Source organism: Sus scrofa, chromosome 9, assembly GCF_054392235.1.
Source record: "Sus scrofa isolate SSC_HxYL_T2T_F1_AM1 chromosome 9, Sscrofa_HxYL_maternal_Yorkshire_Landrace_v2.0, whole genome shotgun sequence".
In the NCBI taxonomy this organism is placed as follows: Eukaryota; Metazoa; Chordata; class Mammalia; order Artiodactyla; family Suidae; genus Sus; species Sus scrofa.
The window spans coordinates 4,774,065-4,841,018 of NC_139391.1; the positions used below are offsets into that span (position 1 = coordinate 4,774,065).

The 66,954-nt window shown below is 42.2% G+C and overlaps 7 protein-coding genes across 7 annotated transcripts; 5 read left to right on the top strand and 2 right to left on the bottom strand.

Moving 5' to 3' along the window:
• Positions 1–2,908: 2,908 nt before the first annotated feature.
• LOC146399682 (olfactory receptor 52A1-like) lies at positions 2,909–3,847 on the top strand. Its single transcript, XM_084978207.1, has one exon. The coding sequence runs from the start codon at positions 2,909–2,911 to the stop codon at positions 3,845–3,847; it is 939 nt and encodes a 312-aa protein (XP_084834333.1).
• A 16,645-nt stretch (positions 3,848–20,492) lies between these two features.
• On the bottom strand, positions 20,493–21,431 carry LOC146399683 (olfactory receptor 52A1-like). The gene has a single exon (XM_084978208.1). It carries the CDS (start codon positions 21,429–21,431, stop codon positions 20,493–20,495), a length of 939 nt encoding a protein of 312 aa, XP_084834334.1.
• A 9,643-nt stretch (positions 21,432–31,074) lies between these two features.
• On the top strand, positions 31,075–32,031 carry LOC100519378 (olfactory receptor 52A5-like). The gene has a single exon (XM_021081405.2). The coding sequence runs from the start codon at positions 31,075–31,077 to the stop codon at positions 32,029–32,031; it is 957 nt and encodes a 318-aa protein (XP_020937064.2).
• A 6,712-nt stretch (positions 32,032–38,743) lies between these two features.
• LOC110258222 (olfactory receptor 52A5-like) lies at positions 38,744–39,709 on the top strand. The gene has a single exon (XM_084978253.1). It carries the CDS (start codon positions 38,744–38,746, stop codon positions 39,707–39,709), a length of 966 nt encoding a protein of 321 aa, XP_084834379.1.
• An 8,227-nt stretch (positions 39,710–47,936) lies between these two features.
• LOC100519039 (olfactory receptor 51V1-like) lies at positions 47,937–48,893 on the bottom strand. The gene has a single exon (XM_003129524.4). The coding sequence runs from the start codon at positions 48,891–48,893 to the stop codon at positions 47,937–47,939; it is 957 nt and encodes a 318-aa protein (XP_003129572.3).
• Positions 48,894–53,658: 4,765 nt separating this feature from the next.
• LOC100518850 (olfactory receptor 51V1-like) lies at positions 53,659–54,615 on the top strand. Its single transcript, XM_003129523.3, has one exon. It carries the CDS (start codon positions 53,659–53,661, stop codon positions 54,613–54,615), a length of 957 nt encoding a protein of 318 aa, XP_003129571.3.
• A 10,536-nt stretch (positions 54,616–65,151) lies between these two features.
• Positions 65,152–66,105, top strand: LOC100517957 (olfactory receptor 52P1-like). The gene has a single exon (XM_021062231.2). The coding sequence runs from the start codon at positions 65,152–65,154 to the stop codon at positions 66,103–66,105; it is 954 nt and encodes a 317-aa protein (XP_020917890.2).
• Positions 66,106–66,954: the final 849 nt, after the last annotated feature.

Sequence of the window (66,954 nt, forward strand, 5' to 3'; positions counted from 1 at the left end):
CTTTTGTTATAAATTTGTTTTCCCATTTGTTTTCATTCCCACTGTACAGCATGGGGACCCAGTTACACATACAGGTATAGATCATTTTTTGTCCCATTGTCATGCTGCATTGTAAGTATCTAACGGAGTTCTCAGTGCTACACAGCAGGATCTCATTGTAAATCCACTCCAAGAGCAATAGTTTGTACCCATTAACCCCAAGCTCCCAATCCCTCTCACTCTCTCCCTCTCCCCCCCAGGGCAACCACAAGTCTATTCTCCAAGTCCATGACTTTCTATTCTGTGGAAAGGTTTATTTGTGCTGTGTATAAGATACCAGACATATCATATGGTGTTTGTCTTTCTCTTGCTGACTTCTTTCACTCAGTATGTGTCTCTAGTTCCATTCGTGTTGCTGCAAATGGCATTAGGTCATTCTTTTTTATGGCTGAGTAGTATTCCATTGTGTGTATATACCACTTCTGCCTAATCCAGTCATCTGTTAATGGACATCTGGGTCGTTTCCGTGTCTTGATTATTGTGAATTGAACTGCATTGAACATGTGGGTGCATGTGTCATTTATAAGGAAAGTTTTGTGCAGATATATGCCCAAGAATGGGGCTGCTGGATCACATGGTAGTTCTACATATAGATTTCTAAGGTACCTCCATACTGATGTCCATCGTGGCTGTACCAGCTTATATTCCCACCAAAAGTGCAAAAGAGCTCCCTTTTTCACACACCCCCTCCAGCACTTGTTATTTGGGGACTTATTAAGGATGGCCATTCTGACTGGTGTGAGGTGGTATCTCACGGTAGCTCTGATTGGCATTTCTCTAATAATCAGGGACGCTGAACATTTTTCCATGTGCTTGTTGGCCATCTGTTTATCTTCCTTGGAGGAGTGTCTACTCAGGTCTTTTGCCCATTTATCCTTTGGGTTGTTCGCTTTTTTGCTGTTGAGGTGTATAAGTTGTTTGCATAGTCTAGAGATGAAGCCCTTGTCAGTTGCATCATTTGAAACTCTTTTCTCCCATTCTGTATGCTGGGAACTATGAGACATTAATCAAGGAAATTAAAGAAGATGGAAAGAAATGGAAAGACGGCCCATGTTCCTGGATTGGAAAAATTACTATTGTAAAAATGGCCATTCTACCCAAAGCAATCTACAGATTCAATGCAATCCCTATCAAATGACCCATAACATTTTCCACAGAACTAGAACAGACAATCCAAAACCTCACACGAAATCCCAAAAAACCCAGAATTGCCAGAGCAATCCTGAGAAACAAAAACCAAGTGGGAGGCATAGCTCTTCCAGACTTCAAGCAATATCACAAAGCCACAGTCATCAAGACAGTGTGGCACTGGTACCAAAACAGACAGACCGACCAATGGGACAGAATAGAGAACCCAGAAAAAAACCCTTAATCTTTGACAAAGGAGGCAAGAATATAAAATGGGAAAAATACACTCTTTTCAGCAAGTATTGCTGGGAAAACTGGACAGGTGCATGCACATCACTGAAACTAGAACACACCCTCACACCATACACGAAAATAACTCAAAATGGCTGAAAGACTTAAATAGAAGACAAGACACCATCAAACTCCTGGAAGAGAGGAGTTCCTGTCATGGCTCAGTGGTGAAGGAATGTGACTAGGAACCCTGAGGTTGCAGGTTCGATCCCTGGCCTTGCTCAGTGGGTTAAGGATCTGGCATTGCCGTGAGCTGTGGTGTAGGTTGCAGACACGGCTCGGATCCCTCATTGCTGTGGCTCTGTCGTCGGCGAGCGGCTACAGCTCCGATTCGACCCCAAGCCTGGGAACCTCCATATGCCATGGGAGCAGCCCCAGAAAAGGCAAAACACAAACAAACCAACAAAACAACCTCCTGGAAGAGAACATAGGCAAACCATTCTCGGACATCAACCTTCTGAATATTTTCTCAGGTCAGTCTCCCAAAGCAACAGAAATAAAAGTGAAAATATCCAATGGGACCTAATCAAACTGACACGCTTTTGCACAGCAAACGAAAGCAAAAAGAAGCAAATAGTGACATATTTTCTGAGGTTCAGCATAGGGCTACCATGACCATACACACTGCTGCTGCTGATTCCTTTGCCTTCTGCAGATTCCCCTCCTCTAGCTATCTTGTGATGCATGTTACAGAAGTTTCAAATGCAATTTCAGCACACACTTTTTTTTTTTAGTATTTCAACTTTTAGAAATATAGGGAGCAATAATATGGGTTTATTAGAAATACAGAATGTAGCAGGGAACTGTCCCCAAACTCGCTAAATAGACATGAATTTGAATAATCTTTTCTTAAGCTCTTCCTCACATTCTCATGCAGGACATCTGGTCTTACACAGAGACAGAGAGGATAGATTGATGCTTTGGGGTGACACATATTTCCGTATCTGTTATCGGTTGGTGGGATATTTTCACTCTCATGTACAGGTCAGAGTGTGAGTATTTGCTGATCTAAACCAACTCATCCTGATTTAGAGACAATTGAGAAAAATACAGAAGTAAAGGAGTTACCAAGACTAGAGAATATGTATAGATTCATCACGTTCTAATTAAAAGGCATGTTTCAAGCAAAATAACAAGATTTTTTTTTTCCCCCACAGGATTGGAATGACACGACAACCGAGTTTATTTGCTAACTTCGTTATTTTGCTGGTTTTAATGCAGGTGTGCTGCCCCACACATCACATGTTATTGTGCCACAGGGCTTGTCGACATGTTTCCTAAACACAAGGATGCGTCTCTGTGATCGTTATTTTACATCTCAGACACATGCGATGGATGATGGGACCTAAGATTTCTACCAAAATCATGACTCTGGATAAAAACAAGTAGAAAAGGAAGAAACACCGACGGAGAAAGTTCTTTCCTTTGCATCAGGAAACACAAGGACACTATGTCCATTTCCAACGTCACAGTCCTCACACCCTCTGTGTTGACACTGATAGGGATCCCAGGCCTGGAGTCTGTGCAGAGCTGGATCGGGATTCCATTCTGTGCCATGTACATCACTGCTGTGCTGGGAAATTCCTGGCTTCTGAGCATCATCAGGTCGGAACGCAGCCTCCGTGAGCCCATGTACATGTTCCTAGGCATGCTGGCAGCCACGGATATCGCACTTAGTACCAGCATTGTGCCCAAGATGCTTGGAATCTTCTGGTTTCATGTCTCAGAGATTTATTTTGATGCCTGCTTGCTTCAGATGTGGCTCATCCACACATTTCAGGGCATCGAGTCAGGCATCCTGCTGGCCATGGCCCTGGACCGCTATGTGGCCATCTGTTCTCCCCTGAGGCATGCTGCCATCTTTACCCAGCAGCTAGTCACTCAGATTGGGGCTGCGGTAACACTCAGGGCTGCCATTCTTGTAGCCCCATCCCTCATCCTGATAAAGTGTCGATTGCACCTTTATCATACAACTGTCATCTCCCACTCCTACTGTGAGCACATGGCCATTGTGAAGCTGGCTGCAGGAAACATCCGAGTCAACAAAATCTACGGTCTGTTTGTGGCCTTCACTGTTGCAGGGTTTGACCTCACAGTCATCACTCTGTCCTATGTCCAAATATTCGTCGCAGTGTTTCGTCTGCCCCAGAAGGAGGCCAGGCTGAAAGCGGTCCACACTTGCATCCCTCACATCTGCATCTTCCTGCAGTTCTACCTCCTTGCTTTCTTCTCCTTCTTCACACACAGGTTTGGTGGGCACATCCCCCCTTACATCCACATCCTCTTCTCCAGCATCTACCTGGTGGTCCCTCCGTGCCTCAATCCGCTTGTCTATGGGGCAAAGACCAAGCAGATCCGCATCCAAGTGACAAAAATGTTCCGTTCCTGAAAGTACCCAGGATTCATCATTTCATGTTTTTCTTGGTGGGAAATGTCATAATCCTTCACAATGTATAAAATGAACAATCTATATTACTTGAGATGTTTGAGTTTTCCATTTAATTTTTTTTTTTAATTTACCGGAATGTTAGCATCTTACAGATCCTCTTAGCCCATGACAACGGTCTCCCAACAGGATGGTGGATTCTATCTGGGTAATGAGAGCAAGACATAAAAGAGAAAAACAGCAAATGTATGTCCTTTTCCTGCTCTTTCATGTTTAGTTCCTGGATGAATGTCTCCTTGTAGGCATCTGACTCTAGAAGATTCACACGTGACAGATCCCTCACTGATCTGAGATACAGCTAAGGCGTGTTCTGCAGTGTCCAGGTCCTCAGGGAACTCCAGTTCTTAATGCTATTTCTTGGTCACCCGCGTTGTCTTCAAAATAATAAATAGAGGGAGGTCCTGTTGTGGCTCAGTGCTTAGGTACCCGACTAGCATCCATGAGGATGCGGGTTCAGTCTCTAGCCTCACTCCGTGGGTTAAGTGTCCAGCCTTGCTGTGAGCTGTGGTATAGGACACAGGCACAGATCCTCATGGCTCTGGCTGGGGCTGGGGCTGGGGCTGGCAGCCACAGCTCTGATTCGACCCCTAACCTGGAACGTCCATAAGCCCCAGGTACAGCCTAAAACAAAAAGGAAGAAAAGGAGCATTGTATTTTATCTATGTTGTTATCAAAACTAAACAAAACATTTTATGTTTCTAATGAGATAATACAGTCCAGAAACTTCAGTGAATGTGCAAGTTCCTTCGGGGAATGACAGGCACAGAAAGCATGAGAATGCACGTGTTCCATTTTACACATCAGTACTTTCTCTGCTACCTCCACCACTTTTCTAATTACCTCCTCAAGCGTTATCAACCTCCTAGAATCTTATCCATAGCATGCTGGAGAAGAGCAGCATACTGGTGAGTCTGACATAGGGGTTCATTTCCCTGAGTTCAGAACTTTGGTTGCCTTAAGTTTTGGGAAGAAAGAGATACAGGCGAATGGGGAGAAGTGAAAGTGGGTTGCATGAATTCATCCCTAGATTTGGCAGCAAATTCACGCTTTAGGAGAACAGAGCGTCAGTCTCCCATCTTTTGAGAAACTTTCAGTCTTCATGAGAATTTTGCAGAGTCTCACTCCCTTGGGCCCAGGGATGGAAAAGCATCATCACTGTCTCCTCTGCAAGAGCAGAGACTAAGGGAAGCCCAGGACGAATCCTGAATGGTCTCCCTCTCCCAGGTGCCAAGACGTGAGCAAGAAACTGGCAGGAGGTGGGGGAGGAGAGAGGGCAGCGGGTTGTGGCAGGAGAGACAGGCACATCTTAGAAAGCCATGGCAGCTCTCACGAACTTAGGAACACCTAGGGCCTTGGGGACTCAGTTTTAGGTTTTAACTGCAACTCTCAGACAGAAAAAAAAAAAACAAGAAATCTATCTCCATGTTCCCTTGTTTGTGCAATAAATACTAAAATCCACCTTAAACTTGTGGCTTCATTTTTTATGCGCCTACAGTGAAGAAGGCTGTAGCACTTTGGAGGATGGGAAAATACAATTTGAAGTGTGATAACTTATGGCTCCAAATGCAGAAACCACATGGTTTGCCACCAACCCTAGAGGTGAACACGTTTAACTGATCTGCAGAGTGAAACAGTACAACCGGTTTATCACAGTGACAGACGAGATGGCCTTCTCCGACCAGCCTACGTGAGGTGAAGTCAGTTGATCCTGAAGAATGAGAGCCGTGCATCCACTCAGGCAAAGGGCCCAGTTCGGGCCCAGTTCCACCTGAATATCTGAGGATTGCCCTTGGACAGGAAATACCTTACACACATAAATTAAGTCTGTAGAGATCGAAAGTATGGGATTCAGGGTGAGAAGTCTGAGCTCAATTCCAAATCAATGCTGGGAACCTTACCAGGTTGCAGAGCTTTCTACGCCTCTGTGGGATCACCCCTAATACAGTGTCTCCAGAGTGGCTATGAGGGGAATGTATTATCATGCACAACCAGGGCTGGCGCTATTCTTCAACAACTGTCATTTATTTTCACATACTCTCCTAATAGTATTGGGAGAGAAGGCTTAGACAAGGAAAGTCAGAAAGCAAAGAGGTGAAATTACAGCTGACACCACAGTCATACAAAGGATCCCAACACAACACGAGGAATAGCTAGATGCCAAGAAATTGGCAACCTGGAAACTGACACACTGTATTATACCTGCATCCCAGGCTGAATCATGAAGAAGTAGAAAATCTGAATAGACAGATCTCTAGTAGAACTTTGAAACCATAACTGGAAACCTCTCCAAATCTAAAAGTCCCGGACCTGCGAGCTTCACAGGGGAGTTCTACCACAATGTTCAAGGACCATTTAATACCTGTCCTTCTAAACCTCTTCCAAAGTATAGGAGTTCCCGTCATGGCTCAGTCGAACCAAATCAGACTAGTATCCATGAGGACGCAGGTGCCATCCCTGGCCTCGCTCAGCGGGTTAAGGATCCGGCTTTGCGGTGAGCTGTGATGTAGCTCACAGACATGGCTTGGATACGACGTTGCTGCGGCTGTGGTGTAGGCTGGCAGATACAACTCAAATTCGAACCCTAGTCTGGGAACCTCCATGTGCCAAGAGTGTGGACGTATAAAGACAAAAAAAAAAATAACATAAAATAAAAACCACAATTCTTCCAAACCACTGAAGAGGAGAGAATGGTTCCTCAGTCGTTTTATTACGTAAATCTTTCTCCGACACCAAAACATGGAAAGGGCAATAAAAAACTTAAGGTCCAATAACTCCAATGACCTCAGATGAAAAATCCTTGAAACCAAATATTAGCAAACTGAATCCCATAAGTCATTAGAAATGTCATATATTACGATCAAGCGGGAATGGATCCAGGATCCAGAGAGGCAAGGATGGTTCAACATCAGCAAATCCAACAATGTGATATATATCACATTAATAGTTTCAAACGTCAAAACCGGAGTTCCCGTCGTGGAGCAGCGGTTAACGAATCCGACTAGGAGCCATGAGGTTGCGGGTTCGGTCCCTGCCCTTGCTCAGTGGGTTAACGATCCGGCGTTGCCGTGAGCTGTGGTGTAGATTGCAGACACGGCTCGGATCCCGCGTTGCTGTGGCTCTGGCGTAGGCCGGTGGCTACAGCTCCGATTCAACCCCTAGCCTGGGAACCTCCATATGCCGTGGGAGCGGCCCAAGAAATAGCAAAAAGACAACAACAACAACAACAACAAAGTCAAAACCATAGGATCAGCTCCATCGATGAAAAAAAGTGGATGACAATGTTTAATTATGTTTATGATTAAAACAAAAGAAAGAAAGAAAACACTCTCCACCACTACGGAAAACCCTATGGAGGTTCCTTAGAACTATGGTATTCTTCAGCAATCCTACTCCTGGGCAGTTATCCAGACAAAACTGTCATTCGAAAAGATACATGCACTCCTGTGTTCACTGCAGCACTATTCACAGGAGCCAAGATATGGAAACAACCTAAATGTCCATCAGCACATGAAACAATTAAGAACGGGTGGGACATATATGCAATGGAATACTACTCAGCCAGAAGAAGAATGAAATAAAGCCATTTGTAGCAACATGGATGCAATTGGAGATTCCCACATTAAGTGAAGTACGTGAGAAAGAGAAAGACACATCCCTGATGGGGGAATCTCAACTACGGCACAAGTGAAGCTATCTAAAATACAGAAACAGACCCACAGACATCATGAACAGACAATGAGGTGGTCAAGGGAGAGGGAGGAAGGAGTGGGATAGACGGGGAGTTTGGGGTTGATAGATACAAATGATTCCATTTTGAATGGATAAGCTTTGAGGTCCTACTATATAGCACAGGGAAATAGGCAACTATATCCAAACTCTTAGGACAGAACAAGATGGAAGACAGATTAAGAAAAATATACTACATAAAATATACAACCGGGTCACTCTGCTGTACAGCAGAAATTGGCCCAACACTGGAAATCAACTATACTTAGTAAAAAACCAAAACCGTCTCCATAAAGTGCGTGTGGAAGGAACACATCTCCAAATAATAAAGGCCTCGTATGGCAAGTCCACAGCGAACATCCCACTCAAGGAAGTGAAAGGACTAGCTCAAGGTCGGGAAGAAAGCCAGGCTGCCTACTCTTGATCCTTATTCAAGAGAGTCTTGCAAAGCACAGGAAGAGCAATTAGGCAACATGTTGCCCGAAATACGTGAGGAGTAGCCAAAGGGGACAGAGGGACACTAAGGCAGCAAATGCGGTTTGAAAGATGGTGCCAAAAGACGGACTCGATCCAGGGTAGCTGCACACCTTCAATGTGGAAAAAAACCCCACAGTGTCTCAGAAGTGCAATCAAAGGACGTGTGCCTGCACGTCGTCTCCACGTGTCTACCCGGTATCACAACGAAAAGCAATCCAAACAGATGTGCACCTCCTGTGTGTACTACTTTTCTCATTTCTGAGGAATGACTCGCAGGCAGCAAAGTATGTGCATCTTAAGCTTGTCTTTTGACAAATGCCTTCCCCACATTCTCATCAAAATGCGGAGCGCTGCTGGCATTCTAGACAAGATCCTCCTCGAGTCCCCTCCCACCCCTGCTTCTCACCTCCCACCCCTGCTGAGGAACAAATCCCTTATGGTTCACTCCCTGATTTCTTTAGCCTCTTCTGCTCATCACACGTAGGATCATGTAAGCAGAACGGTCCAGTTTCTTTTCTTCACCAAAACGTCTCTGATGTTTACGGATGTTACTGGGGGGCCTTCACCGTTCATTTCATCATAAAGTGTCAGATGAAGACTACTGCCTTTTCACTATTAATTTGTAGGAATAACTTTTATACTTTAGATTCAAGTCTTGTGTCAGAATACATGTCTGTCTGTGTGTATATAGAGTATGATTTCACCACCTATATGGTGCTTACCGAGTTTTTAAAAAGTATACATTTGCTGAAATGAATTGCAAAAATGTTGGTGTCTTAGAGCTTCTCTGTCCTGACATGGAAATATCTGCCTATCTTCAAGACATAGAGATGTCCTATGTTTTTCTTCTTGATAGATTTGTGTTTAGTTTCTACATTTGGGGTTATTACATTTGGGGTGTGTCAGTTAAGCTGTTTGTACAACTCTTTTTACTCTCATTCTGTGTGTTGAAAAGGGTTTCTGTGGTCTGTTGAATGGCTCGGGCATCTTTATAGAATACAACTGATTATACGAATGTGAGTTTTCTCATAGGTCCTCCATTCCGTGTCATTAATAACGTGTCTTTATTTTCATGGTGATAGCAGAATATCTTGATTACTATAGTTTTACAGTAAGTACTTATTTCAGGTACTGTAAGGACTCAAAATGTATTCCTTTTTTAAAGAATGCTTTGCAGTGATCACATTGAGTTTCCTTATACGATGCAGAATCAGTTTTTAATGCTTGCAAAGGGTGTGTGCTAGGATTCTCTCAGGACTGTTTGAAGTCCTAGGATTCACTGCATGGAACTGACTTTGTAACAATATTGAGATTGCAGGATATGACGGCGGTAGCGCTCTGTCGTTCTTTAGACCCGTCTGCTGTCTCCCGACAATCTCTGCAATTCTTAGTACAGAATCCTTGTGTTTTATTTTACTGTACACATAAACACATCTTGAAGTATCATGTTTTATGCTCAATAGCCAATGGTCTTTTTTACTTTCCAGGGACTTTTTCCGGTCAGTTGATTCACAGAACTCGTTTCGTATGAACTTTGTGTCTTATAACTGAGTGACTGTCTCTTTTGAATAAAGGCATCACTTTATTCACCTACTCAGGACGTTTCACCTTAACAAACAGGTTTCCACTATACCGCACAGGGAACTGTGTGTGACTGCACAGCTGAAACCGAAGAAACACTGTAAATCAACTATACTTAAAACTAGTGACATTAATTACTTCATTTGAAAAAACAAATACGATATAAATTTGGCATTGCGTATATCAGCCTAAGGTCTTCCACCCAGGTGATAATATTGCTATTCTCTGATCCAATACACTTCTTCTGGGAGCTGTTGACCTATAAAGTATTCACTCGTAAATGTGGAACATAGCTGTTTATTAGAACCCTTGCATAACGTTTCATTTCAGATTGGCTTCGTGAAAGAAACTCTTTTAAAATCCCTGTGTTAGGAGTCTCCAGAGTAACAACCAAAAGGATGTACAGAGAAATATAAATACTGACATCATATACATATGGGTAGGGGAGAGAGAGAGAGAATGAATTATTAAAGAGAATTGGCTCATATAATTATGGAGTCCAGCAACACACACGTTTTTGCAGGAAAATGAGCAAGCTAGGGACCTGGGAGCCCCAATGACTTATTTTCAGTCTGAGTTTGAAAGCCTACTAACAAGGACAGTTGATGGTATATCTCCAGTCTAAAGTCCTGCAAAGTCAAGACATTAGAAAACTCAGTGTTTAGATTCTAGTCCTAACACACATGCACACGCACACACACACATGTGCGCGCACACACACACACACACGCACATCCAGGATTCCAACTTGAAGGCTGTCATGCAAGAAGATGGTTCACTGTCCAGAAGAAGGGTCAGCCTTTCCATGCTCCTCAGGTCTTCAGGGGATGGGAGGAGGCCCCCGCCAGCAGGGAGGGCTCTCTGCTTTCCTCACTGCACCGCTTCCGTGCTCATCTCATCCAACCAAACCCTCAGAGACACACCCAGAGTCATCAGAATGGCGTCTGGCCAACGCTCTGGGCGCCCTGTGGCCCAGTCACGTTGGCCCATGTAATTAACAACTGCATCATTTTAAAGGGCATCACTTTGTCACGTGACTCTGGATACGCTCCTTCACAGTGTTTGCTCCAGTATCTATTTTCTGGGAACTTCTAAACCTTGAACGTGAAGCTCTGCCGGGGCCAGAAAAAGGCCTGCCTGTTTTCTGCCTTGGCTTCTGTGATGGCCAAAGCCACGAAATCCAGTTATTAGGTCAAACGGCACACGGTATGCGAGATTTCACTGGAAGGCTGTTTTAGATGTTTTGAAATATACATGTATATATATTAACACACCCCAATATATGCACAAGTATATGAGTATGCAAAGTATACTACATTGAGAGAGAGAGAGAGAGGAAATTATATATATATAATCCCTTCTTCCTATTTCTCTGGAGAATCCTGACCAATACAGGGTCTGAGAAATGTAAGAATTAGACATACAAGTGGTAGATGAGAGACAGAAGACCATCTATAGTTTCAATACTGTTGAAATGTAAAGACACAGCTTCGTATGAAAGCAAAAGGCACCTGCATCCCTGCATCCCAAATGTGGCTGATTTACCATCAAGCCAGGGTGATGCGGCCATCAGAACAATATTCCCACGTTGGAGGAGAGGCTACTCTGGGATGGTCAGCACAAAAGGCCTCAGCTGTGGGCAGTTCTCCACCAGGAAGAAGGGTGGAGATGTGCCGAATGTTGCAAGCTGTTCTTCCCAAAGTAAAGATTTAGATACCGGACTACAGAGAGCCAGCACGGTCAGTGCATCACGGATACCTCACCTGAAAGCCATCCCTGAGAAAGAAAAGTCACCCCCTGCCAAGAATGGGTCGAACATCAGCTCCCTGAAGACCTCTACCTTCATCTGAAGCCACCTGTACAATACAATGCCCAAGGCCTAGTGAAATATTTCTTGTGGCGTCCCCGTTGGGGCTCAGCGGTTTACAAACCATTAGGATCCATGAGGATGTGGGTTCGATCCCCGGCCTCGCTCGGTGGGTTCAGGATCCAGCGTTACCGCGAGCTGGGGTGTGGGTCACAGATGTGACTTGGATCAGGTGTTACTGTGGTTGTGGCCTACGCCCGCAGCTGCAGCTCCGATTGGACCCTTAGCCTGGGAACCTCCATATGCCGAAAGTGAGGCCCTAAAAAGCCAAAAGAGAGAGAAATGTTTCTTGTGACGTCCTGAGGAATAAAGCCCTTAAAGTACTAGTTCACTCAATCAATTTCTCAGATCTTCAACTCAGGAAGAAAAGGACAGAAATGAGAAAAATGGTCAATGGAACAATGAAATAATTCACAGAACATACCACTGAGAACAATGATGACCAGAACGGTCGGAAATGACCTCTGATGCTCTTCTGGTCTCACATCCAAGAAAACCGTGGTACCCGAGATCATGGACCCCTACTGGTAACGCACCCCCATCACACCTAATAACCACAGATACTCAAAGCAGTCTCCAAAGGCACCCCGAGGTAGCCTTGAGAGTCACAAATCCATCCCACCCAATGGCACTGAGAAGCCCCGATCATTAAACCAGCCAGACTGCCACCATCTCTATGACGTGTACAGCAGCATTTCCAACACACACAGTGATTTTGTTTTTGTATTGCAGTTATTCATTCTTCTGCCACGCCCATGGCATGTGGAGATTAACAGGCCAGCGATGGAACCTGCACCAGAGCCGCGGCTGTGGCAATACTGCATCTTCAACTTGCAGAGCCACACAGGAACTTTATTCACAGTGATTTAATGTCCTAAATCAAAGCATGCAGGCGCTCCCCTTGTGCTTCAGAGGGCAAAGAATTGACTAGTATCCATGCGGATGCAGGTTCGAGCCCTGCCCTCACTCAGTGGGTTAAAGGACCCAGCACTGCCGTGAGCTGAGATGTAGGTCGCAGATGGTATCGGATCTGGTGTGGCTGGGGCTGTGGTGAAGTCAGCAACTCCGATTAGACCCCTAGCCCTGGAATGTCCACATGGCACAACTGTGGACATTCAAAAAATAAATGTAAAAAGGCATGGACACCTTCACACACGTGAATACTGTTCAGCACCTTTATTGAAAAATGACCAATAAGCTGACGTTTTCAGGAAAAATCCACCGCTGGTAAGTTCTAAAGTCCTTAATCCTTAAACAGAGCAATCACATATTTACAAAAAATTATAACTTAGCTGTTTAAAAGGCATGGTAATCAATATATGCTGGCACATGCCCAAGGAGATACACACAGAAACACACACACGTGCGTCCATATCATAGAGAAAAGCTCTCATAGGAGACATAGTGGTTTTCAGAATAAAGTTCAACCATTTTGCACAATGTCCATGCCCATTCGTAATACTCATGTTGTTTCCTCAAAGTGCACCTTACATTGCAGAACACAACACACCACCACACCCTGTGCCCTGCCCTTCACCACTTTCTCTCGGTGACATCGCCTCGGTCCCGCACCTGGCATGGTGGGTCCTTCCGTCCGGGGTCACGGGTCATCCTGCCTCAAGAATCACACTCCCTACTTCAGAAACAAGAGCGAGGAGATCTATGACTGATGCTTTGGGTCAGATCCTCATGCTCCGTTCTCTTTGCTCGCTACACATTCTGTGGGGACAAGGACTACTTCCCTCCCCATTTCTCTGGCCCTCTCTCCCAGAAATGAGAGCTTACGACAGCTACAAACTCATGAAATAGACATACTACGTCAAATGTACCACTAGGCCACTATTCTCTAAGCCACTATTTATAAGAGTATAGGTGTGTGATAACCATTGATGAATTGATTAAGAAGGACAGGATGCGGGTTTCCCCGGGGAGGAGCCTCTTCGGTTTCCAACGGCCCTGCTACCCACCCAAGCCCCCAGGGGATGCTCTAGTGGACCAGCTGCATAGGACTGCCAGCTCCAGGCAGGACCCCCTGCAGCCTAGAAAAGCTGCAACAAGCTCAGCCAGACTGTGAAAAGATCCGCCTACATTCTCAGACTGTCCTTCTGAGTTGGGCTGCCCTAGGGAAGAGCCTCTCAGGTTCTCAGTGCCCCAGATAGCTGCTCCAGCCCCCAGGGGGTGATGTACCCCTAAAGAGCAGCTGTCCAACACCGCCAACCCCTTGCAAGAACCCCACAGCCTAAAAACACCAGAGCAAGCTCTGCATGGCCAAGTGAAATCTGCTACCATCACGGTGTGGACCTCTCAGTCCTGTCTGCCCTCAGGAAGTCCTCCTTTGCTTCAAAGAAACACTGTTAGCCCCATCAACACTCCAGAAAAGCCACACTGCCTCAAAAAAGATTGACCAACAACGTCAGCCCTGAGGAAATATTCCACCGCAGTGACAAGGCAAACACTGCCCGATCAAGGAGAGTACAACTCCCTCAGGAGAAAGAAAACAACAAGCAAGATGAAGAAGCTGAGAAACCACCCCCAGTCAAACCAACAGGAGAACTCACCTAAAACAGTCAACAATGAAACAGATCTCTGCAGTCAGACAGACCTGGAGTTCAAAAGAGAAATAGTGAAAATACTGAAGGAATTAAGAGAAGATATGAACAGTAATGCAGATACCCTCAGAAAGGAACTAGAAAAGATAAGGAGGAGCCAAGAAAAACTAGAACATTCATTTGCAGAGATGCAAACTGAACTAGGGGCAGTAAAAACCAGAATGAATAATGCAGAAGAACGAATCAGTGATATGGAAGATAGAATAATGGAAATCACTCAATCTGGTCAACAGACAGAAAACCGAATCAAAAAACTGGAAAGCAATATAAGAGACCTATGGGATAATATAAAGCGGGCCAATCTACGCATAGTAGGAATTTCAGAAGGAGTAGAAAAAGATAAGGGAATGGAAAATACATTTGAAGAAATTATTGCTGGAAACTTCCCAAATCTAAAGGATACTGGATTCAAGATACAAGAAGCACAGAGGGCCCCAAACAAACTGAACCCAAACAGACCCACACCAAGACACATCATAATAAAAACGGCAAAAGTTAGTGATAAAGAGAGGATCCTCAAGGCAGCAAGAGAAAAACAGAATGTTACCTACAAGGGAACCCCCATAAGAATATCAGCTGATTTCTCTACAGAAACACTACAGGCCAGGAGGGAATGGCAAGAGATATTTAAAGTGCTCAAAGGAAAAAATATGCAACCTAGAATACTCTATCCAGCAAGAATATCATTTAAAATAGAAGGGGAAATAAAAATTTTTCCCAACAAACAAAAACTTAAAGAATACAGCAACACAAAACCCAGGTTAAAGGAAATATTGAAAGGGCTTCTCTAAACCAAAAAGAAAGGAAGGAAAGGGAAGAAAAAAGAAAAGAAAAGAAAAAAAAAAAGAAGAAGAAGAGGAAGAACTAGGACTGAGGAAACTGCAATCAGAGAGCAGTCACTCAAATAAGCCAGCATACAGATTTAGTCATGAACATGCTTCAAACAAAATAAAATTAAAAAGAAAAAAAGAAAAAAGAGTCATCAAAACCATAAAATGTGGGCAAGGGATGTCAGGAGGTAAATAACCCTTTTTGTTTATATGTATGTCTCTCTTCTTAATTTTAATATAGTAATGAAGTGTTTGAACTTACAGGACCATCAGGCTAAAACACACATTTATGGGAAGGGGTTAGCATACTTAAAAAACAGGGCAACCACAAGCCAAAACCAAATATTGCATTTGCAAAAAATGAAAAAAAAAACACTCAAGCAGATAATAACAGGAGACCATCCAACCAAAAAAAAAAAAAAAAAAAAAAAGAAAGGAAGAATGGAGAACCATAGTATCAACTGGAACACGAGGTTCAAATGGCAATAAATAATCATCTATCAATTATCACCTTAAATGTCAATGGACTGCATGCCCCAATCAAAAGACACAGAGTGGCTGAGTGGATAAAAAGGCAAAAACCGTCAATATGTTGCCTACAAGAAACTAACCTTAGGACAAAAGATACATATAGATTGAAAGTGAAAGCGTGGGGAAAAATATTTCACGCCAATAGACATGACAGAAAAGTAGGAGTCGCAACGCTCATATCAGACAAAATAGACTTTAAAACAAAAGACATAAAGAAAGACAAAGAAGGACACTATTTAATGATTAAGGGATCCATCCAAGGAGAGGATGTTACTATCGTCAACATATATGCCCCAAATACAGGAGCACCCAGATACATACAACAAATATTAACAGACATAAAGGGAGATATTGATGAGAATACAATCATAGTAGGAGACCTAAATACCCCCCTCACATCAATGGACAGATCCTCTAGACAGAAAACCAATAAAGCAACAGAGATCCTAAAGGAAACAATAGAAAAGTTAGACTTCATTGATATCTTCAGGACACTACATCCAAAAAAAGCAGAATACACACTCTTCTCAAATGCTCATGGAACATTCTCAAGAATCGACCACATATTGGGACACAAAGCGAATCTCAATAAATTTAGGAGCGTAGAAATTATCTCAAGTATCTTCTCTGACCACAATGCCATGAAATTAGAAATCAACCATGGGAAAAGCAAAGAGAAAAAACCTACTCCATGGAGACTCAACAACATGCTACTAAAAAACCAATGGGTCAATGAGGAAATCAAGAAGGAAATTAAAAACTACCTTGAAACAGATGATAATGAAGACACAACCTCTCAAAATCTATGGGATGCTGCGAAAGCAGTGCTCACAGGGAAATTTATAGCAATCCAGGCCTTTCTCAAAAAAGAAGAAAGATCCCAAATTGACAACTTAACCCTCCACCTAAACGAATTAGAAAAAGAAGAACAAAAAAGTCCTAAAGTCAGCAGAAGGAAGGAAATTATAAAGATCAAAGAAGAAATCAATAAAATAGAGACTCAAAAAACAATAGAGAAAATTAATAAAACCAAGAGCTGGTTCTTTGAAAAGGTGAACAAAATTGACAAACCCCTGGCCAGACTCACTAAAAAGAGGAGAGAAAGAACCCAAATCACCAAAATTATAAATGAAAAAGGAGAAATCACAACGGATACAACAGAAATACAAAAAACCATAAGAGAATACTATGAACAACTGTATGGCAACAAGTTTGACAATCTGGAAGAAATGGACAATTTTCTAGAATCTTACAGCTTGCCAAAACTGAATCAAGCAGAAACAGACCAACTGAACAGACCGATCACTAGAAATGAAATTGAAGAGGTCATAAAATCACTCCCTACAAATAAAAGTCCAGGACCAGATGGCTTCACAGGTGAATTCTATCAAACATATAAAGAGGAATTGGTGCCCATCCTCCTTAAACTCTTTCAAAAGGTTGAAGAAGAAGGAATACTCCCAAAGACATTCTATGAGGCCACCATCACCCTCATTCCAAAACCAGGCAGAGATACCACCAAAAAAGAAAACTATCGGCCAATATCATTGATGAATATAGATGCAAAAATTCTCAACAAAATCTTAGCCAACCGAATCCAACAACATATCAAAAAAATTATACACCATGACCAGGTTGGGTTCATCCCAGGTTCACAAGGATGGTTCAACATACGCAAATCAATCAGCATCATACACCACATTAACAAAAAAAAGGTCAAAAATCATATGATCATCTCAATAGACACAGAAAAAGCATTTGACAAAGTTCAACATCCATTCATGATCAAGACCCTCGCCAAAGTGGGTATAGAGGGAACATTCCTGAATATAATCAAAGCCATTTATGACAAACCCACAGCAACTATAATCCTGAATGGGGAAAACTGAAATCCTTCTCACTCAAATCTGGAACAAGACAGGGATGCCCACTCTCACCACTGCTCTTCAACATCGTTTTGGAAGTCTTAGCCACAGCAATTAGACAAACAAAAGAAATAAAAGGCATCCATATAGGAAGAGAAGAGATCAAACTGTCACTGTATGCAGATGACATGATACTATACCTAGAAAACCCTAAGGACTCAACCCCAAAACTACTTGAACTGATTCATAAATTCAGCAAAGTGGCAGGATATAAGATTAACATTCAGAAGTCAGTTGCATTTCTGTATACCAGCAATGAAACATTAGAAAAGGAATACCAAAAAATGATACCTTTTAAAATTGTACCTCACAAAATCAAATACCTCGGAATACACCTGACCAAAGAGGTAAAGGACCTATATGCCGAGAACTATAAAACTTTAATCAAAGAAATCAAAGAAGATGGAAAGAAATGGAAAGATATTCCATGTTCCTGGATTGGAAAAATCAATATTGTGAAAATGGCCATCCTACCCAAAGCAATCTACAGATTCAATGCAATCCCTATCAAATTACCCATGACATTGTTCACAGAACTAGAACAAACAATCCAAACATTTATATGGAACCACAAAAGACCCAGAATCACCAAAGCAATCCTGAGAAACAAAAACCAAGCAGGAGGCATCACTCTCCCAGACTTCAAGAAATACTACAAAGCCACAGTCATCAAAACAGTGTGGTACTGGTATCAAAACAGACAGACAGACCAATGGAACAGAATAGAGAATCCGGAAATTAACCCTGACACCTATGGTCAATTAATCTTTGACAAGGGAGGCAAGAACATCAAATGGGAAAAGGAAAGTCTATTCAGCAAGCATTGCTGGGAAACCTGGACAGCTGCATGCAAAGCAATGAAACTAGAACACACCCTCACACCATGCACAAAAATAAACTCCAAATGGCTGAAAGACTTAAATATACGACAGGACACCATCCAACTCCTAGAAGAAAACATAGGCAAAACACTCTCTGACATCAACATCATGAATATTTTCTCAGGTCAGTCTCCCAAAGCAATAGAAATTAGAGCAAAAATAAACCCATGGGACCTCATCAAACTGAAAAGCTTTTGCACAGCAAAGGAAACCAAAAAGAAAACAAAAAGACAACTTACAGAATGGGAGAAAATAATATCAAATGATGCAACTGACAAGGGCTCAATCTCTAGAATATACAAGCAACTTATACAACTCAACAGCAAAAAAACCAATCAATCAATGGAAAAATGGGCAAAAGACCTGAATAGACATTTCTCCAAAGAAGATATACAGATGGCCAGCAAACACATGAAAAAATGCTCAACATCGCTGATTATAAGAGAAATGCAAATCAAAACTACCATGAGATACCACCTCACACCAGTCAGAATGGCCATCATTAATAAATCCACAAATAACAAGTGCTGGAGGGGGTGTGGAGAAAAGGGAACCCTCCTGCACTGCTGGTGGGAATGTCAACTGGTACAGCCACGATGGAGAACAGTTTGGAGATACCTTAGAAATCTATACATAGAACTTCCATATGACCCTGCAATCCCACTCTTGGGCATCTATCCAGACAAAGCTCTACTTAAAAGAGACACACGCACCTGCATGTTCATTGCAGCCCTATTCACAATAGCCAGGACATGGAAACAATCCAAATGTCCATCGACAGAGGATTGGATTCGGAAGAAGTGGTATATATACACAATGGAATACTACTCAGCCATAAAAAAGGATGACATAATGCCATTTGCAGCAACATGGATGGAACTAGAGAATCTCATCCTGAGTGAAATGAGCCAGAAAGACAAAGACAAATACCATATGATATCACTTATAACTGGAATCTAATATCCAGCACAAATGAACATCTCAGAAAAGAAAATCATGGACTTGGAGAAGAGACTTGTGGTTGCCTGATGGGAGGGGGAGGGAGTGGGAGGGATCGGGAGCTTGGGCTTATCAGACACAACCTAGAATAGATTTATAAGGAGATCCTGCTGAATAGCATTGAGAACTATGTCTAGATACTCATGTCGCAACAGAAGAAAGGGTGGGGGGAAAACTGTAACTGCAATGTATACATCTAAGGATAACCTGACCCCCTTGCTGTACAGGGGGAAAATAAAAAAAAAAAAAAAAAAAAAGAAGGACAGGATGGAAGAACCAGAAAGAAGACTGAAGTTAAATGGGAACACAGGGGATTTCAAGGGTGTTGTGCTTGTAACTCCTTGAGGAACCTTGGGAATGTAATGAGACCTTCAGCCTTAACTGTCTCAGTAGATGCACAATTTTGGATAAGAACATGACGAAGAACACAGAGGCTGCTTTGTGTTTTGTTGTTGATTTTTAAGATGAGCGATTGGATCAAGAAAGAAAGGGAGGCAGCTACTTGATTTCATGCAGCACCTGATTACTCTAGAACAATGAGTGTTTAAAATCACTGAGAAATCCATAATCTATGAGCCCTGCGGGAGGAGCATGTTTGTTTTTTGTGTGGTTTTTTTGGTCTTTTCAGGTCTGCCTCCATGGCACATGGAAGTTGCAAAGCCAGGAGTCAAATCAGAGTTACAGCAGCCGGCCTACCCCACAGCCACAGACACGCGGGATCAGAGCCTCGTCTGAACCCTACACCACAACTCACGGCAATGCCAGATCCCTAACCCACTGAGGGAGGCCAGGGATAGAACCTGTGTCCTCATGGATACTAGTTAGGCTCATTACCTCTGAGCCACAATAGGAACCCCTGGAGGAGGACTCTCAGAGAAGATAGCTCAACCTGGGACGAAAAACCACAGAGAAAAGGAAGCAAAACACGTGCACTGTTTTCCTCTTTCTGCGATTCTCACTCTACTTTCGCAGTGAGAATCCAGAAACCCATTGCCGATTGGCCTCAGGGGCTATGAAACTCTGAAAACCAGCTTTTCCGAAAGCAATTACATGGAAACCTCCAAGATCTCAGACAACACGATTTCTGCAGCTTATTTTTCTTTGGAAAGATGGTTATTATTAGACAAAAGGGAAAGCCAAACAGTAGTACTCCTGGTTACTTTCACGAACGGAACATTTTTGTCACATGGATGCGGATCTGCTTGGTCTTTGCCCCATAGACAAGCGGATTGAGGCACGGAGGGACCACCAAGTAGATGCTGGAGAAGAGGATGTGGATGTAAGGGGGGATGTGCCCACCAAACCTGTGTGTGAAGAAGGAGAAGAAAGCAAGGAGGTAGAGCTGCAGGAAGACGCAGATGTGAGGGACGCAAGTGTGGACCGCTTTCAGCCTGGCCTCCTTCTGGGGCAGACGAAACACTGCGACGAATATTTGGACATAGGACAGAGTGATGATGGTGAGGTCAAACCCTGCAACAGTGAAGGCCACAAACAGACCGTAGATTTTGTTGACTTGGACGTTTTCTGCAGCCAGTTTCACAATGGCCATGTGCTCACAGTAGGAGTGGGAGATGACAGTTGTATGATAAAGGTGCAGTCGACACTTTATCAGGACGAGGCATGGGGCTACAAGAATGGCAGCCCTGAGTGTTACCGCAGCCCCAATCTGAGTGACTAGCTGCTGGGTAAAGATGGCAGCATGCCTCAGGGGGGAACAGATGGCCACATAGCGGTCCAGGGCCATGGCCAGCAGGATGCCAGACTCGATACACAGAAATGTGTGGATGAGCCACATCTGAAGCAAGCAGGCATCAAAATAAATCTCTGAGACATGAAACCAGAAGATCCCAAGCATCTTGGGCACAACGCTGGTACTAAGTGCGATATCTGTGACTGCCAGCATGGCTAGGAACATGTACATGGGCTCACGGAGGCTGCGTTCTGACCTGATGATGCTCAGAAGCCAGGAATTTCCCAGCACAGCAGTGAGATACATGGCACAGAATGGAATCCCGATCCAGCTCTGCACAGACTCCAGGCCTGGGATCCCTATCAGTGTCAACACAGAGGGCGTGAGGATCGTGACGTTGGAAATGGACATAGTGTCCTTGGACCTCCCGATGGAACCAAGAGAAGGTCGTCAGGGCTCTCTTCTTCTTCTACTTTCTAGGTTTATCGAAAGCCATCATAGTGTCAGAATTTTGTTGCACTCTACGATTATACCATACACTCCATCCACAGAACGAAAGGAAAAGACAGATCCTCAGAGATCCTTCACCATTCTCAGGAAGCACATCCACACACACGGTACTCAAGGCGGCATGTGCAGGGCGAGCCACCTGCATCAGAACAAGCCAAACGCCTGGGCAAGGGAGTAACTGCTGACTTCCGTTATGCTTTTCTGCACCTGAGGACAAAAGAGACTTGCTTGTTTCTTTTGTAAATCTCCTTTGAATATGAGTGAGTCTCTGTTCAATCTCTCCATTTCCCATAGCCAGGGACCTTAGGGCTCTATTAGTTCCTGTCGTCTTTCATTCACGAACTGTTGGTGTGGACTCCCAATTTCTCAGACTTCAGTAGTGTATTGGGAGAAAAGACTACCTATGCGAGAAAATAGAGATAGAAAAGTGGACACCCAAGAGTTCCCTCTGTCTGTCTGTCTGTCTGTCTATCTACGTATCTATTTGTATGGATGGATGTTCCTTCAAAAGCATGTGAAGGGAGAACTTTAGAGAAGATATTCAAATCTTGGAGAGTATGGGTCACGGTGTTTACTAATTTTTACATGTCTAGTAAAATTACACTTCATTTTTCATGCACATTTCACACCTGAAACCCTTCAAACTAGTTGTGTCTTAAAATAGCTGGAATCCCATAATACACACTACAGAATATCCAGAGACGAGGAATCGCTAAGAAGCAAGAGAATGGGCAGCAGTGACATATGAGGTTAGAGGACTCATGCTGGATGGCTGTAGACTATGGGAGAACAGTGACGTGGGTGACTTGGCCAGATGGAGGCTGGCTTCTTGGATTTAAACTGTTCAGAGCTACAATGAGCATGCGATTCAGCCAATGTCGTCTCATTCACTCTGAATGAAGTACAGATCAAGAGAACCCTGGAATCATTTTATGAGCTGAGACAGAAGACATTAATAGAGAATAAAGGGCCCAGGGACAGGCTCCCCCAAAGGACAGGCTCCCTAAAAGGAGTCACATGTGGAAAGAGACATGAAGGCAGAGCAGATCGTGGTAGACCTGAGATGACTCAGTACAGGGCTCCAGAGCAACTGACGACAACTGAATCCTTTCTCAATTCACGGACTACAGTTTTTTTTCTTAACACATGCACTCTTATGCTTTTCATGAAACTTCTTTTCTGACCAAACTTAGTACCTTTAAAAAATGACACGTTTTGAATCAAGATGCTAAAGCTATACACCGGAGAAATGCGTGTGATTATGTGAAACATAGAGTTAGGTTATTTTCTTGTTTTGTAAACTCTCCAGAGTGTGGCTTTGTGTCTATAAGCTAATGATCTGCCAGCTATTCACTGCATGTCACCAAACAAGCTGATGATGCAGGAAGCAGTTGGGATTTATGGTGCTTTAAGCCTTACATGATTGAATATAGTCAACAGGAGTCATTCTAAGACAGAAGGCTGGGCTGGTTGACACATATTTAGGACAGACAAGTCAGTTAAATAAGGACCTTGATTTCCACCGGTTTTCTCCCCAGAGCTTAATTCGATGATGCTGCAATTCATGGGTCATGGCCTCTTCCTAAGAGCAGTAGAGGTTTTCCTCTTCCAAGAGGGGCAGAGTTAGAAGAGGAACCTTGAATAAAGACCACATTGTCTGACTCTCTTAAGGGGTCAGAAGATGACTTGGGAGCATTCCCTGCCAGGTACAGGTAGTGGGATGGCAGGTTGAGAGCACATCACTGAACGCAGGGCTTTTGAGAAGGAGTTATTAGTTTGTAAAAACTGGTAATGAAAACGCATGGGATTCCACTCGGGGACACCGAGAATTACTTGCCAGTTGCTGCTGGAACCGGGTCTCCTCCTACCTGCCTCCCGAAGAGTAATCTTAGTTCTTCCTTTTCCTGTCACTCATCACGTCTCACTCAATTGCTCTTCTCCTGGGAGGTCAGCCTCACTTCCTTGCATTCCGTGGGCCGCGTGGCCTCTTCTATCTCTGCCCCCTCGGTAGCAGAACCCAGTGAAAGTCAGCAACTCCAATACGTTTGGTGCTGGGACCGTGTGCCCATGGGTGGACACCTCCAGCATCGGCTTTCAGGCGTCTGTTTTGCCTCCGCAAGACAGACACGCTCCACCTTCTGCACGTCTGCCTGAGGTCACGGTGGCATGTCCATCCTCTGACAGAACGCACAGCACTGGCTGTGCTATTCGGAGACACAGCATCAATTTAGGGAGCTCCAATTGGAGAAGAAAGCTGCTAGGCACCAATCTCAGGGTTCCCTGATGAGCAGGTGAAGAAGAGGAACTTAGAGGATTTATTAGCCCCTAAGGAAAAAACCACAAGGGACCCAACCGATTTTAACTAAGCTCTCTGACGCTCATCTGCACCGAATGTCCCTGATGTCATTTGTACTAGTTGCAGAAATCTCCTGGCTGTGCTTTTCTCCTTTCCCAAAGCCTCAGTGCAGATACATTCATGTACACAAGGTTCAGGGTTGAGAAATGCTATGTTTCTCCATAAGACAGTTACACATTTAGTCTACCTTGTGAAAGGTATTTAATAAGTCATATCACATAGCATTTTTACGTATGTTAGGATTCAACGAAAACATCTAAAACTGTAAGGTAAATAATTGCACAGAAACAAAACCAAACAAGCAAACGAAAAACATAAGGAAGCAAAAGAAATACAGAGGAGCTGCGGCAGATGAAAGAACTCTGAAGATCCGTCCCTGTTAAGTCACCGTGCGGTCCTGTGTTGGATGCTGGGCAACAACAAAATGTCACTAGAAGTAATCTTTGGACTCTTATCCAACTGTGACTTTGAACTGCCAATTAGCTTAGAGTATTATCTCAGGATTAACAGTTCTGATGTTACCATATGACCCAGCAATCCCACTCCTGGGCATATATCCAGACAAAACTTTCACTGAAAAACATACATGCACCCCTATGTTCATTACACCATGATTCACGCAGCCAAGACACGGAAACAACCCTGAATGTCCATCCACAGATAAATGGATTAAGAAGATGTGGCATATCTACACAATGCATACTATGCAGCCTTTGAAAAGAACAAAATAATGCCATTTGCAGCAACAGGGATGGAACTAGAGACTCTCATCCTGAGTGAAGTACGTCCGAAAGAGAAAGCCCAATACCATATGATGTCACGTCTATCTGGAATCTAATACATGGAACAAATGAACCTTTCCACAGAAAAGAAACACAGGCACTGGACGAACAGACTTGTGGGTGCCAAAGGGAGGCGGAAGCAACGGGATGGACTCAAGAGTCTGGGGTCAAGAGATGCAGACTCCTGCATTCACAGGGGATCAGCAATGAGACCCTGCTGTACAGTACAAGGAATTACATCCAGTCACTTTTGATGGAACACGATGGAGGACGATGTGAGAACAAAAATGTGTGTATACATGTACGACGGGGCCACGTTGCTGAGCAGGAGTAATTGACAGAACACTCTACATCGAGTATAGTGGACAAAATAAAAATCATAAAAATAGATGAAATGTTCTGAGGGTCTGGGGTATCACAGAACAGTTACACAAAAGAATATCACTTTCCTTGGTAAATACAGGTAGAATTATTTAGGAAGAAAGAAGCACCATGTCTTCATCTTAATCATAAATGATTTGGAACAAAAAAAGCAAAAACCGATCTCTCTCTCTCTGATTATCTACCTCTCAAATGAAAATGGGGCAAAACAGAAGTAATTTGTGACTCTGGCCAAGTGTTACATTGGAATCTCCTGACCTATTCTTTCAATAGACTATGCAATGAATGTTATATCAACATGAACCAATTTTGAGCACTGTTCTTGAAAATAACCTCAATTCAGAAAAGCTCACCATGAGTCACACACTTGACCCATCCAGAAATGTACTCATTTGCTTCTGATGATGGCCTGTACCAGTTCCTACTCAAGCAAATCCTAGGCATTGTCTCTTAAAAACAAAAGAAAAGAAAGCAACAACTCCAGTTATGATTCCCTCTCTCTATTAGTTCTTACTCACTCCAATAGTCAATCTTACAGAAAGTCTCATGAGAAGGAAAATGTATTTTTCATGTTTTACTGCTTGGTATTTCTTACGTATGTCCTACTTTCCAAAATTACCAAACTTAGCATTCTAAGTCTAAACACTAGTTTAGCATCTTCATGTATTACACATTGCTTGTTTCCAGGGTGCTTTAAATTACTTGACTGGCTACAGAAAATGGGCTTCTTGAGTATTCTGGACACTGTTCCTGCTATTATGTATAAAAACATGGGTGCTTCTTTGCTGGCCTAACTGCTGTCTAGCTTTTAGAATTTAGGTAGGTGTGTACGGGAATACAGGAACTTTGGCCATTGTCATTCTTTTTTCATACCTGCTCCTAAAAGCTCCACAACATGTGCAACACTACCCGTCATTTTCAGTTTATGTAACTACTCCATCTCCGTAGATCACGTCCAATTTATCTGTATGCTCCTGACCTCCATGGTATCTGACACTTGGTGACAGCATGCAGGAGAGGAAGACATGCGAGAATAACGACACATCATTTTAAGCAATTCTATAAACCTTTTTTAAAAGTAAAGGGTACTTTATTTACGATGTTTCTTCGAGTTTTGTTGTACAACAATGGGACAGAATCACACACATTTCCCTGTGCTGTACAGTAGGGCCCCATTGCCCATCCATTCCAAATATAACAGTTTGTATCCCCCAAATCCCCCAAATACCCACCCATCCCACTCCCTCCAACAGGCCTCCCACTGCCCCCCATAACCAGAAACCCCAAATCTGCTCTCCATGGCCATGCTCCATTAATTCTCACAACAGGGTTATTTTTTAGTTGAAAGGACATAGGAAGGAAACGATTATTTTGACATTTCAAACTCAAATACTTTGACCACAGACTATATTTATAGCCCCACAATAAATTTCACAAGGCCTAATACTAAAAACCGTTTAGCCTATTTTTTTTTTTTTTTTTTTTTTTTTGTCTTTTTGCTATTTCTTGGGCCGCTTCCGCGGCATATGGAGGTTCCCAGGCTAGGGGTCCAATCGGAGCTGTAGCCACCGGCCTACGCCAGTGCCACAGCAACGCGGGATCCGAGCCGCGTCTGCAACCTACACCACAGCTCACGGCAACGCCAGATCGTTAACCCACTGAGCAAGCGCAGGGACCGAACCCGCAACCTCATGGTTCCTAGTCGGATTCGTTAACCACTGTGCCACGACGGGAACTCCCAGTTTAGCCTATTTTAACGTTCAAAAACACCAGTCATTACAATCATAAATTCATTACAGAAGGCCTTTATACAGTATAGTATTCTAAGTGCTTTAAAGAGAGTAAGATCATTTAAATAAAAGAACAAATATATGAAGCAATTATCAGGGGTATTTTCTACATGGCAGACACATGGAAACAAAAGCAGAGGAAACGCAAAAGAAAAAAAGAAAAAACAACCCAGAAATTACATCATAGTTAGGGGCAGAATTCAGGTTCAAGGCTACAGTCCAATTCAAAAACTCAGTTTTTCACCAAATGTGGCTGGACTTAACCCCAAAGGAATGTTCAAATCCAACTTAAAATTAGAGGCTGAAGACTAGTAGGGGGTTACGTAAATTATTTTTCCATTTGAGATTCATAAGGACACGTTCTCTACTTATAGTCAGGTAATCATGACATCTAAATGCTTCTTTTTCAAGAAGATCTTTATGAAATGAGTCTCCATTTAACCCTAGTCTAGCTGCTAAAGGATTCTTCTAGCCTTCCTCAACCCCCACACCATCAGAAATGTCACATTAAGAGCCTGGGCAGCAACTTTCATTCTTAAGTTGGACAACAAAATACTGGAAACAGCAACTTCATTTCATCTATTGCATTTAGTACATAGCTTTCATTCTACGTTCCCTTCATAGATGTCATGGACTTAGTTCCCTCTTAGGATCTCACCGAGACTCGGCCTCATCCCCTCATTGTGGTGCTACATGCCAGTGCTGGCTACTTTGTGCTGCAGGAACCAAGAGTACCCCGTGGTCTGTGGATTAAAACATGAAATTCCTCCCTTTCCCTGAAACATTTAAGTGTGTGTCGAGGATCGAGGATGGGAGGGATCGAGGATAGGAGTCCCTCGATAGGTCTATACTGAGAGCTGTATTATACACAAAGAAGAGTGCACAGAGTTGAGAACCTGTGGTCCTCAACTCCGCCTGCTTCCTAGTTTATCTGAAGTGTTCATCTTGTCTTCCCTGAAAATATTTCACTTTGGTTTGGTCCATCTCTTTCTGGCATGGGCGTCTGGCAATCTGACATGCACTGGTTTCTTTGTCTCTTTGTTTGTGTGTTTTGGGTTCCCTGATGTAGAGACTCAGTTCCAACTGACTTCAGCCAGCCAGTGGGAATCACTGAGTGCCCAGCTAGGAAGTGATGCCCACGTGTACTCCAGGGTGAGCTGGATCCTCCATTTAACTGCCCTCATTTCTAGACCATTGCTTTTTCTAGGATGATTATAATTGCGTGGGAATTTCATGAGAAAAGGTGGCCAGGGAGCTTTTCCATTCCAAAGGAACAGAACGACTCAATAGGGCCAGAGGCAGTGACCCAGGACAAAAACACTGTGACTTCAGGTAAGATGACCAGGTCTCTCAGGCAGAGGCACGTCATCCAGGGTTGGCGGCCTTTCTCTTGTCCTATGCGGATAAGAGACATCTTATTTCCTCCTCTTCTAGGTGCTAGAGCTCCAAATCCCTACTGTAAAGTACCAACGCTTCTTCCAACCAAGTAAACAGCTGCCATAGATAACAGTTTCAGGTTGGGAAGTTGATAGAAGGTGTATGACTGTCACTAACACTCCTGAAAATACATAGCATCCTTTTATGGAAATGCGGTGGGCGCTGGTTTGGATAAAAGAAAGAATTGTGTCACCCACTTTCATATGGAAGAAGCTCTGAAAGTGACTGGTACCTGAGACCCTGAGGTGAATGTTCCCAGGTCGGCCCCTTTCAAGCACCTAAAGAAGAAAGCACTGCTTCTCCATCTAGAATTCAACTAAATTTTTTGTTGAATCTCTCTGTCACAAGGTCCACGCTCATTAGCCTATATTCACACTCATATCTCAAATGTTTCAATGTACCTTGGTTGGCTCAGTATCTTGGTGAGTCAGTAACACTGACGTGTGTTATCTTGGGACACTGCCTTCTCTTAGGAATTTTTGAAAGGAGGCTCCTTTTGGTTCCTGTTCCCAAGGTGAAACCAAAGTTTGAGCACACTTTTAAAATGGAGAAGCACGTTCAGACGATGTATCTTGTACATTCTGAACCATATTATGCCTCATCCTTGTCTCCAGGGACCCTAAAAGCTCTCCAGGGATTGGTGGAACCACATTCCCAGGTGCATCCTACACTATAAAGCATCCCTCCTGCACCATCGGAAACATCAAGACGATTGCCACTTCCTGGCCTCTATGCGAGTTAACACAGATGGTCCCTGGTAGGTCTTTGGGTTTGAGATTCTGCACAGGCTCTAAGGAAATGAAGGGTTGGTTTCAGAAAGTGTCACTGTATCATGTGATCCAAAGGAATTCCAGGATGAGAAAGAGCAATATGATCTTAGAGCGTTTGAGTTTTTAAACACTACGAAGACTGTGTTTCACATTTGCACAGTATTTCTGAATCAGCTAACGTCACACGGGGTGAAAAATTGCAAAGAGAGGTTGACAAATAGAAAAAAAGATCTAGAGAATGACATCTGTGCTGATGGATGAATGGAAAGCGTATTTGCCAAAGGTATTATACATGTTTAGACTGGAAAGGATGCAAGAAAAAAGATGCCCTTCAGCTAATTCAGGAGAAATGCTTATTGGAGCAAAGTGCTCCTCAAATATCTCAAGTTCTTTGTGAGCCGAAGATGAATGTCCACTAATTAAGTGTGGACTTTTATTGACGATCAAACTCTTTATGTTTCTTCCAACTCTTTAGAGGGATTATGTCCTTTAATGCGCACAGTCACACTGTGATGTGTTTTTATCCACGATCCATCCTTGTTTCACCAACACAGAAACGGAGACAATGAGATGCTTTGAAATTGGCTTTAGAGCCTGTAAAGCAAAGTGGTGGCATCCAGGATTTACCTTCTCCTGGCAGACTTCAGATCCCGTGCCAATAACTGCCAAGATCCACAGCCAATGGGACTCATTGGAAAGCAGATCTGGGGTTTAAGGAGACATTAAGACATTAATGCATTTGCTGCTCAATTCAAAGACTTAGTCCACATTTGCAGCTGTCTTGCACTGTGGCACACGATCTCAGAGAACCAGGAGGGTCCTCACACTGGAATTTATATATATATATAAATATAATCTATATCTCATATATATATATATTGATTGATTGATTGATTGATTTGGAGAAGAGATAAATATAGGTTGTAGGGAATTGGCAGTCAGGAAAGTCCCCACGTTTGGGAAAATGATAAGGCAAGCCACTTGCAGGAGGCCCTGGAGGCACACAGTCTTATGCATGAAGGAAGCAGTGAAGGGCACAGAGGAAGAAGGGCATGGAGCCAGTCCTGTGAAAACCAGTGTGTAAAGGAAAATGTTCACCTGTATAGAAAGTGTGTTTTGAGTGGATATAAGATGCCTAAGGCTATACGTAAACACTACCTTTAAAGGGGAGTTTTGTTACTGTAAATAGTTATGAAAACATAGGTATTCAGGCCGAAAGACTGTGGATAAGGAGAGAGAATAACTGAAGACAGAGGTTGATACTGGAACACAGGTGATGTGCCCACAGTCGGGCCTCCCACAGACAAATCTAAAAGAGACTGGTAAGGATAACACCCATGAATTTAAACGTGTGGATTTATTGTCTCAGAGTTTAAGAAGGAAAAGTGTAAGATGTATGGCTGGTTTGGGGAGAAACACTGAAAGTTTGAAACATTGGATTGAAAGCATCCGGGGAGAATCTTTTGCAGAGTGTTCAGACCATGGAGAGACTAAGCTGGCTAAAAAAGTTAGGGAGTTGCAAACCTGAAAAACATTCTTTTCACAGTTGCTAATCTGCTTATGATCAAGCAGAACGATTTTCTACCATTGCAGATTCCTCATAGCTAAGCTGGCTATAGAGTCCAGTTCCTGAAATACCTTTACTCTGAATTCAATGAATTTTGTCCCTCACTTCCAATTAGCAGGTGATGAAGAAGCATAAAAGATGATAAGCAAAGATGAGTTAAAGGGATCTTGTTTGTCCCAGTAGTCAGGGACCAAAAGGAAGCCATCAGGTCCACTTAATACATTTCATTGAAAATTAGGACAACATGCAGAAACATAGAACCGGAGGACTGGTCACATAATGACATTGGAAAAAGAGACAGAAAATTAGCGAGAAATAGTTGGGATAGAAAAGATGAGATGGGATACCCCTAACTAAGGTCCATTTTACTACAATAAACTAACTTTGTCTTATCTTTAACTTATGAAGGCTTCACAGGCAATAGAAGGTGAAGCAGCCCTTGCCCTAGGCACCAGGTGAGCATGCTCACCTTCAACGGCTCAGTCTTCATGCCCTCTGTCCTCACACTCATCGGGATTCCCGGACTGGAGTCCGTGCAGTGCTGGATCGGGATTCCGTTCTGTGTCATGGACCTTATTGCTCTGAGTGGGAATTCCCTGATCTTAGTGATAGTCAAACACGAAAGCAATCTCCATCGTCCTATGTACATTTTCTTGGCCATGTTGGGGGCCACGGACATTGCACTTAGCACCTGCATTCTCCCCAAAATGTTAGGCATCTTCTGGTTCCATTTGCCAGACATCTCTTTTGAAGCCTGTCTTCTGCAAATGGGGCTTATTCACTCCTTCCAGGCCATTGAATCGGGGGTCCTCCTGGCGATGGCCCTAGACCGCTACGTGGCCATCTGTAACCCCTTGAGACACGCCAGCATCTTCTCCCGACAACTCCTGACTCACATTGGAGTTGGGGTGACACTCAGGGCTGCCATTCTTGTAGCACCGTGCCTAGTACTTATCAAATGCCGTCTTAAACACTATCGAACTACCATCATCTCCCACTCTTACTGTGAGCACATGGCCCTCGTGAAGCTGGCCGCTGAAGATATCCGGATCCACAAGATCATTGGTCTATTTGTTGCCTTCACCATCTTAGGGCTTGACATCATTGTCATCACTGTGTCCTATATTTCGATCTTTATCACTATCTTTCGGCTGCCCCAGAAGGAGGCACGATTCAAAGCCTTTAACACCTGCATCGCCCACATCTGCGTCTTCCTGCAGTTCTACCTCCTCGCCTTCTTCTCCTTCTTCACACACAGGTTTGGTTCTCACATCCCGCCCTGTGTTCACATCCTCTTATCCAACCTTTATTTGCTAGTCCCACCTTTTCTCAACCCCATTGTCTATGGCGTGAAGACCAAACAAATTCGCGACCATGTCCTGAATGTGTTTTTTTCCAAAAGACATCTTGATCATTAGTGGCTCCTTCTGTAGAAATTTTAGGTTGGTTCAAAGACGCAACCTGAAGATGGTGAACACCTGTCTACATTTGAAAAAAACATTTAAACGCCAATGCTCAGAGTTTAAGGAAGTGTTTAACAAACTCTCAAATACTTAAGAATTTTGATTTGCTATTGATATAAAGAAAAACTCTCTTAAGTTGCAATTTTAAAATGTTTTTGTAATTCTCCTGTTTTGGTCCTGTTTGTTTAAACCTGGAATTTCCCGTATGGCAATAAGTATGCCCATATACAAAACAAAATTGTAGAAAACACTTCATTTCAGGAAAGTTCCCAGAATACATTAATATGTTTTAACTGCTTCACCAATCCATACTATAACTCTGGCTAGGTCTCATTTTCAAATATCTGCTTGTGCATCTACCCTTTGATAAATTTGGTACCAGGTATGTATTTTTATCTACTTTCCCAAAATAATAATGAATATATAAGTAGTGTATAAACGATAATATCAACACCAGCAACACAAAAACTGGATGATGCTAACCAAATTCTGTGAACACTGAGGAGATGGCATAGGTACGAATAAGAAAAAGTTAATAAAAATATTAGGTATATGCAAAAACATATTTTTTCGTCAAATAATTTGCTCAGTACTTAAATAGAAACCATCCTTCCAGAGACACACATTGTAATGATTTTACCCAATTTGAGTTTTACCTGAAATTAGAGGTTTAAGTTTTAGCCCTGAACACTTACACCAAAACATTTCATTGCTTTTGGAAATTTCATACTGCAAGTATCTTGAGTACAGGAACTGTTTCTAATTTATGTTTGTGTTAACAGTAAGACAATCTCTGAGCCTTCTTTGAAATTCAGGAAAAATAACACTGAATAATGTACAGTTCAAACATTTTCCTGCTGTTGCTCAATGGTATGCAAAAGCAGCAAATCTAGAGGCTCTAAGATAACACACACCATCATCTTACAGAAAATTTGCACGGTAGAGATTATGCCAATATTAGTAAAGTAAACAAGACGATAACTTGAGCGGATCATTATATAATCTTGAAAGTATGAGCCAGATACGGAACTGACATAGGAGAAACTGGCTCCTTAAAGAGGGACTTCAGCTTTTTCTTCATTCGCTGCTGTTCCCCCCCCACCACCCCTACGCACGCCTTCATCCTTCTGCAGGATGCTGCATCAGTAGAGATCCAGTTTAAATTTACTTCAATTAGTCTTCAAGACTCAGAACCAATACGATGATTTTTAAGAAGGACCAAGTAGACAGACGTATCTGGATCTCTAGTTGTAAAATTCGTAGTTAGAAAAGACATAACCTATGGAAGTAGTCCACTACCAAAAGAAAGAAAGAAACAAAGAAAAAGAAAGGGATAATGGCTGAATAGCATTGAGAACTATGTCTAGATACTCATGTCGCAACAGAAGAAAGGGTGGGGGAAAAAACTGTAACTGCAATGTATACATTTAAGGATGACCTGACCCCCTTGCTGTACAGTGGGAAAATAATAAAAAAAAAAAAAGAAAGGGATAATGACATTCAAGAAGCAGAGGAAGAGAATAATTTAAAAAAAATCTTGAATGAAACAGAAGTGTGAGTCATAATGCACTTAATTTTTAATAAAATTTGTCTAAATATGATGTATATGAAGAAAGGAAAAATACAGCAAGAGAAGTAATAAAACAATGTATTAGTGTATATCAGACATACAGACATATGTTGCATGAGATAATAAAAGCTTAATTTACTTGAATTTCATCTTAACGCATTAAGTGTTTCAAAAAGTACTGGCATCCATATTGCATAGTGAGTAACTGGTGAGGACCTCAACAGCTCAAAAGAAAGTAAAATGGCAAATACGCGGATTCTTTCAAAAAGATCGTCATGCAGAAAGGACACAGAATAGGGGTCAGAAGTATACGATATTCCTGAATAAGGAACCGAGGCAAGCAGAGACTAATGACAATAAGAGATTAATGATGCGTGACCGGGAGAACCAGATTCCAAAGTATAAAGCACAAAAATGCATCGAGGAACAGAAAGGACCCTAGTAACATAAAGGGTGTTAAACAGCTATGTTTAAAAAGCCCAAGTTAGGTAGAAAAAACAACCTCGTTGTTTGAAGAAGACAAAATTTTCTCTTGGCTTCAGATACATGATTGCATTTATCTTCCAGAGGACGAGGAAAGGCAAACAACAGAAACCATAAAAATGCATTATGATACAGAAAAAGTAATTTTCAAATGAGATTGTGAGGTATAACATGGCCATGGGTTGAAAGTCCATCTTCTTAAGCCTATAATTCATTTGAGAGGACAAGAACAGGGTGCAATAATCGAGCCACTATTTTTTGTCTTTAAAGGAGAAGAAGAGATATAGGTCAGTTAGTAAAAGCTAACAGTTCCGTTGAAAATACAAGCAAGGTAATGACTTTACCTTTGTAAGAATAAGGAGAATTTAGTCTTTGATTGGGGTGATTAGAAAGAAGTAAGTAATACAGCCACTAGGGCAGGCCTGTTTTCTTTGCTTTTTGAAATATAACCTCAAAGGAAAAGTGCAAATAAATTACCATAAATGTGAGGACATAAATCATTTTTCATATCCCACAAGCCTTGTATGTGTCCCATTGCTCATTACAATCTCTATCCTCCCCAAAGGTATCTTTATACGAATATCCAATATAATTATATGTTTGCTTGGCTCTATACTTTTTGAAACTAAGCATGCATTCTTAAATGTTATAGTTTATTTTGCTTCTTTTTAAACTTGATATAAATAGAAGCACATACTATATTTTTTTTATTGTTCTTCTTATGAATTTTTATCCTGGATATTTTGTGTGCCTCTTTTTTTGCTCTTCTTCTTCCTGCATAATGTACTATGGAAAGAATAACATTTCTTTACCCATCCTATGCCTGGAGAAGAGTCAAGTATGAAGAACAGATTTATAATCATTCTCGTACATGGATCTTGCTGCACTTAGAGTGATGACTTCTGCATCTAAAAACGGCTAATTCATAGGGTACCAACACGTTCCAACATGAGTAGATAATGTAACACATTTCTGAACTGCTTGCGTCAATTAAACCCACTGGCAGAATATAAGAATCTGCATTACTGGAATCTTTACTAATACATGATACAGCCCTTCATAATTTTAGCCATATAGTATATATATAAAAGTAGCATTTGCGACTGTGGTTGGCACTTTCCAAATAAATAACCAGATTGCATTACAGATAGGACATACACCAATCCGAGAAACATCTCAACTCTCCACCTGATGCAGGGGGTCATCTGCTACCCTAGACTCTGTCTAATGAGCTGAGTCCTCCGCTGAAAGGCACATCAAATCTGGGAGTGGAGCAGACCCTCGGTGCCTCTGTAGGCAGTATCATTTTGGGACCAGTCCTTAGAAGGTCTCTATGCTCCAAGATCTGCAGCATGCAACAAATCTGACCTGGAAAGGGGATGAAAACACAAGCAAAACGCTCAATAGATCCACGTGCTGACTAGTAGCCTACTTGAAAGCAGCCCGACCACGGCTTTGCACGCTGTATGAAGGCTCTTCAATAGACCAGCTGGGTTTGTTCAACAGAGAGGACAGGAGAGAGAATACTGTGCTCTGAAAAGCCATCCCTAGGGATGCTGAAGGTAGGTTTAGATATAATTAGAACATGGGATTCTCAAGCGTATATGTATCTTAAATTAAACTACATATTAACATATTTTAGAGTATCAAAGTTCCTGCGATCAAGAGATGCTGAAAAATCACATGATGTCTGTCTCTAAGCAGAAGCATCTTCCTTCACCCCATCTTCATTCACAGGAAGCATAGCACCTGGGCACTGCTGATTTTTTTCAGCTTGCCCTTTGTCTTAGCAAGTCTTACTTCTTACAGAGCTTACCACACAATCAGCCCTGTCTTTCCAAACCTTTCCAAACACTCTTCTGCCTGGGGTTCTGAAGTGCGTCTGGAAATCCTCTGAATGCCCAAGGATGGCCAAGAGGAAGTGAGAATAACTAAGAAGAGGCGGTTATGTGTTGTGTTTCCAATTTCCTTTCCTTGAAAAGCATGCAATAAAGCAGGCCAATTTTCTCAGTCAGGGAATGGAGTCCAGCTCTACGTGCACCCCCACGACGGCCTTCCTTTTCTCTGCCACACATCTAAGCAGGAGAGGAGCCCCAACCTCTGGTGCTGAAAGAAACACAACTGCACTTTGACTAAGAGAACATTGTCGTCTCCAGGCTGGACTCGATATTATCAGGCCCCCTGGGAAATGAGGAAGAAGATTGTGCTGAGAAATTCTGGTTGCCCCTCTGGTCCTAAAACTCCTTCCTTGCCCTAGAGAGTAAAACGTAACTCTCAGGATTTGCACAAGGCCATGGAACTTTGGTCAGCAGGGAAAATTATGTTAGAAAACACAAATCATCCACAGCTGAGACCAGCAAAGAACAGCCTCCTCCTGCACTTCCCACTGCTGCTTCTGGATGCTGAGTAAGTGGATGCTTAAGTACGTGTATCCAGTTAAGGGGAGATAAAAGCAGGTGTCTTGAAGTACAAACACAAGTACAGGCAGTGAAGACAGACTGTAGGGGGAAAAAAATCCAAGTCGTAAAAGGAAAGAGTATAAATATATTTTTGATAAGGTCTGATTTCGAAGTTCTAGGAAGTATGATTCAAGAACAGTACTAATAAATTCGAGACTCTGCTTGGGAAGATGGAGGGGTTAAGGGCAGGTAGCAGCCACTGGGGAGGCCGAGGAACCTGCAGATGTTTGACCTGAGGAAGAAAGCATCTTTAGTGCCTTGAATCTTTGTGCTAATATATCTGAAGACACAGAATTCAAAAAGCAGGACGCTCGTTCAGAGAAGGCATCAGCTCAAGACAAGGAGATCTTTTTGTGAGGCTTGTGCATAATTGGACAGTCTTGGGACGTATGCTCATAGTCAGATGTCAGGAAGCAAGACTGAGGAATTCTGTTCGAAGACGGTGATTTGGCAGCATAAAATTCAAAGCTTTCCGAATTTAAAATTTGAAGAGTTTGAGAAATGGAGAGTTTGAGGGGGGCGGTAAAGAACCAAGAATAATATCCAGAAGCAGGGACTTGACTTACAGAGAAATACGTTGGAATGCTTAGGACAACAGCACTTTGAAAAATTACAAATCTGCTTGATTTAGACAGTTAATCCCTTATGCAACCAACCTCTGTCATGTCGCTTCAAAAGGAGATTCTGCTGTGTAGCACTGGGATCTATGTCTGGTCACTTGTGACGGAGCAGGATAGTGTGAGAAAGAGAATGTATATGTGTATGTGTGACTGGGTCACCTTGCTGTGCCGTAGAAACCAGCTATAATGGAAAAAATAAAAATCACTACTTAAAAAAAGAAAAAAAAAAAAGATAGATTCATCAATGCATGCTCTTGTCATCCCGACAGCTGACCTATCTAATGCATTGCTGGTATTCAGCGACTGGAAAATGTCAAGGGCTGCAGCCTCTATTTTGCAGTGAGAAAGTTGTTCCAGGGCTTCCTCTTTCGGTCTCTCCTGGCCCCCAAGGTTTGTCCACCTGAATGCACCCATGTGCTACTCTCTATGGAATATCTTGGACGGTTCTCAACCAGGCCAACTCCCTCATGTTTTCGGTTCGGCTTTCACAGAAAGTCAACCTTTCCACCCCCCTTCAGCAGCAAGTAGCCTTGATTTCTGTGTAAGCATCATCTCTGTCAACACCACCTCCACATGGAGACCTCGGCTTCCAGCGTCAATCATTTCACCACACCTCTAACCAGCCAGCAGCTTCTCACGCCGCTCCTGGAGAAATGCACGAGGTCTCTCCTGTCCTCCACTGGTACTCGCTAACCTCTTCATTTTATTAACTGATATCTGCAAACTGTCTCTCTAATGTCTGGAGAAGAGGCTGTGTGAGGAGCCGCAGATGCTTATCTAACTGGCGAATATATATGACTTTGTTTCCTGAATCAGAATTCCCATGGTCAAAAAAACACACTGCAGCTGCCACTGTCTATCTCCAGCTGACTGTCTGCGTCCTGAAGCCATTTCATATTTCAAATATCTTTGGTGAGAAGGAAGTTCAAGTTCGGAGAGGCCATTGAATTAGAGTAGTCACAACCCTAGAAAGGGGCCTTCAACCAATGTTTTTAAAGAAGGATCAGCATGTTCTGTAGAAATAACCAGCCTGCTGGTCTAAGGTGAATGGAGAGTAAAGAGGACAAAGAAAATATACATTGGGGGTGGGGGAGTGCAGGGAGAGAACAGTGAGGTACAAGGCTTCCGGTATCTCTTTGTTTAAAGCATTGTTCCCTTTTCTTTTTTCCCGCTTATTTCCACCAACTGATTAGAAGCAGAAAGGGAAGATGGAGTGGGGCAGGAAGGAGACCCCCCACTGCACAGCCTGATCACATTGGCGCCATCCCAAGCGTGGCGTCCAAACACTCAGCTTTTATGCTCTGGGGACCACTGGGTGTGGATGGATGCTGCTGCTGCTCAAGTGTACACTGGTGAAGCTTTCCCTGGGTCTTCATGTTGGCAACGTCTCAGTCATTTGTGAAAGAAAAAAGATAAATAGGCTTATGAGGTTGATTCTCCTACTAATGGCCTTCAGTAATTGTGTGACTGGCTGAGAACAGGATTAGAGTAAGTCCCAGGTTGGCAAAGGCTGTCCTCTTGCTAAGACCCCTGCCATGCCTATTGCTAACGGCACCGTGTTAATGCCCTCCGTGCTGACCCTCATTGGGATCCCCGGCCTGGACACTGTCCAGCGTTGGATAGGGATTCCGTTCTGTGCCATGTACATCATTGCTTTGATGGGGAACTCTCTCCTTTTGGTCATCATCCAATCGGAGCCCCGTCTCCAGGAGCCCATGTATATCTTCCTGGCCATGTTGGGAGCCACAGACATTGCCCTTAGCACCGGCATTGTCCCCAAGATGCTCGGAATCTTTTGGTTCCACTTGCCAGAGATCTATTTTGATGCTTGCCTCTTTCAGATGTGGCTCATCCACACATTTCAGGGTATTGAGTCGGGCGTCTTGCTGGCCATGGCGCTGGACCGCTACATAGCAATCTGCTATCCTCTGAGGCATGCTACCATATTCACTCGACAACTAGTCGCTAACATTGGCGTTGGAGTGACATTGCGGCCTGCTATGCTCGTGATCCCATGCCTGCTGCTCATAAAGTGTCGCCTGAAGCTTTACAGAACCAAGCTGATAGCCCACACTTACTGTGAACACATGGCCCTTGTGAAACTCGCCACGGAAGATGTTTTCATCAATAAATTTTATGGTCTCCTTGGCGCGTTTACTGTTGGAGGCCTTGACTTCCTTTTGATCACTCTCTCCTACACACAAATATTTATCACTGTCTTCCGCCTGCCTCAGAAAGAGGCGCGTCTTAAGGCATTTAACACATGCATTCCCCACATATGTGTCTTCTTCCAGTTCTATCTCCTTGCCTTTTTCTCCTTTTTCACTCACAGGTCTGGGACTTATTTCCCATCATATATACACATCACCTTGTCCAACCTGTACCTACTGGTCCCACCCTTCCTCAACCCCTTTGTCTACGGGGTAAAGACCAAACACATCCGAGACAAGGCGATAAAAATGTTCCGTTCCAGGGAATTCCCTCAGTGGCTTAGAGGATGATGAACAAGTCCAGGATCCATGAGGATGCGGGTTTGACGCCTGGCCTCGTTCAGTGGTTTAAGGATCCGGTGTTGCTGTGAGCTGTGGTGTAAGTCGCAGACACGGCTCGGATCCCGAGCTGCTGTGGCTGCGGCATAGGCCAGCAGCTGTAGCTCTGATTCGACCGCTTGCCCAGGAACTTCCATTTGCCACAGGTGCAACCCTCAGAAAACGTTTAAAAAAATGTTCTGTTCCAAAGACCAGGCTTAGCATTTGATGGATCTAATCCCTCCTATAAATGTATCGGCTCATCCATTGCGCCTGTGTGATCTCAGCGTCTAGCTAATGGTGTGGAGCATCGTGCTACTTGGGGAATCCATTAACAAGCATGTGAAAGATCGTGTTAAAGAACTCCACAGGTTATCGACCTTAAGTCAGAACGCAGTTAGAAGAAACTGAGGGAGCAATGCCACTCCTGGGCATCTATCCAGAGAAAACCACGACTCGCAAAGACACATGTGCTCTGATGTTCACTGCAGCACTATTTGCAACAGTCAAGACATGGAAACAACCTAAATGTCCACCGACAGAGGAGTGGATCCAGAAGATGGGGTACACAATGGAATGTGACTCAGCCATTAAAAAGAATGACACATGGATGGATCTAGAAACTATCATGTGAAGTGAAGTCAGCCATACAATGAGACACCAACATCCAATGCTTTCACTGACATGTGGAGTCCTAAAAAAGGACAGACTGAACTTTGCAGAACAGATGCTGACTCACAGACATTGAAAAACTTATGGTCTCCGGAGGAGACAGTTTGGGGGGTGGGGGGATGTACTTGGGCTGTGGGATGGAAATCCTGGGAAATCAGATTCTTAGGATCATTATACAACTACAGATGTGATCCATTCATTTGAGTAATCATAAATAAATAAATGAATAAATAAAGGAAGAAATGGAGGGAACCAGATGAGAAGATGCTTGAAGACTAAGCACTTGTCTATAACACACGACTCTCCTTGTCACCTGAGGTCAGGTCTGGATGAAGTAAACAAATGTGGAGACGCCTGTGCAGATCACAGTAAAGAATAACACCGACACGGACCTTTCTCCTACTTGGAGCACCAGGACCAACCTCCTCTGTGTTAGTGAACTAGTCTCTCTACCTTCTTTCTCCAACCATTGTAAAATCTTCCTTAGTGATTACTTTGTGCCACCAAAATCTATCCCTTGAATAGCTCCTTCTCGTTAATTACAGATATAAATATCTTCTTCTTGAAGGCTGTTCTCATTAAGTAATTCATGGTATTAAGTTTGTGATTCTCATGATGTAAAATGTACTTGCACAGACAAATTTAAGACTGGGCCACACAATACTAGGCTTCCTTTCCGTTGTTCTTAAATGCTCATTTAATTTCTTCATTTGTTTAAAGAGCAATGTGAATAAAGCTTTGGTATTTGAGGTTTGCATGAATGTTACAAATGTGGAGGCATGTTGTAGACTTACTGCAGGGAATAGTATTCAAAAGTTTGTTCAATTATTTTCCTAAGTCAACAAGCAATCACCTTTTGACCTACTAAGGATGGAGTTAGACCTGGACAGAAATAATGGAAGTTGAGATTCTCACTATATTGGTTTCCCAAAGACTCTTTCTTTTTCTTTCTTTTTCTTTTTTCCTTCTTTTCTTCTTTTTAGTATAAAGTAAAAATTACTTTGTTCTGCATTAAGATGCTCAAATGCTAATGATAAAATTTCATGGAGAAACTACATTTTGCAAGCCCATCATTAATGACTGCATGTAATCAAATGTCTACCGAGAATATTTAATACAAAAAGCAGATTGAATTTTGTCAGAAAAAAAATCAATGAGGAAGTGGTGATATGCATGAGTTCAGAGTCAAATGAGCTCAGCTCGAAACTTCATTTTGCCACTTCCTAACTATGTGAATTGGAAAACAATTTATTGTCATAAATTAAGCTGCCTAACCTATAAATATAAAAGAATAGCACATGTTTCTCTGGGAATTAAAGACAGTGGTTTCAATAGTGTAAAGCAGTGGGTATCTGCATGCAATGGACTTCTCGTGCCGCTTGGTAACTAGTAAGGACTCGATTGTCACGTGATCATTTTCATTGTCTTCATCATCACTAATGTTTTCATCATGAAAATCATTATCACTCCTGTTGTGCTTGAGTCCAAACATTATGCGCTGCTTTTCAGATGGTCCAATATCCCACCAAATTCAATGTAAACTTTTTTCATGACCCAGTCTGCTGTCACTTTGGTTGACTTACCCATGCTGAATGCAGTGTTACTGTTGCCTGTTTCTATTTCCGTGTCTATATATCTATGTGTACATAGTCAAGTTTGTTAATTTTACGTGATTTTATCACTTATCATCTTAGAGTCCTTTGCTTGTGTTTTTAGCTTTCGATCGAAGTGTATTAAAAGTTCCCACTAGGAATGCGATGAGTGTCTTTTTGATGGGTGTACTTTTAAGCTATGAGTAGTTAGATACTCCTTATTATTACGTACAGAAATATTTAAAGCTAACGCATCTTCCTGCTTGATTGATCTTTGTATTATCGTGAAGGGTTTCTCTTTCTCCAGGAACATCTCTTGCCTCTGTATCCTTAGTCTTGTTATTTCCTATAACTCTTCTAATGTACTAATTCCTCTCTTCTGTAATTGTCTTTTCCTATTTATTATCTTTAGCTTTTATAGTTTGTAGTTTTATAATATCCCTCTGATTTTTTTTCCACTCTCTCTCCTTTAATTTTAATGTATTATGGTGAAATTTCCAGTCCTCTCATTGTATTTACTGATTTATTTATCTATTTGTCTATTTCCTTGGACATATTAAACATCATTACTTGAATGCCCTGACTGATAGTTACAATAAATAACAACTGCGGATCTGTTTTTATTAGTTTTTCTTTCTCTTTGCTTTAAAACTTACATTCCTATTTCTTAGAAATCTCTCACTGGGTGTCAGACATTACACACACTAAATTATGAAGTTGTATTTTCCTCCAGTGATATGCTCTTGCTCTCTGACAAGCCCCGTATAGATTTACCAGCTTAATCTAAGCAAGGATCTGCCTGGGTTGGAGCTTCTTTTCTATTGTATGGGCCAGTGCAGCCCTGGCTTTGCTCGCCACGGCTCTCGAATGTGACCGAGGAGTGCAATCCTCACCCTAGATTATAATCCCTTTCTGTCCACCACTACTTGTAAAAAAAAAAAAATCTCTTTATTTTTCAGAGGCTCTCTGCTTCTTTGGCCTTCCATGCTATGCAGGTTCAGAGGTGAGCAAACGTTTCCCGTGAGCTCTAGCACGCTATCAGCATTTTGTCTCTCTTCCTTTCCCACCTGGAGTCAGATCCTTATGCTGCCCTCTCTTTTTCTTTCCTGCCCTGAATGCATTCCAAATTCTCTGTTTTTCTGAACCTCCGAACTGGCTTTTTGTAGGAAAAATTGTCCTTCTTGGCCTCCTGCTCCATGCCCAGGACTGATCCGAGACTCTCAGCAAGTGTGGATTCACACCATCGGCTCTCTCTGGTCTCCAAAATCCTCCTCCAGACCTCTCATGGCTTCAGACTGGGTTTCATGCATTTTAACTTCTTTGGTAATAAATGGATTTGCTTGTTTGTTGGGTAAATTTTTGCCTCTAGGTACCCTTTCATGTTCCTCTGGACTAAATTACACTTAGGATTTTATATGCAAAATATTTTTATTTACCTTATTTTCCCCTTTTAACACGTTTTTAAAATTACGCTTGGAAAACTTTGCAAATCTCAACATTATATATGGTCTTTAATATATATGAGATTGTTTGTGATACCTATGCATATGAAAAACCTATCCGCAAGGTAAAATTATACCCGATTTCATGAAAAATCCATAGAATGTTATTCTTTGAATAAATATCTATTTAACTTAATACCTTTTATTGTATAAAATGCAAAAAAATGTAAATCCTTCTTCTGTTTTCTTTCCTTGTTCTCTCAATAGAGCTAATGAGTGTGATATTCAGGCTTTTTTCTATCTGAATGCATGCAGACTTATTTTTAATAAAAATGAGATCATATCATGACTATTATTCCTCTGCAGTTTTTCATCTACCGATATATAAAAGAGACAACTCCGTAAATCACAAATTTTGGATTTCTTTCATTTTAAAAATTCCCAAACATTGAATATTGTAGAAGCACTACAATAGTCAGTTAATTCAGTTAATTTTTGCCCTAAATAAACCTTTTTTCAAACATATTGATTATGCTATAAATGTGTGTATTTTCATAGGTGGGTAAGCATTTTTCCTGTATATATTGATAGAAATAGAATCTCTCTCTCTCTCACACACATACACACACAGTCTATCCTCGTTATTTTCTGTAATTACATTGTGTGAAGTCACTGCAAACACTGTATTAGTAAATTCTGAGCCATTCTGCTTTGGAGAAATATAGCAATAAGTTCCTTTGGGCTTCTGGTCACATTTTTATCAACCAAATTAAGATAATATTTGTGTGTGTGTGTGTGTGTGTTTCTGTTTAAAGACACATTTTCATATGTATCAAAGGCTCTTCATATCTATTTCTGACAAGTAAGGAATCGTAGGCAGTATTTCATTATAATAAAATACTAGCTGAGAAGAGCTGAGCATTTCTCTGACCCTGGGTACTGTGTCTAAATTTCTTTGGATTTCATCCCAACAAGAGTGTCCATCACACCTTTCGTCTGTTCGTTTTGTCCACTACATCTTATTTAACTTATTTCACTCGTGGATCCACAGAGGGAGCCGTTTTCCCGTTTTGTCAGAGCTTCATCACACACTGAAGATGTGACGTAAGCTCTTGTCCGAGAAGCCGCCCATGAGGCTTGCACTTTGCCTCCTCCTTTGCCGGAGGCACAGGGGTTTCCGTCCATCACCATGGACCACACGGACCACACAGACCACTGTGGTCTCGCGCCTCAGGGAAGCTCATCGCACACCCATATTTCTCTCACAAGGTCCATCGCAGCCTGTGTCCCCAGGCAGCCCTGCGGCCCTGTGCTGGGGGGCTGTTTTAAACAGGAAAATCACCACCAGAGAAACTGAGAAAAACATAGAACCAAATAGACTGCCAAAAGGGTGCTCACAAGAGCTGAGTCAAGAAAGCAGAGTGTCACCTTGCTGACCGGGCTGAGGACACACACATTGGGCCACCCAAATGTTTTGCTGTTCTGTCCACCAATGATGATGAAAACCCTGAGGACTGGTTCGGGTTTCAGATAAATTTTAAGAAGCAGGTGACATCACAAACACTGAATCTCTAAATATAAGGACCATATATATAAAAATATATATGCATATACAAATACAAATGTATATGTGTAGATACATATTCACACACAATGCATTAATGACTAATGTCTAATTATAAGTTATCAATGTATTTTAACTTATTAAAATAAAGAATGAATGTATAAAGAGAGCATTTTGACCCTGACAGTTCATGAATCACTTTTATTCAAACTTCTCCTTTTTCACTATTAATTTACTTGGGCTCATTTCAGTGTACTATGTCTTGCAATCAGTTTTTAGAGTGAAGAAATTGAGGGGAAAATTTATAATATAACATTTTATAGAAATTAAAATACTATAAAACTTATTTTCTCAGAATTACTTATGGAGAAAAAAACTCAACTTACACAAAATGTAAAGCTCCCCAAACCCATTTTACTGCTGGATAAAACGGGGACAATATTATTGTCCTTGGCTAACTCAGATAGTTATTCTTCCTTAAAAATCTGACTTAGGATACGCATAAAAACATTTCGTTTAAACATGAATGTACATAATAGGAGAGAGGTCGTTTACATAACCATCATTCATTAATATCATCATTGAAGGTGAAGCTTCCTCCCCACCCTTATTGCTGAAATCATACATATTCTCCCCTATAACTAGAGGAAGCTAAGTAACAATGCTTTGCAAATAGGCTCTTTAGGAAATGGGTTACCAGGAGAGGGACAGGACCAATGGGAAAGGCAGGGATTCTGACATGAAGAAGTACCATCACAGGGAGCTCAAAAGAAAGGAAACCGTAAGAGGAAAGGAATCTGACGAGCACAGAGCCCTGTAAGCAGACTGAGCCACAGGGACGTGTGGGGCCATGATGAGTGGGGACGCTTCCGAAAGGCCAGAGTCACAAATTCAAGAGTCTTTTAATTAAAAGGAAAAACCAATCATATTTCTTACCGCATAGTAAAGCATTAAAAGACAACCCGAAAGCTAACAAAGCGACGATTCATTTCCAAATTGAACAAGCCTATGTCCTCTAGAACATTGTCCTCAGAACTTTATATGCTGGAAGGTGAACACGTGACAGTTCGTTTTCTCTAATCTACGCAGCTTAACTGAAGTAAGGCTCTGCTGATAACTTTGCTGCCTCAGTCACGGCTGGAACACAGCCAGGATTAAGTGGGATATTTAAAGAAAGAAAAAAACATTTTTTTAACCTTAATATTTCTTAATTTGTTGGGAAATTTTAAAAAAAGTAAAGAAAGAACCATGCACACCTGCATTTGATGACTGATTGTGCCTAGGAAGAGGATGAGCTGTAGAAATAAAGCATTTGTTCAAAAGACTCCCAAAACCACAATTCTACCATGGACTTGGAGAAGAGACTTGTGGCTGCCCTACGGGAGAGGGAGGGAGTGGGAGGGATCGGGAGCTTGGGCTAATCAGACACAACTTAGAATAGATTGACGAGGAGATCCTGCTGAGCAGCCTTGAGAACTATGTCTAGATACTCATGTTGCAACAGAACAAAGGGTGGGGGGAAATGGATACATGTAAGGATAACCTGATCCCCTTGCGGTGCAGGGGGAAGAAATAAATAAATAAATAGAAAACAAAACAGAACAAAACAACCACAATTCTATCCCCTGTTCAGCTACTAATGTTTTACTTAGTACCTCCCTGCCTCACCATCCTCTTCTAAAAACGAAGGGGTTGGTTAATCAACTGTCTTGATATTAAAGTCAATTGATATTAAACCAAGATTGATAATCAAGCTATTAAAGTCAGTGAGTATCCCACACTATCCTGAATTCACTCCAATGGACTGACGTATGTCTTTGGGAAGACTGGGTGGAGGCATGTAGAGATGTGAAAGCTGATGAGCTGCCACTGTTCCCCAGATCTCTGCATTAAGCCATGCGGTCTAATCTGCCAATATCGGACATTCTATGAGATGAGCAGGCCGAACTCTCCAGACACTTTTGTTTAGTTGTAAGTAAGAGTTACAAGCAGAAGTATGAATGAGCTCTGCACAGACAACCTGTGACACATGAAAATAGTATGTAAAAGCTGCTTGCTTCATACAGAGTAAACACATATAAGTTAGATGCAAAAATGAAATATGGCTCTGAACTAGAATTCAAAAATCTTGCATGCTGGGAGTTCCCACTGTGGCTCAGCAGTAATGAACCCGACTAGTATCTATGAGGATCTGCATTCGATTCCTGGCCTTGCTCAGTGGGTGGCATTGTCGTGAACTGTGGTGTAGGTCACAGACGTGGCTCGGATCCTGAGTTGCTGTGGTTGTGGTATAAGCTAGCAGATGTAACTCAGATTCGACCCCTAGCCTGGGAGCTTCCATAGGCCACAGATTTGGCCCTGAAAAGCAAAAAAAAAGCATAAATGGTATTAAAAATTTCTAAATTTGTAAAGTCCTCATTGACACACTATGGAATATAATTCACTTTTTATTTAATTTTAAAATTGGGAAACAGGGAGTTCCCGTCGTGGCGCAGTGGTTAACGAATCCGACTAGGAACCATGAGGTTGCGGGTTCGGTCCCTGCCCTTGCTCAGTGGGTTAACAATCCGGCGTTGCCGTGAGCTGTGGTGTAGGTTGCAGACGCGGCTCGGATCCTGCATTGCTGTGGCTCTGGCGTAGGCCGGTGGCTACAGCTCCGATTCGACCCCTAGCCTGGGAACCTCCATAAGCCGTGCGAGAGGCCCAAGAAATAGCAACAACAACAACAAAAGACAAAAAGACAAAAAAAAAAAAATTGGGAAACAAAATCAATAACACTCCCTCTGCCTATTTCTCTAATTTACTATGTAAGTTAGAAAATTCACAATCACTATGCCTTTACCGTGTCAAGCATTACAGGTAAATGTACTATTACTACAAATCACGAGTTACTTCCTTCGCAAGTACTACCTTCCCTCCCGTAAAACACATCAACCTCGAGGACTCAGGCTTGTTTTAGGGAACCACCTCCGAATCCTGCCACGGATCTGCTGGGTCTTCATGCTGTAGATGATGGGGTTCATCAAGGGCGGGAAAAGGATGTAGACGTTGCCCATGAGGACGTGGACCACGGGCGAGAGGTGTCTCCCGAAGCGGTGCACCATGGTCAGACCAATGACGGGGATGTAGAAAACCAGGACGGCGCAGAGGTGGGAGACACAGGTCTGCAAGGACTTGAGCCGCTCCTCCTGGGAGGCGATGGCCAGGACAGAGTGCAGGATCCTGATGTAGGAGACGAGGATGAGCACGGAATCCAGAAGCAGGGTGCAGAGCACCAGGGCCAAGGCATAGACGCTGTTGAAGCGGATGTCCGAGCAGGCCAGCCGGAGGAGGTCCTGGTGCAGGCAGAACGAGTGGGAGAGGACGTGGGGTCGGCAGTAATTGAAGAACTTCAGGCGAACGATGGGAGCGGTAATGAGCAGGAAACCCCTCCCTAAAATGGCCACACCAGTGTTGATGATTCTGGCATGGGTGAGGATGGATGTGTACCTCAGAGGGTTGCAGATGGCAGTAAAGCGGTCAAAGGCCATGGCCAGAAGGACGGAGGACTCCACGAAGGACAGGCCATGGATGAAATACGACTGGGCAATGCAGGCATCCAGGCTGACCTCCCGGCCGAGCCCCCACAGGACGCCCAGCACCGTGTGCACGGTGGACAGCCCCACGCAGAGGTCCGTGACGGCCAGCATGGCCAGGAAGTAGAACATGGGCTGGTGCAGGCTGGGCTCCGTCCGGATCACATGCAGCACCAGGCAGTTCCCGGAGAGCACCACGGCGTAGATGCAGGAGAAGGGGATGGAGAGCCAGGGATAGTGCTGCTCCAGGCCGGGGAAGCCCGCAAGGAGAAAGGTGGAGTTACTGAGTTTGGAATCAGGTCCAACAGACATTGATTTAGAAGGAAAAACGCACGTTAGCACTGATCAGGATCCATATGTGTCTTCCCTGCCTCAGTGTCAAGTCTGAAGTAACAGCGACAATAAAAATTGGATTAGCATAACAGCTCACTAGATATAAGACCAATACCTGTATTTTTTTAGAAGCTCAATATTCTCTGAAACAGACTAAATTAATTGATGCCTACATATGAAACCTGCTTTTTATAAGAATCCACCCATCAGAAGGATCAGAATCCACATCTACAAATCATCACTTTTCTCTCAATACGTCCAACAGCAAAGACAAAGTGTCTTGGCTTCTGGGGGCACAGTCATGTTTAAGCGTACAAAATAGAAAAGGAAAGCGCATTGGGGTTGTTCATATATAAACCCGCTGCTGTTGGGGTGTAGGATTAGCCATTGCCTGTTACATAAGCCACGAAGTCACTTAGAGAAGGCATTTATCAGTCACCTGGTCCATTCTGACCCCCGTGTTTCAGGGACTTAATCAAGAACAACTATCACTCACAGCAGAGATGCTCTTGCCAATCTTGAAAATCAGTCTCACTCCTTGCCCGTCTGTCACAAGGGCTTTGAGAGTCTTGGAGAAGCCAGATTTATGCAGGTGCAAGAAGTATCAGAGCTGCTGGAATAAATCCTGGATCCCAGAAAATTGTGAGAGCAAGGGATGCTACATATCGTGCTATTCCCCTTCACCCCTGGGAGTGAGAGAAAACCCATGGGCAGGGTGTGCACAGCAGGCTTTGCAAGGTTTAAATATACTTACAAGTGCAAATTATAGAAATAATTCCTTCACCCTGATGGATCTTAAAATGAGCTTTGAACAGAGAGACCTAGAAACCTCTCATTGTTCGCTTCCTCCATGATTTGTCTTTACATTTTATGTGAGGGGAAGCAGACATATTTTAGCAAATTTTTTCTACTAATGTAAGATTTCATTTTATTTCCCTTCATTTCAGCTACAAGCTGTCCTTCTCGTCCTTGAACCCATGGCTTAAGTACTGAAAGAGGTCATGTGCAGACACATATAAAGCATGTATATAAATCATATAATTTGGGATAAGACTGATGCTCCTTAGAGGGGCTGACTGAAATCAGAGCCTCGATTTCCATAACGACGACACTGCTGAACATAATTTTAACATTTACTCTGGGCTCGGAGTCTGACCACTCTTTAATTATACTCAGAATGAAAGTAGTTATGTTATGCCATTTAATTGCTAGAGTTCTCTGAGGATTACACCTTTTATTAGTGTATAAAAGCGTCACTCTTTTTCTGTGTGTTGGTTTTGTACCCTGCAACCTACTGCATTTGCTATATTTACACTCTTGAATTTTTATTTTTTTTAATTCTGCATTACTATTGTCTAACTCCTCCTCACTGCAGGGGAGACAAAAAAAAAACCAAAAAAAAAAAAAAACCCCAGAAACTATATTTCTCAGATTCTGCTTATCGGTTTGATTCCTTGTTAAATTATCCTATTGAGAAGACTATCTACCAGATTTGGACAGGAGGGTATAGAGGCCAGATGTGGCAAGTTCATAGATTCTCTGACACCCCCCCCTTTTTTTTTTGTCTTTTCTCTTTTTAGGAGCACACCCACGGCACATGGAGGTTCCCAGGCTAGGGTCTAATCGGAGCTGTACCTGCTGGCCTGCACCACAGCTACTAACCACAGCTCACGGCAACGCCAGATCCCCAACCCACGGAGCGAGGCCAGAGATCAAACCCGCAACCTCATGGTTCCCAGTCAGCTTCATTTCTGCTGCACCACAACAGGAACTCCATAAGAAATTGCTTTTTAAAGGATAGTCTGGATCAAAAATAAAATCAAACAAAATGAAGTAAACGTGAAGGTGAATGTTTGGGATTATTCTCTGCTTTTATTTTTTAGCCCATGTTTTTCCACTGAGAATGAATTCACAGATAAAAAACTTAAGTTATTTAGCAGGTAATCTACAGGGTGCAAAGGAAAGCATGTGTACCTTACTCTAGATAGAACTAAGTACGAATTAGAGATCTGAGCTGCCAAATTCTCATTTAACACCAGTCACCCTTTTGGAGTTTCAATTCATTCTGTAAAACAGTAAGAGCAGTAATTAACTTACAGGTTGATGCGAATCTCAAACTTCACACTTAGGAACCACCTGTCTCATAAATGCTCCTCTAAAATAGTATATTTTATCAATAACTATAAATTAATCATATTTTATTTACAATTCTGCAGTTCAATATATTTAGTTAGCAAAAATGGCCTTAGCATACATTTAAATCTCAAATGAAACTTTTATCTTCATTTTCTCTTATCCCATATATTTAAAAATACCAAATAATATCAGCTACTATAACTACAAAATAGCATCTCCTTTGTTGTCTTTAAGGCTTCAGAATATTTTACTAAATATTTTTCTCTTTCTGATACAGGAAGGATATGTAGGAAGACATTAAGTTAAGAATATAGGGATCGTGGCTTTTACAGAAAGAGTGAATGATTTTGAATACCGAATAGGAAGTGGAATCAAATTTTCAGTTACTTATATGCAGACGGATATGTGAACATAAAATATATATTATTTATATGCTCTTACCCTTCAGTGACAAATAATTTGATACCTCATCTACTGTGTGAAAAACGTGAAAGAAGTTGGAAGGGGGAGTAGGCTGGGAAAGTTGGGAAAGGGGGGGTCGTTGAAAGGGAATGATGCCGGAACGTCTGCTCAACATTCCGTCTGACCCAAGTCATCCACCTCCTGGCTGTTTGCCCTGGGCAGGCTGCTTAACCTCTCTGGGCTTCGGGTAATACTGTAATAAATCTGTAAGACTGGGATAGATATGAGCCTTCATGGGCTTCATCATGAAATTAGCTAATATTTTTTTAATGCTTAGAAATTTTCTTCACAAGTAAAAATAAATCCAAGCGCTGTGTTTTGCTCTTATTGGAAATATTACTGATTGCAAAAATGGACTGCTAACTGTCTCTGCGACTTAGTCCTACCTAAAATTAATTCATACTTGGGTTGATTTATACCACTTACAACCTATGCTGGTCCTTAAACATGGGGGTAGTGTTTATTAAATATCAAATGTTAGAGCATGCCAACAGTAGAGAGTGGACTTTATAATTTAATCAAGAATAAATGTTATTTTTTCTGATTATTACTATTTTTATCCCTATTATACTCTGAAAAGAGCACTGTCTAGCTGAAGTTCTAAATTTTGTGGACAGCACAATTTAGATCTGATATTTTGTAAAAATGGTACGACCTTCTGATAACAATAAAAGTGATAACATCGTATAGTTGCAAAATCACTAACATTTACTTAGTGTTTCAGTCAGTGCAGAATAAAGGAAATGGGGGATTACAATTGGATTTGAGCTGTTTATATACAAGGACAAGTTTTTCAACAAGATTATATCTAGTGCCTTTGACGATGTGGGTCTCTCTTGAGGGCAACATCAGTTTAGACAAAAACAAGCAGAAAAACGATTACTTCAATCTCCTCAATGGCTAGAAAAATAGCAGTTCTGGTAGGCAGAACAGACATACTAAAATCAAGCAATAATGCTTTGCAGAGAGGGAATACTTGACCTGTTTGTAGCATCTTTAGTCTACAGTGGTTCTTAGGCCACATTCCATCATTCACAACTGTTACGCCTACTGTACAAGTCTGAGGTGCAGGGGAGAACATTACTCTCACATGTTCACTGGGAAAAAATCAAAGGAAGGTTTCCTTCAGCTCCTAAGTGAGGAGGATAAAATGTGAGCTGACGGATTCCCAGAGAAGATGCAATGAAGACAGAGCCTGGGAGCTCAGAGTATGTGCTCTGGGCTCAGACTGCCTGCCTTCGCATCTTCACCACTGAATCACTGTATGACTTTGGCAAGTTACTCAGCCTTTTGGAACTCAGTTATCATTGTTGGGGGGGGGGGGGAGCATGGCTCATGATAGCACCCATTCCTTGAGGTTGATGGGAGGCTTAGATTACTGAATATATTTCTTTAGTTTTTTTATTGTTATTTCCCCAGTACAATTTTTTTTCTACTGTACAGCATGGTGACCCAGTTAGAATATTTTTTAAATGCCTAGAAGAGCACTGGAAGAGTCCAAGACACTAAACAGACCAAGTCTTTGCTAAATGAAACACATTCACAGTCCTTGGATAATTCTGGATTACAGTCAGGTAATAGTTGCTTTCATCATTTCATGTTATTGAATATCCCTGGGGACACAGGGTCCATTTATATCCATTAGCCTCTTTCTGAATGTCACACACCACAGCCCTCCAGCTCTGTCTTGGGGGAAGGATTTTAAAAAGATACAGTCCTCTTTCCTGGGAGCAGACAAGCAAAGAGAAGAGAGACTGAATCACGGGATGCATGAAAAGGTCCTCTGAGGTTAAAGGTAACTGCCCTGCACAGTGATGCTGAAGGATCAACATGCTCGTTGGGAATCGAATCCCAGCAGACGTTCTAACTGCTTGAGAAAAGACAACATTATTGAGATCACTTTCTCCTTTGTCCTCCTTCAACGTTTGTTTCCAGGTAGAAAAGGAACAGATTTGCATACATGGCCAAATATCTGGATGATGGATGGGAACGACCAGAATGGTGACCCTCTAATCGAGAGATGTGTGTGTTACACGATGACCCACCTTTGCTCGAATTGATTCTGAATGAGAAAATAAGCTATATAAAGATCATCTACCAAATGGACATAATGCCTGAAGCATAGAGAAAACCTCACAAATTATCCATGCCAGCTTTTGCTGCTCGCGACACCAACGCCTCCACCTTTCTCCTTGCGGGCTTCCCCGGCCTGGAGCAGCACTATCCCTGGCTCTCCATCCCCTTCTCCTGCATCTACGCCGTGGTGCTCTCCGGGAACTGCCTGGTGCTGCATGTGATCCGGACGGAGCCCAGCCTGCACCAGCCCATGTTCTACTTCCTGGCCATGCTGGCCGTCACGGACCTCTGCGTGGGGCTGTCCACCGTGCACACGGTGCTGGGCGTCCTGTGGGGGCTCGGCCGGGAGGTCAGCCTGGATGCCTGCATTGCCCAGTCGTATTTCATCCATGGCCTGTCCTTCGTGGAGTCCTCCGTCCTTCTGGCCATGGCCTTTGACCGCTACGTTGCCATTTGCAACCCACTACGCTACTCCTCCATCCTAACTAATGACAAAGTCATGAAAATTGGGGTGGCGATCCTATGCAGGAGTTCCTTACTCATACCTCCAGTTATCATTCGCCTCAAGTTCTTAAACTACTGCCGTCCCCACATCCTCTCCCACTCCTTCTGCCTGCACCAGGACTTAATTCGAATGGCCTGCTCGGACATCCGCTTCAACAGCGTCTATGCCTTGGCCCTGGTGCTCTGCACCCTGCTTCTGGATTCCGTGCTCATCCTCGTCTCCTACATCAGGATCCTGCACTCTGTCCTGGCCATCGCCTCCCGGGAGGAGCGGCTCAAGTCCTTGCAGACCTGTGTCTCCCACCTCTGCGCCGTCCTGGTTTTCTACATCCCCGTCATTGGTCTGACCATGGTGCACCGCTTTGGGCAGCACCTCTCGCCCGTGGTCCACGTCCTCATGGGCAACGTCTACATCATCGTCCCACCCCTGATGAACCCCATCATCTACAGCGTGAAGACCCAGCAGATCCGTGGCAGGATTCGGAGATGGTTCCCTAAAACAAGCCTGAGCACTCGAGGTTGATGAGTTTTACGGGAGGGAAGGTAGTATTTGCAAAGGAAGACCCAACAGATGTGTGGAAGGATTCAGAAGTGGGTTTCCATGAAGAGGGGGCGAGATGCTTTAGATCAAAATGGTGTAAATAGGTTCTAAGCAGAAAACTTTGGCAAAAAAGGGGAAGGGATAGATTTATTCAAGGCAGTTCAATATAAGGCAACTGACCATTAAGATTTGATGTGACAGGCCATTAGTTCAAAGACTTTGAGTATCAAGAATGGTGAAAACCTGTATTTCTCAATTCCGGTATAATGCTGTAAGTTCTCATAGTATACTTGTTCATCACAGGCTGCTATTATTTCTGCCTAGGAAAAAGGACGATTTACTCTTATCCAGAAAAATTTTATTTCATAAGAAATATCTCCAAGAACGTTATTCAAACATAGATGCTATATCTATCAATGGAGGCACAGTTTTTTCACCACTTGGTATGGCTGCCTTGATCAATATGGAAGTGAAAACTGGTCCTTAGAATTGGTACTTAACCTTTTTTTATTTTTATTGATTTTTTTGTCTTTTTCAGGGCCGCACCGGTGACATATGGAGGTTCCCAGGCTAGAGGTCGAATTGGAGCTATAGCCGCTGGCCTATGCCACAGCCAAGAAACGTGGGATCAGAGCTGCATCTGAAACCTATACCACAGCTCACGGCAACGTCAGATCCTTAACCCACTGAGCGAGGGCAGGGATCGAGCTCGCGACCTCATGGTTACTAGTCAGGTTTGTTAACCACTGAGCCATGACGTGAACTCCAAAATTGGTCCTTAACCTTCAATGATGTTTTCAGACTGGTTCACAGTTTGCTTGTAAATTTCATCCAAAGCATCCACCTTCCTCTTTTCATTAATCTATCGATAGACAACTCTGTCTCCAGCTTCTCGGAGGAACTTCTACACTCTCTTGTATATTTATAAATGGACACCAACTTCACGCTAACTCTAGTCTTACATAAAATTGATGTCCTTTACTGTTCAGAATAAATGCATTACTTTCTTGATTTAATCTTCCATTATCTTTTCTAGATTTGATTGCAAGTACGGCGAGAACTTTTTTTTGGTTTTTAGGGCTGTAACCGCAGAACATGAAGTTTCCAGGCCAGGGGTGGAATCGAAGCTACAGCTGCCGGTCTACACCACAGCCACAGCAACGTGGGGTCTGAGCTGTGTCTGTGACCTGCACCACAACGCACACCAATGTTGGATCCCCGACCCACCGCGTGAGGCTGGGGATAGAACCCTCATCCTCATGGATACGCGTCAGATCTGTTCCCGCTGCACCACAACGGGAACTCCCAAGAACTTTTTTTGTAGAAGCATTTCCTACTGATGGAGAAAATATGTAGCACTTAAGAATCAATGTGAGCTCAGTGATTAGCCACTTGAGAAAGTAATAAAGTCCAGCCTGTGCTGTAAACCTGGTGAAAGTGTCACTCAGGAGACTCTTCAAAGGGAGCAGACACGGCTCTCTTTTCATCTCTAGCAACAGATCATCTTCATTCTCCTTAATCTCATCACCAAATTAGGAAAAGAAAATGCTAACATATATGCTACCAGGTAAAGCAAATCCTGATGACTTTGTAGAACTCTGTCTGTGAATTTCTGAAACCAAAACTGGTCCACAGTTCATCCCTTTAAAAATCTCTCCAAATATTCTAATTCACAACCACTTCCCCTCTTCTGTACGATAGACTCTGAACTGTTAATTTCAGGACCCAACCTTAATGGTGCGTATTCCGAAGAGATAATGCTATTTTGACATAGATTAAAATATCTTAAGTCATAATAGATATGAAACCAGCTAACTCGTAGAAAATATATAAATATCTAAAATAAGAGCTCTTACATTCTAGTCTTCATCCAAAAATGTATGAAATAGAAATAGAAGAACTTGGTGAAAAACTGTACGTAGAGAAACGCGACTTTGCTAATTAGATTTCTTTGGAACACTTACTTGTATTTTGGAAATTCAAAAACCAAACAAATCATAAATGGTGCAGCAGATTAAAAATAAAAATAACTTCCAGTCTTAAAGGGTATTATGGCATCCAGTTGATACCATCATTGGACCTTGTCCCAACGTCTCACTAAAATTCATTTAAATGTGTATAAAATGATGAGTTAAAAAACTTGAACATGAGCAAAACAATTAAAATATTGAAAATGTGGAAGTTATATCCATAATATAAATGGACCTACATTGTAAATGAAGCTGGCTTAAAACATACATTTGATAATTTATGCCTCTTTACTTTATGAACTGAATAGAACTGCCAACCCAAATGTAATTAGGGAAGAAATTTTTACTCCATCCAAATTAATAAGAAAACATATGGTGTTGAAAACAGCAATTGTTTGCATATAAAAAAAAAGATTGTTCACTGATTATTGTCATAATTGCCTTTAAAGAATGGAAAAAGTAAAAACCTCCCTCTGTAGCACGATAATTTAGTATTATTTAACTTATTAGTCCATGAAATGAGTTAAGAAATTAAAATATTTAAATGTGAAGAAGAAATCAGTGTAATAATTTACATCAAGCTTACTCTAAATGTAACACTTAATAGTTTTTTCCTAATAATCTGTTAAAATCATAAACATTCAACAAGCAGCACCTTCTGAAAATGTCATTTTTTTTTCCTTTTTTTTTTTTTAAGGGCCACACCTGGGGCATATGGAAGTTCCTAGGCCAGGGGTTGAATCAGTACTGCACTTGCCAGCCTACACCACAGCCACAGCAACGCTGGATCTAAGCTGTGGCTCAGCTGGTTACGAACCCAACTAGTATCCACAATGGAAACTCCCCTGAATGACACGTTTTAAAGTAAATGGCTTAGGAGTTCCTGTTGTGGCTCAGAGGGTTAAAAACCTGACATCGTGTGCCTGAGAATGCGGGTTCGATTCCTGGCCTTGTTCAGGGGTTAAGGATCTGGTGTTGCCACGAACTGTGGTGTAGGTCACAGATGCAGCACAGATCCAGCAAAAAGAAAAAAAGAAAAAAAAAGACCAAAAACACTATTTGAGGGTAAAATAGAAAGACAATCCTATTCACAAAAGCAGCACCTGTAGATATAAACATGCATAAACACACCAGGAAATCATTAATTCTCTGATAGAGAATGGTAAGAGCATCCACTTGAAGAAACAGAAGCACATTCTTCACTCTATTTAATAATATTTGTTCTCCTAAAACAACTCTACAGTTTCACTGTGACTAAATAAGATGCAATACTTTGAATGTACAGTTTTTATAGCTTCTGAGGGAAGATTCAAAGAAAAATAGGAAATTGTATTAAAAAGAGAAGTTTTCAAATTTAATAAATTACACTTCAAAGCAACGATATCTTACATAATAGGGCATTTGAACAAAGAATACCCACACTTCTCAATGTAAAAGAACATTAAGTACAGAAAGAAAATATAGATTATTTAATGGCTATTTGGGAAATTTAAAGCTAAATCCAGACCCAATTTCCTAACCCAATCCAAATATTGCAATATTCCAAAATAATTTATAGGCAGATCAATATTTTATCCTTAAAAATTTAATTGTAAAATTAAAGAGAAGAATTTTTTTAATGGTTTTTGGATAAGCAATGCCTTCCCAATAAAGACAGGAAATAAGTGTTCATAAAATGAGGCTCAATTACACTGACACACCGAGCACATGGACACACACACACACACACACAAAGAAGAAATCTCAAGCTCTTAAGATATTTGCAATTTAACACAAGAATCCATCTACTTAGGCAAAGCACTCTTATAAATCAATATGACAAAAGGCAAAACAAGCCAATAGAAAGAAGACACAGAATTTAAACTGTCAGTACTTGGGGGAAAAAAATGAAATGGCTAATAAATATTAAAAGGAGGTTCAATCACATTTAAAATTAAATAACTCCAAAGTTTAAAATAATAGGTCAAATACAATTTCATCTCTGGTATGCAGAGGGAAAAATAGAATCGCCTCTCAGTGTTGCTAAGGCTATAAGGCCAGAGACCCGCATGTGCTGTGATATGGATGTAAGTCAGCAAACACCTCCGGAGGCCTATTCGTCAATGACGTCCAAACACCGCATCATCACACCCGCTAACACTGGGATCTCTTACTCAGCTCAGATCGGGGAATTATTAAAACATACATCATTCTACAACTTCTAAACCCTTGGGGGTCATCAGCTAAGGTTTATTCATTTTACCACAAACAATTATTACGATGTACTTCTTATTTTAAAGTTGTATCATGAAGGAAGTTCTCATTGTGGCTCAGCGGGAAGGAACCCAACTAATATCCATGAGGACGTGGGTTTGATCCCTGGCCTCATTCAGTAGGTTAAGGATCCAGTGTGGCCGTGAGCTGTGGTGTAGCTCACAGACATGGCTTGGATCTGGTGTGGCCGTGGCTGCGGTGTAGGCCGGCAGCTGTAGTGCCAATGCGACCCCTAGCCTGGGAACTTCCATATGTTGCAAGTGAGGCCCTAAAAAGCAAAAACAGAAAGAAGTTGTGTCAGGAAAAGACATGTAACATTGTTTTGCCAAATGTTAACAAGTGTCTGAATTATATAAACTCTAAAATTCACTTTTTTTGTTCTACAGGTAGTCAATTTTTATAACAAAATATGCCGACAAAATATCAGCAAATGGCTGTAGGAAGCTACAGAAACACTTCTAAACATCTTGGTTGAATTAATTTTATGGGTAATCCTTCTCAACAGGACTTCTCAAGAAAGCAAACTTAACTTGAGGTGCAGGAGATAATTTGTGGTGACATGGCCGTGATTTGGTCTCTGAGTTCTCAGACAGCCACATGTTCTTTGCGATGGACACGGGTCAGAGGAATAGCTTGGAAAATTGAGATGAGACTTTTCTGTCATGGTATCACCACAGAGACCTCACATCTGGTAAATGAGCTTGTCTTTTGATGCCCTCTTCAACCCCAATTTTCATTGCCTAAAACGTGTCTATGTGAACATTTCAATGCATCAAGGTGGCTGCGTCTAAATTTCTGTCAGGAAACACACTAGCTCTCCGTGGCCCCCAACGTAACCTGGTAGAATTACATGGTGTCTTATGTGAAACGACACTCAGATTGAATTACAATCCAGACCAATTTCTTTCCATCAAAGTGATAATTGTCCAAAGTAACCCTGCTTCCTGCCAGTGTCTAACAACTTTACATCGCTGGTTCAAAATGACGTTGGTGTCGGGGCAAAAAAATTAAGCTCTTAACGTTGATTTTACAATCAAATCATCAGCGGGGCCCAGAGCCCTCAAATTTCCATCTCAGGGAACACTTACCTGCTCCCAGGAGAGAGACCTACACCTGCATAGGCGGATAAAAGAATGTGGACGCGAATGCCGTGGAGGTTAGGAAAGGGAGTTGCTTCTAGGCAGGTTCAAGGTCCTGTGACGTCAACGGCGCTGGCTCACAAGCAGAAAAGGCCAAGAGCAGAAAGGGAAAGGAAGCAGAAGCCGTGCTGTTTGTAAGAAAGACGTCATAACGAGCGTTTAGAAAGGGCCAGGCTAGAAAACATCAGTGGGGAGACCCCGTTCAGGACGGAAGGGGAGAGGGAGCTGTGCCCAGCGGGCAGCACCGTCGAGATTCCAGCAGATCAGGCTGGAAGTGAGTCCAAGAGACCAGAACTCAGTCCAAGGGCAAAGGTGGGGACACGTTAAAGCAGAATCAAGAACGCGAGAGCATTTTTAAAAACAGGCAAAATGTTGATGACTTTACCTCCAAGTGGATGATGCTTTTCAACTAAAGGCGCCACCGGCAAAGGGAACAAGTGGGTCCCCAGGGAGAAGCTATGGGCAGAGGCTCCTGCCAGGTGTCGGGTTAGAATCGCTGAGAAGCACCTGCAAATCATTAAGAAAAACTCAGCATCAACAATACAAATCATCAGTGAGTTACAGCAACCACTTTACAAGAGAACATAAATCACAAATGACATAAGGCTGAGTCTCCAGCATATGAAGGATACTCAGATGCACTAGGGGAAAAAAAGAAAGAGGTGTTATCTGAAACACATGAAGGAAGGAAGTACCATTTCATTACCATGTTAGACCAGAAAAACATCAGAAACTTAAAATCCAGAAATACAGTAAGTACAACTCATGAGCTGCTGATAGGAGAACAGAGGGTAGAATACCCCTGAGCCTGCGAATACGTATGCGCCTGTGGGTACACAGTGAGGAAAATTAGACCTCGGGAAATTGGGTCTCCATAAAATGGCACAAGGGCAGAAGAACCACACAATGGAGCTCTTGAAACGGCCTGAACTTTCAGATCGTGGTGGCCTTATTACGTCCTAAGCCCGATATTAATTTTCAGACCATATGTTTACACAAAACTCATTTGCACTTCTTGGTCTTCTTACAGCCTTTTCCAGGAGCTAAACATTTGCTTAACAGTCCAGTAACACTGGGAACCAGGGGTCTGTCTCTAGAGACTGTATTTTCCAAAGAGAAATATGTGAGCTTTGGCCACACATAAGCTCTGGGGAATCACAGCATTACAGGTCTGCCCCTGTGATAATAGGTCTGCAAAGTCCGGGCCCACTTTTGTTTTCCCTCCATTTCTGTGTCTCCTACATGTATAATCAGGGGACCTCTGGACCTTCCAAACCCTGATGAGACTCCTGGGCATCATATTTCATAGCTACTGACTTGTACGCAGAGGCCATGATGTCCCCAAAGCCACCACTGCCATATATTTTAACCATCCCTCGGCAAGTGGCTTTGTCTGGACAGGAACGGAAAACTATCATTTGAGGATTTGCAGGGAGCAACAATTCATATTATTATGTGAGGTATTATTTCAGACCAGGCAGGTGGAAGTCAAGTGGGAAATTTTTGAGACAGAGAATATATATCTATGTTTATAAGAGACATTAGTAGGGTTTGAGTAAGGTGATTTTGTACGAGAGAATAGAAGGAAATATTCTCAACGTTAAAAAAGTACTGATGCACTATCTTTCTTAAAGCAAGAGTCAAAGTTCCTTTAACAGAAGGCAGAGCTATTTCTGCTTGTGTAACTCAGAGTAGTCATAATATTGAACAAACATAGCCTAAGAAAGCATTAAAAAAAAGAGTAGGAAATTATTACAGAGATGCTGGCCATCTCTGGAGAGTCAGAAGCTTGAGTTGCAGGATACAAGCCTGTGAAACACTTAGAGGATACACGAAAACCTCCGGTTTTCACTCAGAACATACCGAGAGCTTATCAGATTTCCACGTCTTCCTTTTTATGATGCTGTCAGTCTCACGAAGGAGGTAAATGTGAGAATAACTGGGACAGATGATTCAGAAACACAGAGAGAATCTCCTCAGTTTGTAGGCAATCACTTACCTACTTGGCAAAAGAGTTTTACTTCTCTGTAACGGAGATAAATTAACCTAGGGGATAGGGAATTTTCAATTTGCTTTTCAGAAATATGTGAGATATGGGCTGAGATAAATGGAGAGCAACAAAAGGTTAGTGAGTTTATCTTAAACTCAGTGCAATTAACTAGGAGATAGGACGCAGTGATTGGGGGAAGTTTCAATTGAACAGAACAACGTGGTTGTTGACATGGTGAATCTGTCTAAAAATAGATGACTGGTTTAGAGTAACCATGACTGGATATTAAACTTGGAGCTGGGAGGGTTCCTTCTTTCCTGTCTTTGGATGGAAATGGTGAAGGTGAGTGCACATTTAAGGATGCTTTTGAGTAGAAGAGGAATTCTCAGGTAATTTATAATTCTTCATTTTCACTTCTAAGCCACAATATTTAATCTTAAAGACAAGATGGTAAGTGCAGGTTAACTGAACTTATTAGTGAGTTCAGTTAGCCTCTGTTGAGTATTTGCTGTTTCAGCCACTTTTCTAAAGGCGAACTCGTTCACGTTGATCTATTTTTCTCTACACGAATATTCGCATTTGTTATAGAAACCGTGTGAATGAGGACACATCATTTCCATCAGCCTAATGAGGAAACCAAGACATAGAGAGATGAGGTGATTTTCTGGGATGCTAAAAAGTAAGTAGCATAGCCAGCATTTCCACATAGTCGAATGCTATTCTTTAATATCGTTTCTCATAATAACAACTTACACTGATTAGGTGCTTACTGTGTGTTATGTGGCCAACTAAACACGTTAGGTACATTCAGATATATAATCCTCAAAGCAACAAAACAAAAATAAAATGCATTCTTATGACTACATTTTAGAGTTCAGAAAACTGAGATACAATTTAAGTGACATGACCCCCCAAAGCTATTTGATTTTCCTCAGTAACATTCAACAGTGCAGGTGCAGAAGCATCACAGGGAGATGCAATGTCGGGGAGCTGCTGCAACAATGCTGAGAAGAAAAGAAAACGAAAGAAGATATGTGAGTGTGCTGACAATTAATAACCGCAGGTATCTAGAGAGAAGGAATCTGTGCTGGGTGTTAGAACATGAAAGAACAGGCAGTGGTACCCAGGATGCGATCTTTTGGAAAGTGTGTTTTCTGAAGAGCGCAGTTAAAGATGATGGTAAATTCGTGTGGGAGAAGGTAAAGCGTGGAGTAATTTATTATTGAAGGAAAGTGGGAAGAGGAATGGCTAATTAGGTTCATCCATCTACACTTCAAAGTCACCTACTAATACAATAATAAGGTGAGTAGAATTATACAATTCAAGCCATATGGCAAAGTTTTCCTTGAATATGGGTTTGAGATCTGGTTGGTTTTAGACATGAAAAAGGATGATGAGGAGGGTTTCAAGTGGGTGGTATGGAAGGGAAATGAGATGAAAATAATGCAGGAGGTGAGACTCATGCACTCTCCAGATTATACCAATTTAAGGGAAGGGTACACTTAAGGAAAATCAGCCTTTTATTTTCCTTTACATCCTGTCATCTTCTTTCATCATTTTTTTGTTTGTTTGTTTGTTTGGTATAAGATGAGAGAATGAGCTAGAATCCTGTGGGATGAAGCTGAAGCTACAGGCATGAGTTACATAATCCTTTTCTAAATCTTTTTGTTTTTGCTGGGAAAAACAAATTAGCATTACTTATTTTACAAAATATATGTTTTTCTCAAGCCCTGGAAACAGTTTAAGGGGCAAAAAAAAAAAAATAGATTTGGCATACATAAATTGTTGCTCTTCATTACTCTAATATCTTTGACTTATTCCTTAAATGGAAGCAAAATGTGGGATATCAATGGCATCCAGAAAGAAAGCAAAATGCAGGGTAACATATACATTTGCAGCTTTGCTTATGAACAGAAGAAAGGACGTTTTTAAGTTATGCCTGTCACTGAAAATGCAGTCTTAGAAAGCTGTTCTCGATGTTTCCAAATCATTTCTTCTGTTCCCATGTAGGCTCCAGCACACAGGGGTCTTTTGGTGGCAAACCTAAGCCTCCATGCTACTGCTTTAGAGGAGGAAGCACCGTATGGGTGAGAATTGAGAGAACCCACTGTCTTTGATTAGACTGGAGGATGAGCGAACGTGCTGATGAAGAGAGATTTAGGAAGCTGAGAGCAACCACGTTCCCAATCTGCCCACAGAGAACCTAAGGTGCTGCCCTGACTTAAAGCAGCCTTCACACTATCAAATGACCAGGCCTGTCTCAGTTAACATTAAATCACTGACAGTCAGCTGCTTCCGCAGTATCAAGTGAGCAAAACAATGGTCCTTTTACTTCATGTTTTATATAAAAGTGGTGTACTTAAGGAAGTAAATGAATGCTTACCCAAAGATGTAACATTTCTATTTATCAATGTGTGTAAAGGATATATAGGAATGGCAAAGGTGGGCTTATTAACTCTTCGAGGTGGACAACGAAGAGATTAGAGAATGTTCATCAGAGATTAAGAAGATCAGTAGAAGTTTGTCAGGCAGAAAAGGGACCGTAGAACTGAGTCAACGGTAAAGTAGGTGTGAGGCCACAGGAAAGCAACCCCAGGGAGTATGATCCCAGAGCAGCTGGACGTTCTGGAACACACTGAAGAGAAGTCGTGGCAAGCCCGGGGCTGGAAAGAGATTGGAAAGTTACAGAGTGTATTCACATCAACTTTTATTTTTTTTATTAAACCATGACCTTTAAAATTTTTTAATTTAAAAAATTTTGAGTAAAAGGGTGCTTTTAATGTAACATTTTAAGTAAACTAATCGGTTTTGACTATTGAAGGATTACTGATAAAAAACTTTATAAGGAAAAGTATAAGCTACTTAGTGGATATAAAAATTAAAGAGTAGAATACAATAAAACTGCAGAGGGAGGAGAAACGTTGTAAATAACAAGTCAATCTTGTTAATTGCAGAGGAAGAGACTGAGGTTCAGAGTGGTGAAGGGATTTCCCCATTGAGTTACAGACATTCTAGAGAAGAGTTGGCTCGTCAGAGAGCCTGTCACACAGTGTCTGGAGCCTCTGTATATAGGACCATGGAAGAAGCACTTGGCATCCTGCGTTTTGCCCAGAGGGGACTCAGCTGGCTATGTGGCATCTGAGCATGTGAGCTCCTCAGCTCTGACATGGCAGACAACTCTACACGTCACTGCATCTCATCTTTCTTCCTGGTCGGTGTTCCGGGCTTGCAGGACTTGCACTGCTGGATCGGCATCCCCGTCTGCCTCCTGTTCTCCATGACTCTGCTGGGCAACAGCAGCATCATCGTGACTGTCAGACTCGAGCCGAGCCTCCACCAGCCGATGTATTTCTTCCTTTGCATGCTGGCCGTGAACGACGTGGCCCTGGCCTCGTCCACAGCCCCCAAGATGCTTGGCATCTTCTGGTTGGATGCTCACTGGACTGACTTTGATATGTGCCTCGCACAAATGTATTTCATCCACACATTCTGCATAGCTGAGTCCGCCCTTCTGGTCGCCATGGCCTTTGACCGCTATGTGGCTATTTGCATGCCCCTCCGCTACACAACCATCCTGACGACACCGACGGTCAGCAAGATGGGTCTGGCTGGTGTGACCCGAGCCGTCCTTATGGTTTTACCCTGTCCTCTCCTCATTAAGAGGCTGCCGTGTTACACCCAATACGTCATCAATCATGCTTATTGTGAGCACATGGCTGTGGTGAAACTGGCCAGCGCTGACACGCGTGTTAACAGGGCATATGGCATCTCTGTGGCCCTTTCAGTGATGGTGTTGGACCTCGGGCTCATAGCCACCTCCTACATCAAAATCCTTCAGGCGGTCTTCCGGCTCTCCTCCCAGAACGCCCGCTCCAAAGCCCTGGGCACCTGTGCTGCCCACGTCTGCACTATACTTGTCTCCTACACGCCTGCACTGTTTAGCTTTCTAACCCACCGCATTGGCAAGAAGGTGCCCCCAAGTGTCCACATAATTTTTGCCAGTTCCTATCTCCTGGTGCCCCCCGCAGTCAATCCGCTGGTGTATGGCGTCAAGACCAGGCAGATTCGTGACCGAGTGATTGGTCTCTTTTTCCCAAAAAGGAAAATTTCTGAAAACTAAAATATGTAAATACCAACCTCAGTTTGCATAACATGATACTTAAAGTCACGGCCACAGGGATGGGTAACTCGAGTGAACTCTCCAACTATTCTTTCTGGGGTTTTCTATGCTTTATGAAGCAGCGATATTTAATTGCTGGATATTTTACTTAAAAAAGAAAATCTATGGCAAACCTATGTGGAAATCAAACCAAAGCAGAATGGTGTCAGAGAGTGCCACATGGAAAACAGTTAGTAAAATTCACCAATTAGTTTTAGTATTTTCAATATAATTTAATATTCCATTATTTCACGATTATACCTCTCATATCACCCAGTATGAAGTAGCTAAACAAATGTATAAGAATATGAAGCTCTCAGTTTATTTGTTTAGGGTGATTTTTGAAAATATTTTCGTCCATTAGCACTAAACACAAGCTTTTGTTTTTATTAATTAGTATGCCTCGGGTGAACTTTAATTACTTTTCATTACCTAACGTGTGTATATGAGCCAAAAAGCAACAAGCTGGTTGCCATCTAGACTACTGATAAGGAAATATTAGCTTTCTGGGTATCACCACTTAATCTGGAATAAGTATGGTGATTTATGATAAAACCCAAATATTTTAATCACAACCAAGAAAATTTCCTCAATCAGACCGTGGATTGACAAACACACTGTGATTCTCATCAGGCCATCACATGTGTGTATAAGGTACCCAACTCAATGCGACGGAACGTCCTTTAAAAAGATGACATCCATTTACATCCAATCATTGGCAGGGCTTAAGCCCACCTCCTTCGCTGCACACAATACTCCCAACTGGTCCCAGGGAGTCCCAGGAGGGCACTTCCACCTGGACAGAGCGGC

What these genes read in the sequence shown, in the direction of transcription:
- LOC100519378 (XM_021081405.2), top strand. Translation starts at nt 31,075, where the DNA reads ATGCTCACCTTCAACGGCTCAGTCTTCATGCCCTCTGTCCTCACACTC.
- LOC146399682 (XM_084978207.1), top strand. Translation starts at nt 2,909, where the DNA reads ATGTCCATTTCCAACGTCACAGTCCTCACACCCTCTGTGTTGACACTG.
- LOC146399683 (XM_084978208.1), bottom strand. Translation starts at nt 21,431, where the DNA reads ATGTCCATTTCCAACGTCACGATCCTCACGCCCTCTGTGTTGACACTG.
- LOC100519039 (XM_003129524.4), bottom strand. Translation starts at nt 48,893, where the DNA reads ATGTCTGTTGGACCTGATTCCAAACTCAGTAACTCCACCTTTCTCCTT.
- LOC100517957 (XM_021062231.2), top strand. Translation starts at nt 65,152, where the DNA reads ATGGCAGACAACTCTACACGTCACTGCATCTCATCTTTCTTCCTGGTC.
- LOC110258222 (XM_084978253.1), top strand. Translation starts at nt 38,744, where the DNA reads ATGCCTATTGCTAACGGCACCGTGTTAATGCCCTCCGTGCTGACCCTC.
- LOC100518850 (XM_003129523.3), top strand. Translation starts at nt 53,659, where the DNA reads ATGCCAGCTTTTGCTGCTCGCGACACCAACGCCTCCACCTTTCTCCTT.